The 72089-nt window shown below is 30.0% G+C and overlaps 1 protein-coding gene across 1 annotated transcript; it reads left to right on the forward strand.

Moving 5' to 3' along the window:
• Positions 1–5816: 5816 nt before the first annotated feature.
• LOC142328411 (uncharacterized) lies at positions 5817–59653 on the forward strand. Its single transcript, XM_075372125.1, has 2 exons — positions 5817–5976; positions 57282–59653. The coding sequence occupies exons 1-2, from the start codon at positions 5953–5955 to the stop codon at positions 57918–57920; spliced, it is 663 nt and encodes a 220-aa protein (XP_075228240.1). The 5' UTR covers positions 5817–5952; the 3' UTR covers positions 57921–59653.
• The last annotated feature ends 12436 nt before the right edge of the window (positions 59654–72089 follow it).

Below are 72089 nucleotides of genomic sequence, written 5' to 3' on the forward strand. Positions count from 1 at the left end.
ATAAACCTTCCAATTCAGTATCTGGAAACCAAATAGAACAGAGAAATTTCTTGGACAAAAAAAATCACCAAAAAAATTGATCAATTTTGTAAAAATAAAAGCTTAACAATATAAATAAAAAAAATTACATACGGATCGAATCCAAAAGGTCATCCTTTTATTGAAGTCGGTTGAAAACAAATAAAGACAGCAGTAATTACACATTTTAAAATTATACAGATGGGAGTGTATAGAGTTCACACTTCTTTCCAAAAGAACAAAACTATAAAAAAACGAAATGTTAGAAATTAGCTTTACAATCTTGAAAAATTGAAACGGTTACTCTGTGCTGGCTCATTTCCCATTTCCAGAACATTCTCACTATAAAATTTCCAGCGCTTACCGGTATAAAATTTCGCCGTGAAGTCGAGTTGAGAACGCTACGAACCGTTTCACAGTCACTGTCTAGAGTGAAATTAGAAGCATCAACAGGAAACAAATAATTTCTTACATTTTGAAGCTCCCCAAGCCTTACTGGCAGAGGGCAACTTAATTCAAGACGATTATCTCGAATCACCAATTTCCACGTACATACTTATAACTGATAATGAACAACCGCTTACTCTGCCATCCTGTCCTCAACCTACCCTTTACGAAGCTTGAATAACCGTACTGGAACAAGCTCTCTATAAAAATCGGCTGATTGCAAGCGTCCTTATCGTTTAAAGTAGCTACTTCATTTCCTAGGATTTCTATATGACAAGGAATTTAACAAAAACCAACATATATATTAAAACTGGAACATGAATAGACTTATATACCTGGTGGTTAAAAAGTAAATTACACTCCCTCCTTTGACGTTTTTTTATAATTGAGATAACTGAATACGGTTTACGACATTCTTCCTTGTTCCCAGGGGCTACTTTAATGAATGTATATTTCACTCTTTTTGACTTTTGGTGGGGGGGGGGGGAGCAATTCAAAATTTCTAATGAGATCAACAATGGTCATTTGATAAATAATTTAGATTTCTTTTATTGTTAGATGAGAAGTAAAAAATTATACAGTTAAAACTAAATTATGATCAGTCAATTCGAAAATGGACGGGCAACAATATGTTTGTTTCAGATAGCTAGAACTAAGGTTGTAACCTCCACTTTAATTTTGTTGTATTTGAGGTATCCTGATATCTCTTTGGAAATCTTCATCGATAAGAGAGGCTAACTCAGTAAGCCCCAATTTAGAGTATTCGGACTTCAGATGTGGCGGAGAGGAGGGCAAGAGCGGCTCAAAGGTTTTAAATGGGACATATGCTCATGTGATACTCATAATACAGAGTTAGAGGGGGATGTAAGTTACTTTCAGCCACCCGATATACTCATAATTACAGAATATATCTAATAGTACCAATAATAATACATCATATCTAATAGTGCTTGATTAACGTTTACCGAATCGCATAATTTACAAATATGGCATTATTTATTCGTAAAAAAAAAAACCATTAGTATAGGAAAACATTCTGCCGTTAAATATGCCTGTTTGGTAAACCTAATCAAACGTACTTCCTTGGCTGATCACAAAGGGCACGCTGAACTGAACCACCTTGATCTGATTTAGTGTAAATAAAAATATCTGAAAAATCTTTAACATGGCAAAGTGGGTTTGTTTTTGAAAACTCTTGATAGAATGCCCGGTAATTAGAACATTTTTTCTTTTACAAAGTTAATATTACATTGATGTTTTAAGGGTGGAGATTGTCATGGAGAAAATACACATTGATGTGAACAGTTGTATCGGTTAATTTATCGAGTTTAACCACGGAGAACGTACAGCGAGTACGAACTCTAATAACGACCGTACAATAGGGACGCTCAAAAAAACGTAGGCCAGTACGTATCATCAAGATCAAAAAGTAGATGTTGAGATTATCTTAAAATGTTCCGTGTAAGTCATTATTAGTTGGTCCCGCGTTAACAGAAAGAAGGATTTCCGCTCTCTACTTATTGTCAGGCTATATTGAAAAGCATTAGCAGTAAGTAAGAAGATAGATAGATATGAAGATAGATTTTATGGGTGGGATCAAACAATCATAGTTTGTCTCGCGGAGAAATAAATAAACAACAGAACCATAACCAAAACTTATAGAGTTTAAACAAACGTGTTCTATCTACATATTGATTGATATAACTAATGACAAATAACATATCTGACATTCTAAATCTTGAGTTTTGTTAAATTTTTTATACGTCATGGATTTATCTGTACACTAAAACATTTTACATGACGTCTCAGAGATTGAAAATATTTTACTATAGATTAAAAAAACGTTACGGATATAATTCAAAATAAGCTGTTTTCTAACGAAAATCTAATGAAAAAACTAAATAACTTTGAATAACCGCTCAAGATCGTCCCATGAAGCGTGATGGTACGTAAATTGGAAAATCATCAGCCTACAATAATTAAATTCATACATTTTATAGGTTTGTTTCCTGATATAGAAAATATGTAATACTTGAAATATTACCATGAGGTATACCATTTTATAACATTATTTATCTGGAAACCGCAGTTCTAAACCAAAGCGGGAATTTCTATTATTTAGGAATCCCGCTATAAAATCACGCCCAGGTTGTCTAACCAGTTCCTTCAAGTTGTTCATAACATTCCTTCGCCAACTGTTATATGCCTTTACAATATTAGAACTAAGTTCAATATTATAACAATAATACTACTACTGAAGTTACTTCAAGAAGGAAAGCCGATCTCCGTGGTGGAGTGGTAGCATCTCGGCCTTTCATCCGAAGGTCCCGGGTAGGAATCTCGGTTAGGCATGGTATTTTTTATACACTACAAATTTTCATTTCCACGCGCAAGCTTCAAGCTTATGTAGCGATATTATCAAGCAAAAAAACAAAAAAATAAACAAAAAACCTTACAATTCAGTGCATTAAAAATAACTGTAAAGTAGCTTACATACAAGTGCACGAAAATTGAACCATGTTCTTTACTTTCCTAGTGTTTTCTAACCAAGCACATGGTTCCCTCTTGATTTTTATTCCTTTTACAATCTTTTTCTATCCCTTTTTTTATTAAAATTATGAAATTATCTACTCATTTGTATACAATAGAGTTGTTAAAACATAAATTCTGCTTAATATATTTATTAAATTTAAACGACATAATTTTTCTTAATCATTGTGGCATATTTAAGTCTGGTAAAGATAAGCCAAAAATTTCCAGTTACCCAAGGTCGAAGGTGACGTAATTGGTGTTGGTCGGAATAAAAGCATTCTGAGGATGTTTTATGTGCGATTAAGAAATTGGCTAAAGATCTACAATATTTGGTGTGATACGAAAATTCTTCTTAAGATAAAACACCACAGTACGTTCTTTTTTTTTTTTTGAGTTTTTGCTGGGCGAAAAACGCTCCGACGTTATCATCACTCGAACACGATGTATTTGCTTTAAAAAACTAAATTTTAAAAATTCACAATTAAAAATTAAATGAAAACGCTCGGAAAACAATACATGAAGTATAAATACAAAAGCATAATAGAATAAAAAATGAAAACAAAATAAAAACTTAAAGTAGAAAGTTAAAAAAAAATCAAAACAAACGAAAGTATTAAAATCAAAGACAAAAATAAAAACGTAAACTAAATGTTAATTATTTTTTGGGGGTGAAAAACATTTTGGTGTTATCACCGCCCGGAAAACAAAACATGGAATATTAAAAAGAAAATATAAAATCTAATAAGACAACAACGAAATTAAAATAAAATAAAAACGTAAAGTAGAAATCTAAAAATAAAATAAAAACTCAACTAAAAATACTAAAAACAAAGAAAAAAAACCTGAAACCAAAATGTTAAACACAAAAATAGACAACTACCGTACAAACGAATTTAAGAATAATATTAAAAAGTTTGCAAAATACTAATAGCTCGAAGATACAAAAATACTCGCTTCAAAACCTTCATTATTGCCCAGCAGTTGTCGAAAATTCCTGAGCAATGTAAATTTACGACGCAAGGCCGCATAACGTATGCAATCCACAAGCATGTGGAGCACAGTGAACCTCAGTAAAAGGTGAACTACAGTTCATCTTTTTCATATGCAGAGGTAAATGTATATATTTAGTGGTTTTAGTCACGCTAAACTAAATGTACTTTATTCTCGATTCCCTCTCACACAAACAATCATGACAATTAAAAAAAAAAAAAAAAAAAAAAAACCGTTTTTTTAATAAATATGAAGTTTATTTTATAACTTATTATAAAGTATTCAACTTTTGTTAAAACTATTTACTGCTATTAAAATATATACGTTAACTGTTAATGAAGATATAACTTTTCTTTTAAAGACACAGTAGTTGAAATAATCCGCAATCACTAAAACGAACTAAACTGTAAATATAAAAGTTATTTAAATCTATATATTTTTTCTTGATGATATCGCCACATAAGCTTAAAGCTTGTGTCTAGGATGTGAAAATTGAATTCTTTACCGTATGAAAAATGCCATGTCTGACCGGGATTCGAACCCGGGACCTACGGATGAAAGACGAGACGCTACCACTCCTCCAAGGAGATCGACATACTATATGGAGAATTATTTTAAGTTATGAGAAATGGCAATTTCAAATATCAAATATTATCGGAAAATATAAACGAAGCGTCTCATATGCCATTTAAACGTTCTTCAGAAAAAAGATCGTGTTACTTTTTTACCCTTTAAATATTATTCATTTATTTAATTCTACCGCTCATCTGTGACGTCACAAAATAGAGCATTTTTTGGGATGGGGGATGCGATTTTGCAAATATTGTTATTTTTTCATTGTTAACAAATGTGCTTAAAAAAATGACCTTAATTAGGCAAAATCTCGAGATACTGAGGATGACCTTGCTCTACAGTCTCACCCCCTTGACCTTTTAAGTTGAAAATTTAATACCATTAGCGCCATATATAGAAGTAATCTGACCAAGTTTGGTCAAAATCGGTCCAATAGTTCTGGAGATATAAGGTGATTTAGAGGCCAATACCGAACACACGTACATATGAACATTAATATCCGAAAAATTTCCATCCGGTTTTTTGGGTTCCTTAGGTATCAAAACGTCAAGATCCGGTGAAAACCTCATATACCCTAACTGAACAATTACAATACTTTTCCTTCTACAGCTGTAGCGCTATCTAGACGGGAAAGTAAAAAGTCAAACAAAAAACAAGCTCTAATTGATATATACTTTTTTTTTAAATTTAGTTAAATTTTTACGCTTCAAATTTAGATGCCTTTTTATATGTTAACCTGACTATTTATAGTAACTGTTAATTAAGTACAATACTTTTACGTCAGCAACATAATTTGATGGGTTAATTTTCTAATAAATTAAAAAAATTAATCCCATTGTCGACCTTGAATCAGTTTGAACTTTCCGCGTTTACTTTTCTTTAATTTTAATTGATCTATTAGATGAATTTTTAAGGTACAGATGTTAATTTTGTTATTAATTTCGATATATTGCCCTTGTTTTTTTTTTCACCATTTAATTGAGAAAAAAATTGTACTTTTTTTGTACGTTATTAAAAATATATTCACAAAAAAAATTTTCTGTTTTCAAATTTAAATATATATATACTCGTATATATATAAATACTTATATGAATAAATTATGCGAATTATAATCTAACATGATAAGCAATTGTTTATATTTTATACGATAGTATATTAAACAGAAGGAAGCTTTATGCAAGGCGGGCAACCTCTCATTCTACGACTCTAACAAGGACGCAAGATCAACAACAATGTATACTGTACTGGAGGGGATTACTGTATCAATGTGTCTACCACACTTCATTAGGCATAGACGACGACTGCTTACATTCTTTGGCATCGTGGTCGTTCTTTATCACACTATCTCACTCTTTTTCTTGTACAGCTTTTAATACATTTATAAAGTGAAAATGATCATGTCACCTACTAGCGATGTAAGTATAATTTTATTATATTACTATTTAAAAACTTTAAATAAATGTTTAAAAAATACATTTTAAATAAAACTGCATGAAATTGTTGATAAGCTAGCCTACTCTACTGGTAGCAAATCTACAATATGATAAATAAATGTTGAAGAAATAAGTCACAAAGATCGATAAATAAAAGTAAAATTAGCAAATAAATAAAACGAGAATAATTAATTGTAAATCAAAAATTAAGTAATATTTTTTTATAATTTTTTACCTTCCTTCCACAAAAAAATTGTAATTAAAAAAAAAATCCGCTATTTTAGTAAGTAATGAAAAATATACATACTAATTTCCTAGATAAGGTTAATGAAACGAATTTACAACATTTTTCAGGTAATTAGAAAATTATTTTTTTTTAAGTTTTTTTTTTAATAATAAATTCTTTAGAAAAAAATAAATAAGTTATTTCTACTAAAATACTGATAAATGCTAAATAATTTCTACTAATTCATTTACTACTTATGTTCAGTTAAGGTAAGTAAATATGCAAAACTTGAAATATACTGATTATATCTATATTGAAATTTTTCCTAGATTTTTATAAATAAAAATATATGAAAAAATTTTTATTTGTCAAAATGTAATTACTTTGCCAATGTAATTCTTTTGAATAATCAAAAGAATTGTATTATATTTGTAAATGTAATATGTATTATTCGTTGTTTAAAAAATAAAATCAGGCCGGTAAGTGTTTTGTAACAATTTTTTCTATTTTTTGCATGGAACGCTTAAAGATAGTTTATTATCTATTATTGTATATCTATTGTCTATTACATACATTTAACATGTATTTTTATTGAAACATAATTCTAAATTAATAACAGATTTTGATAATATAAATGTAGTGTCTTAGCTTTTTTGATATCTGTATCGTTTTGTTAAAAACAGTTTTATTTATATTACTGTGTTTTTTGAACGGAAGAAATGATATCTGCAAGAGTCTTACCGTACGGTTTACAATTTCATTGTAATTTTTTTTTTTAATAATATATATATTTTAATTTCAAAGCGAAATAAAAACTTAACAGTTAAAACAGACAAGTTGTACAGATCAAGACGGTTGACGAACATAACATAATGTAGACAGGTTTTTGTACCTGTTATTAAAAAACACATATATTTAATAATCTTAATTAAAATCTATATACAATTTCTTTATCACAAAACAAAAAAAAATCTTTTCAAAAAAACAAAAACATTTCTATTTACAAAAACAAACAAAAAATCTGTTATAAATGAGTGTAATTGTTATTTTTTATAATTTTTTTATGAGGAAAATATTAATGTAGATTCTTAAAATAAATATCAAGTATTTTTTTATATTAAACATTTCTTTTTATAGAAATATAATATTGATTTCTTTTTTATATAACTACTGCAAAGTAGAGACTATAAATTGGGGATTTTTCTTGCAAAAAAGTAGCTTAAATAAATTTATACTTGATATAATGGTGCAAAATAATGCATTTTATTTAACTGTATTTTGATAAAATGAATCAGTTTAAAAAAAGCAAGGCTAACCAAATTAAAGGCTTATTAAATGTATTAAGATATGTTGATTTTTTGATATATCGTAATTATTTTGAAATTATTACTTTTATTTAGATCCCACATACATGAATGGATCTTTCATTAATACCTTTAAATAAATTTAAAAAATATTTTTATTCTTCGGATAATGATTATGGACTTAATTCTTTCTTAAAATCTAAAAGGTTTTACGTAGATTAAATGACAACTTCAATTAGTATGTGTATGTATAAACATGAAGCTGTCATAACCATAGAGATACCTAAACTAAATTTTAATACAAACATTGGATAATCTACAAAAAAATTCCTTGTATAATATGTGATAAAATACCACTTAAAATATAAACTTTCATTTTCATTTAAAAAATATTTTCAATACATATTTGTTTTTTTATTCTATTTATTGTATTTTAATGTATTAAAATCAATTCAAATTCACTTAGATTTATTTATGGGTTAAACGTAAAATCTATTTGGTAATTTGTTGTAATAAATAAAATAAAATTATGAAAAATAATTTATTGATGAAATTAATATTTATCTAGCTCAAACTAGTTTGTAAAGAAATATTTCTATTAAATAAATGATTTGCAGATTTACCTTTAACACAATATATTAAAAATTAACTAATTAAGAAACAATATCAATTCAGATTAAAAAAATTAACTTAATTGTAATAATAACGATTAATAAAAATAATCTTTAAATTCTAGTTTTCATAAGCAAAGTAAAATGTTTAAATTTCAGTTAAATATTTACACGTTCATCAAAACCAGTTAATACATTTAAAAAGAAAACCTTCATAATTTATCAGGTTTAAAATAAAAAACAAATTGAAATTTAAAATATTACAAGTTAATCATTGAAAGACAAAAATATTAGTCATGAATATGATTATATCAGATTTCCACAATATATTCTTATAATATAATAATTTATTTATTAAAAACATTTTATTAACGAAATAATCAAAATAATATTGACAATAACAAAATATGATATTCATTATCAGTAGATAATGTGTTAAAATGTAATTAACTTTCATTTAAATAAAATAATCATTTTACATAATTAAATTAATTACCTGTTATTATAATATTAATATACCTGTTTATAAGCGTAAACACACACACACACACATCTGGATAATACAACATTTTTCAACCAAATGTGTAGTTTTTTGGGGATTTAGAATACTCAAAACATCATCAAATATATCCCAAAAATATAACTGTACTGTACTCCCAAAGAGAGAGAGGATAACTTTTTGTCCAGCAGCAGAACAAACAGCGGGAAAAATAAATATTTTTTTTTAATAAGTATTATTTTTCTATTATAGTATATCAATCCTTATATAATAATAAAGATTTTATTATGTTATATATATATATATATATATATATATATATATATGCGTGCGTGCGTGCGTGCGTGTGTGGGCGCGCGCGCGTAGAATCTAAACTGGATTCAGTTTAACCGTACTTTTTAACATGCTAATTTAATATCTATAGGAAAGGAAACAAATGAGTACAAGTAAACTTTTTTTTTCAAAAAAAAATTATTTGTCTACTTATTTGGTATTGTGTGTTCTCTAGAATCTTCTACGATACCTTACCAAAACACACGCGCGCACACATTGAGTACAATTGGGAAAAAAATTTAACAAAATCATATTTAATGAAACGTAAACCATGTAAGATTTTTTCGGCGTACCATAAGCCCGCCTTTTTTCTAGTTTAATACTGTAAATACCGCATAAGTGCAGGGAAACTTTCTAGAGTGACATAATTGAATATCTTTACATATATAAACGCCTGCATGCGCTATCGTTTGTGAAATATACGATAACTTTTATACGATGAAATATTTTTACATGAAAGGTTTTAAATTTCATTGATTTCATTTAATTCATTTCCTTTTAAAATCATTAATTTCTAAGGACACTGAAAGGGTTCACGAGTTCTGATCATTTAAATATATTTAAAATGATATGATAAAATATTCATAAAAGGATGTGTATAAAAAGATTCATCCGAAAACATTTTTTTTTTCTAGAAATCTGTTCGTTAAAATAAAATGATTTTTAACTGTATTACAATAAAGAAAGAAATAATTATATCAATTTATGTATTAATTAGCCGGTCAGGGAGAACCGTTCCCGGTAATCCTGCTGCGTTTGTTGTGCTCATAGTTGTGTGAATAATACTTTTGATAAATAACAATTAAAGTATACAAACTTCACAAATATACAAAAGAAACTAAATTACAAAACAGAGAATAGTAGTAGTAACTATAGTAACTAAAGTTCACAGACTTTTGACGAGAAAATATTTACAAATTCACCCACAAGGGGACTAGAGCTTCACTCTATGGCTTAAAACCTTCGCTAGGATAACACGAATGTATCCTAAAAATAAGCAAACAATCGGTCGGTTGGTTCTCACGTGATGTTGAAAACAAACAGACGAAACCCCCCCCCCCCACAAACGTTTCGCATTTATGTATATAAAATAAATGGATGGAATATTTAAAAAAAATAAAAGATATTTATTTTGATAAATACTTATGTAAATTTTAAATTTAAATAAGAAAAGTAGATAATTAAACAGATTTTAATATTTAATTTCTTTACCGACTAACTGTTTATATCATATATTTTTTTTACAAAAATTAATTTAGTAAAATTTATAAAAAAAAGTAATACTAATTGTTGTAATCTAACTGATTTTTCAACCTTTAAACTTAAAGAAATTATGTTAAATTTAGTTTATCTACGTGCACCTTTAAAATTCTGAAATCGATTGAATAAATTAAAAGTGATTAATAAAAAAAATCAGTCAATTTTTGTTGAAACAACAAAGAAAAACAGTTGGCATATTAAAGAAAAAAAAGTTGCTTTGAGAAAAAATGTATTAGTAATTGAAATTGTTTATCTTAAAATAAATAAATAAATAAATAAATATATATATATATATATATAAATAAATAATTTATATATATAATTAAAATTGCAGTTTTTCTTTCAGATTCTGTAATCGTTTACTTTATATGAATAAATAAGCGAGTAAACATTGTCAGGAGTTGTCAAACTTAATATAATTAAATAAAATGCAAATGAAAAGTTTTCAATATTTGATCTTTTATTTCTTACAGCATTAAAATATCGTGAAGATTATTGCGTAAAATCTATTGTCATATTTAAAAGACATCCATGATGTTGCTTTGGTCAATTTATTTTGAATTTAGTGAAAACACCGAACTATCTTACTTCTTACGTCTTATAATTACATTTTTCTACTAGAATTTTATACATTTTGCATCTTAAAAAACATTTTGTAAGGTCAAACATTTTGAATGCATCAAATTACATAATCCTTTATGTCCACCCATACTCTTCTAGAGTAAAATAAATTTGTTACAGAATGAGTAAACTTAAGGTTTTTAGATATCTGCGCATTACTTGAAGTATATACGATAACAAGTTCTGAAAATACAGTTATAATATTTTATGCGTTTACCTTGAATTCAGTAAATATTACGGATTTCATTCTCTGTCTAACCAGTTGCTGTAGGTTATGGTTGTTGTATCCGTCATTAAATTACGATCAATGTAATTTCATTCGTTATATTAAACATTTTTACTGTAGACTTCCTCACTTTTTATTAGCGTCACTCTCACTCACTCACTCTCTCTCTCTCTCTCTCTCTCTCTCTCTCTCTCTCTCTCTCTATATATATATATATATATATATATATATATATACAAAAGAAATACACAATCACTTTGATCAATTTATTGAATTATAGTGAAATTTTATAATCTTTTGTAAATTAAAAAATTTTGTAATATTTCTAATATTTTTAAGGACTCTTAATAAAAAAAAAAAAGTCAATATATCTGTCCGAGCATCACATAAAAATAGCTGAACCGATTTTATTAAACTTTTTTATGCCCGATACTATTTATAATCTCTAAACTCAACATCGTTTCTTCCTTTTTTCGTTCTAAAGATATTAAACTCTTCAATCATTTTATTTTTTTGCATTTTTAAAGTCCTCATTTCATTAAGCAGGAGTTTGTGAAACTACGTAATTTTTGCTCCGGTTGAGCATTTTTCAATTCTCTGTTTCAGTTTGTTCAATGGTCATTGTTTAAAGAATAGTTCAACGGAGGATCTGTACTTAAATCCCACAGGAAACTCTGTTCGATTCGATTTTTTTTAGAACATTTTAAGAGAACGTATAAAATTTCTTAATCCTAATTAAAGTTTTAGATATAAATTAAATTTAAGTTAATTATAATTTAATATAAGTTATAAATTAACTTATATTTAATTTATAAGACCACGAATAATATTAATATTGGAATATGTAATTTTATACTTATTCGCTTCCCCGAATTCACATTATAAAAAAATTAATAAAATAAAAGTGTATAAATTTGTAAAAATTTTTGTAAGCACATTTATTTTAAATTTCGAACGAGATTTGTCAACTTCGCATGCTGGTAAAATAATTATAAAAGAAAGCATTTAGACAATTATTTTTACCGACTTATTTTACTTTCAGTCGCATGGTGAGTTGTGAGGGGTTGAAAATAATTTTTTTTTACGTTTTGAGGTATGTACGAAAATACCATTCACTTAAATTGGGGTTTCCTTATATAAATGTAAGGAAAGTATTATATATATATGAAAAATTTCCTATAAAATTTGTAGCTCAAAAATTTCAAAAACTACTTGATCAACCATTGAAATTTAGATATGGCATAGTAGTGTATCTGAAGTTGTGCATGTGGAAATTTTATGAAGATTGGTTGGGTTACGCTCAATTAAAGGTCGAAAAAATTTGAGCGGGGCAAGTTAGAAGCATGGTTTGTTATGATGCTACAAGTTAGAAAGTTGACGTTTCTTTATCTGCGGTATCTATTGTTAGCAGTATTAATCCAAATCTAAAAAAAAATTAAAATATTAAAAACAAATTAGATTAACTAATAGTCGGTCTTACGTAGAAATGGCAAGAGTTTTATTTTAAATTTTAATCGAAGGTTTCACCATCTCTCTTGACGAAGTTGTTTTGAAATTTAAAGTTTAAAACTTCATTTTATCAGATGATTTCAATTGACAAAGATAACAAAATTTATAATTAGAATCGATTTTTATCTAATAAGGAAATACTTTTAAAAATTTAAGGAAGGCTCCACTTTAAAGAAAATATTTTTATGCTTTTCTTTTAAGGATATTTAAAAAAAAATTCCATGAAAAAATGTTTAAACGGTTAAAATTATTTCAAAGTTAATATCGGTAAGGGATTCGCCCCATTTCGGTGTAAACAGTTGTTTTATTTTAATTTATCTATTTGTTGATGTACTCTGATCTGTTATCAAATTTATATTTATTCTTACATTTGCTTGATTTATCTTGAATTTGCTCATTAATAGTCTTTTTAACAAAATATTTGGAAACTTTAATATCTATTACTAAAGGAAAAAATAAAATACCAGATCTTTAGTTTATTTTTGAAATAGTTTAATAGAATATAGCGGATGCAGATTTCAATACAGTATACGATTTTATAATACCAATGAATTTTCAGCCTTTTAGTTCAAGAAATTCAGAAGTATCATCAGCTTAAAAGAATCTTAATTTCCGTCCCGAACAGTGGCGGCTCGCGTATAGGCACTGTAGAACTGCAGCACCCCCTATTTCCACTGGATTTATCGATAACATTTAATATAATGAGTTCTTCTTTTTTAATTCTTTCTTTATACTTGTACAATATATAATCCTTAAGCTTAATGTCAGTAGTCATCTCCCAGTTTATGAAAAAGGTTCAAAAATCTTTGTATGGAACTGTGCGCTTCACAGTTCCAGCGGCGTGGTGTTTGACTATTGTGCGCATGCGCACAAAGGAAGCTGCATGCGAGGCTGCGATGGAGAAAGAGCACTGCCGATCCTGGCGTGATGGTGGGGTAGATTTTTTTTTTTACTCCGCGTGTGTTATGCTTAAAAACCGCGTACCATATTCTTTAGAATTAGATTATTATCCTGCTTCCAGCTACTCTATTTGATTCAATTTTTTTCGGTTATTTTATTTTAACCATGGTCTTGAAAAGGCCAGAAAAAAATTTTCTGGAGCAGCACCCCTATTAATTTTAGCTACGAGTTGCTACAGGTCCCGAAACGTTTAGTGTAACAGTTCAAATTCTGTAAAATAAGCTTTTATAAAGCGTATTGTATATAAATTAAGAAAAAAACAGGTTTAAATTCATATAACTGTAGAAATTTTACTGATTTCCCAGTGATGAGTTATTTGTTTGCAAAGGCCAAATCATACATCGTAAAGAGTAAACTTGGGTTACAGAATGAAAAACTTGTACCTACTAAAATAAACTTCGAACTAGTGGAATCATTTTGAAATAGAAATTAATTTTTTTTTCTCATTTTATCAAAAGTTTTACGACTAGCCATTAAGTTTTTCTGTATTGACAACTGAACGTGTACAAGTACATCGAATATCTATCCAGTTAAAACTATGTTAATTTCGCTGTGTTGATTATAAAAAGGATTACTTAAACATTTTACTCCTACGGTTATTTTATTCCTACGTTATTTGTATGTATGAATAATGCATATGATTCATCGTTATGTAGTTTGTAACCAATAATTTGTAGTGATATTTATTATTTATTTTTTTCTGTTTTTAAGTATTACAATGCAAATTATGTACTGTATAGTAAAAACTAGTGTTACTAAATACGAAATAAATATATAAATCAAGAAAAATGTATGTTTTTTAAGATTTAAAATAATAATTTCAATATGCTTCAAATTTACGCCACAATTATTATAATGCCCACTAAATACATATAATTTAATTTTTATTGTATCATCCGTACAAATAACGTGTAAATACAATAATGCATTACTTTATATTTTATGGTCTACTTTCAGAATTACACGAATGTATTTATGATTGTAGACCTAAAGAGCCATACGGGATTTTACAATCTGAGAACATGCTCAGACAACTATTCTTAGCAATTCGGTTGATCTATACACCCCGTACTGATAGCCTGTTCGCCTATCAAGTTCAGTTTGATCTTTTCCAATTTAGATACAAAAATATTTCTTCTCTTATTAACGACCGATCGAAATGAGTTTCCTAATTATCAACCACTCCAAAATTTCATGTTTGTAGTAAATATTGTATGTTAATACTAAAAAGTATGATAAAATTCAACAGAAACTTGGCAAAAGTTTTCTCGAAAAATTAAACGAGGTCACCTCGATTTAACTATTTATGGCATAAGATCTGCGTTAATCAAAATTTACAGTTTTAAACTATAACAGTCGAACCACTTTTTCATTATCTTTATTGATCCATTTCTTAATAAATAAAGAAATGGTCATGTATTTATACGTAAAACTAAAATTTGTATTTACATATAAAGATCATTTACATTGCACGTCTATTTAGACAAACATGTGCAAAATTTAAACACGTTAATAATTTATATACAATTATAACACATTCACATTCATTATTAACTAATAACATGAGACTAAAAATTATACAACTTTGCATAATGTTACAAATAACTGAATTGGCCTTGATGTTAAATAATCATTTAAACATGATAAACAAAAACAAATTTATGGAAAATTATAATTAATTATAAAAAATAAATCCTCAAATTAGTAATACGGACGTCATTCAATATTATTAATTAAAATTACATCATCTTTTTTTTTGTCTTCAGTCATTTGATTGGTTTGATGTAGCTCTCTATGATTCCCTATCTAGTGCTAGTCGTTTTATTTCGGTATACCCCTACATCCTACATCCCTAACAATTTGTTTTATATATTCCAAACGTTGCCTGCCTGCGCAATTTTTTCCTTCTACCTGTGTCTCTAATAATAAAGCGACTATTCCAGGATGCCTTAATATGTGGCGTATAAGTGTGTCTCTTCTTTTAACTATATTTTTCCAAATGCTTCTTTCTTCATCGATTTGCCGCAACACCTCTTCATTTGTCATTTTATCCACCCATCTGATTTTTAACATTCTCCTATGGCACTACATTTCAAAACTTCTAATCTTTTCTTCTCAGGGACTCAGATCGTCCAAGTTTCACTTCCATATAAAGCTACGCTCCAAACATATACTTTCAAAAATATTTTCCTTACGTTTAAATTAATTTTTGATGTAAATAAATTGTCCATCTTTAGTAATTCTTCTTCCCAAATAACAATGTTCTTCTACTTCCGTAATCTTTTCTCCTCCTATTTTCACATTCAGTGTCCATCTTCGTTATTTCTACTACATTTCATTGCTTTCGTTTTGTTTTTGTTTATTTTCATGCGGTAGTTCTTGCGTAGGACTTTATCCATGCCGTTCATTGTTCCTTCTAAATCCTTTTTACTCTCAACTAGAATTACTATATCATCAGCAAATCGTAGCATCTTTATCTTTTCACCTTGTACTTTTACTCCGGATCTAAATTGTTCTTTAACATCATTAACTGCTAGTTCTATGTAAAGATTAAACAGTAACGGGGATAGGGAACTTCCTTGTCGGACTTCCTTTCTTATTACGGCTTCTTTCTTATGTTCTTCAATTATTACTGTTGTTGTTTGGTTCCTGTAAATGTTACCAATCGTTCTTCTATCTCTGTATTTGAACCCTAATTTTTTTTAAATGCTGAACATTATATTCCAGTTTACGTTATCGAATGGCTTTTCTAGGTCTATAAATGCCAAGTATGTTGGTTTGTTTTTCTTTAATCTTCCTTCTACTATTAATTTGGGGACTGAAATTGCTTCCCTTGTCCCTATACTTTTTCTGAAACCAAATTGGTCTTCTCCTAACACTTCTTCCACTCCTCTCAGTTCTTCTGTACAGAATACTAGTTAAGATTTTTGATGCATGGCTAGTTAAGCTAATTATTCTGTATTCTTCACATTTATCTGCACCTGCTTTCTTTGGTATCATGAATATAACACTCTTTTTGAAGTCTGATGGAATTTCCCCTTTTTCATAAATATTACACATCAGTTTGTATAATCTATCAATCGCTTCCTCACCTGCACTGCGCAGTAATTCTACAGGTATTCTGTCTATTCCAGGAGCCTTTCTGCCATTCAGATCTTTTAATGCTCTCTTAAATTCAGATCTCAGCCTCCATCATTGCTATATGAAAATGCAGAGAGCTACATTTTCTTGGAAAAACGCAGCTGCAGTTTTCCATTGCTTTCAGCTGCACAGTACTCAGAGGACTGAGTGATGTTGATATGGCCTTTTAAGTCGTCCTGACCTACGCCCTCAACAACTACTAAAAGAGCTACTGTCCTCTTTCAGGGATCATTCCTTAGTCTGCCTCTCAACAGATACCTCTCCGATATGGTTGCACCTTCGGTCCAGCTACTCTGTATTACTGAGCATTCAAGCCCCTTCACCAACGGCAAGGTCTCTTGATTCATAGAGGGAGTGCATCATCGTGAATAATAATGATTTATATAATGCATATAGATATAAATCGATCAAATGGCCCGGTTATGTTTTAGCAATTGTCACATTATGATATTTAAACATAATTATTTAGCTTTAACCGAAGGAAGGTAAATTGAATTACAAGTATTATGAACACTCAGGGTAATTCTTTCTAATAATAACGATAAGTAATTAAACCAGACAGATAAATGTATCGACCAGTAGAATATAAACTATATGTAGTAAAATAAAGGAAACTACTAAAAGAATACAAAAAGTAGATTTTTTTGTGAAAGACAAATTCTTAAGACTGCAAAAAACACAGGAAGAGGAAAAAATAAATAAACGTCATTACAGTATATTTAGTTATACTAAAATAAGTATTTTGACCATATGAAAGTGCATATGGTCAATACCACCACTAAATGTAATATTTACTTTACATATATAATGTAATATAGCAAACCTACTTTTTGGGGGAAATTGAAACATTAACAGAGTAGAATCCACCATCAATTAAAAAAGTCTTTAATGATTTTTCATATTTTATTTTACTTGAGAGTTTACGTATTGGTTAAACCCTTTTGAAATAGATTTAAAGAATATTGTTCAATATGAACAATATCCTTATGACTTTTATAACTATTATGCATATCTTCAGTCTCTTTTTTAAGGCTAAAGAGTTTTAGATGCACATGGAAAATCTTAAATATTTATATATACATGTACAAGGGCTGCAAATTTATCAGAAAATTTGTAATGAATAAAGTTTAACTTTAGCAGATAATTGATATATTCGTATTATCCTGATAAATGATAACCTATACCCTGTATTAAATTATTCCTCTATTAATTGATGTAAACCGGAAATAAAACTGGGCCAAAAACTGAACCTATGGAACAAGGATATGAAAGCAGTATTAAAAACATAACCGTAGTCTATCCAGGGGCGGATCCAGCAACTGAATTTGGGGGCCACTTAATATAGGGAGTGTCAAAAGGGTTTTACTACTCCCTTCTAATTGGGCTGGATATATAATATTTCATACACTTTTATTGGATATATACTATATTCTGAACTATTTTTTAACACGAAAAATCGTTTAATCAATCATAAGTATTGCTGTAAAAGAGGCAAAACCCTAAAAATTGCTCGTTTCTTCAATTATATTTCGATTTATGAAAATTATTCGAAGTGACCCTCTAGGGGACTCCAGAAACTAAAGTAACTCGGAATAACTAACTTAATTATTTCGGTCTGATAGTCCTTTTTCTTTCTTTTTTGGTCTTTAGCCTCCGGGAATGCGAGTTCAGGTATTACTACAGTGGATGATATGTATGTGTGTAAATGACGTGTAGTCTTGTAGTCTCAGGTCGACCATTCCTGAGATGTGTGGTTAATTGAAACCCAACCAGCAAAGAACACCAGTATCTGCGATCTAGTATTCAAATCCGTAGAAAAGTAACTGCCTTTACTAGGACTTGAACGCTGGAACTTTCGATTTCCAAATCAGCTGATTTGGGAAGACGCGTTCACCACTAAACCAACCTGGTGGGTGGACTGTATAGTCCTAACAACTTTAATCAAAACTGCCATGCAAATATCCAAAATTATATAATAATATAAGATGGGTTAAAATATAGCAAGATGAAGATTTAAGAATAGTTGATTTTTATTTGTTCATTCATTTCAATATTTATAATTAATTCATTACAGTTCAAAATTTTACCCATTTTATTTCATAAAATAATAATACAATAATTTATTTACAAAATAAATTCATTTCGATGATTACGCATCATAGCATACCGATCGATAACTCGATCTATATCAATTTCCATATCATTATGAATATGTATTAGAGCAAATGACATCAGCCTCTCTTAATTGTCAATTAAGAAATAATATATATTCACGTTAATTAAGAGTTGTAACTTGCAACTGGCTATTTTAACAACACAGTATTGGTAAAATGTTTCAATTCTTTTCAACTGGGTTTTCAAAATACAAGGCTTTTGGGGGAAGCCAACTTATGGTCCTCCTCTGGATCCGCCCCCGAGTCTATCAGTGTTTTTCTACTAAATGGAATCATCGTATAGACATCGTTTTCCACATAAAATGAGTATTTTTGTTCGTTACTTTACACGTTTGGTCCCATTCTTTGATATGGCCGGGCATGAAAACCACTCATAAGTACAAGCGTTAAGAGTCAGCTCGTTTTCTGAAAAACAGCCAATCGTTGAGGTTAACTGATTGAAAGTGTTACTATAAGATTGAATATAATTTGTATTTGGTTGGCATGACATGCTGATTCGGAACGGTATATTGGATTACGTGAAGAAGGCGACAGGGACACTCTCAATCCTCACTTTTTCTTAGTAAGCCTACCATTTGATGCTTGTTATTATTCGCCATTTTCGGGAGCATCTCGATTTCCCCCCGAGGGGAGAAGATCCCGCCTCATAGCGTGTCCGGTCGCTACACCACCCCCTCCGTTACTAGCCAGTAGTGGCTTTAACGGAGGACATTATCTCGCCCTCAAACTGATTGCACACCACAGCGTTCTGTTCAGGCCCCGCAGAGATGCCATCGATGCAGATGCCCCGAGGGACATCTGCATCGGTAAAAATTCACCCCAAGATAGTTAATTTTCGGGAGCAATTGATGTTTCACGTCAGGTCACCTAAACCGTTTTTTTTTTGTTTTTTTTTATGGTATCTACTATACATACATAAACAACCGGCAATCGAATCAACCAGCCATCACTCCAATTGTGCATTTATTCTCTTGCACTTAAAATGATGTAAGCGTTAAAATCATTATTACGACTAACATTTTAAACTTTAAAGTAAGAATAAAACGATAAATTCCAAAAATAAATAAAATATTATTTTTAAGTAAATGATTTATTATTATTGTCATATTTTTTTAACAAGCTATGTTTTAAGCATTTTTAATTATAGAGAAAAACGACCTTTAAGCAATTAAAAAAATTCTAATATCACCGAATTATTCATCCAAAAAAAAAACTTTTATAAAACAGGTACAGACATAGGAATTAAAATAATTTACAAATTAGAACTGATGATGAAAATGCAATAAATAACAATTAATTATTAAAAGAATTAAAATAAATTTCATTTAAATAGATAATTTATTCAATCAGTTATGGATTTATTTTCCTTATAATGCACACTATAATCAACATGTTAAAATAAAATGGTTACAAAAAACCGAACAAATACCTAAAAAATTGTTTTTTTAATGTTTAATAGGTATATTGTTAAAATAAACCTTTTTAATAAATTCATAGACAATAATAATAATGAAGGACTCTATTATTATTTATTTTTAAATGAAAAAAAAAACCGTTATAATATTAAACGAATCTACTCGAAAACAACGCAGTACAGTCTTAACAAAAATGTTTTAAATAAAACAAAACAAAACTTATCTCTCATTGTGTTTTACATGAAATTTATTATTTTATAACAATTCATGCACAAAATAAACCTGATAAATGAAATAAAAGTGATAGATTCTGGTGCGATCGAAATTACATTTGGACTGAGGACACTATTTCCTTTTTAAACACCTTCAAGGCAACCGGTCCCCGCCGGTAGACATAACTCGGTCGCCTTAGGGTGTCGTGGCAGCAGCCTGTCCCCTCCCCTAGCTTGGCCCAACTTAGAGGCCACTCACCGGGGTTCCCCTGCATCACAAGGACGCCCGACTCCTTCTTCTGAGCAGGCAAGACGTCCCTCAGGAGGGTTACCCGTTGCCGTTCCTATTCCGCCAGGATCCAGGCATGCATTGCGCATGCCTTTCCCTTATTCGTGCCCTCTCACAACACAAGGGTCCCCCCATGCCACCATCAGATGCATCCCGATTCCCCCGCTCTTGCATGCGGGCGAGCCAGGATGTCCTAGGCAAGGGGGGCTGCCTATTTGGCCCTACACGTCGCCGTGCTTAGGAATTTTTTCCCGCCTCTGGCATTGCAGAAAAATACACGCACAGGAATCTTAAAGGTACTAAGATACACATCGACGAAACAAGTCGCAAAAACAACAATCCACAATAAGCATGCCATGAAAACACACCGTTTCTTGGAATTCTGAAGAACGAAATACATAACAGAGAGATAAACAAAATATGTAAGCAGGAAATCAACACAAAAAAACCAACAGTAGGGCTTGGATAACTTAAAGCTTAATATACTTTAACATTATAAAACTTTTAAAAAGGAAATTCTAGATTAATAAAATATTTCAATGCCATTTGGTTTGTATGAAGATTAGAAAACGAAAAACTGTTTTAAAAAGATTTTTATTCAAAATTATAAAAAAAATACATAAATAATTATATGTACTCCTATATAAATTACATTAATAAAATCAAAAGCGAAAAGTTCTGTTAAAATTGGAAAATTAGCCCATGTCTACTGATTAATTCGTCGTCGCAAATCAGTTCTTTAACAGCTGATTTTCGAAGTCGAAAGTTCTGAGTTTCAAATCCTAGTAAAAGTTAATTGCTTTTGTATGGATTTGAATACTAGACAGTGGATACCAGTGTACTTTGGTGGTTAGGGTTCAATTAATCACAAGTCTCAGGAACGGTCGGTTTGGGTCTGTACAAGACTACATCTCATTTACATGTCATCCTCATATCATTGAGTTAAGGGAAGGGGTTACTTATTGTTCGCTAGTTGAACAGATTGTATCGTACACGTTAGGAAAAAAAGAATTGGAAAATAAAATTTATCCTTTTCCTCATCAATAACTATGAAATATTAAAGGAATAAGTTTAAAATACAACGAACGGTTAGATTTCTGTTAAATAAAATCGAAACTGTGATAGTTTTTTTCTTTTTTCTTTATACTTTTTAATATAATATAAACAACATCTAAAATATATAATTTTAAGAAATGATTTCATTTATTATATCGTGACTACAGAAACCACGGTGTATTCGGACAGATGAAAGGACTAGCTTAATTAAAATTTACTTTATTTACACATTTCAAACGCTTGGAGCCAAATAAAATCCACTATCAGATATTACATCATCGTGTTTAAAATTCGTAAATAAAAATGGAGAGAACAAAGAATGATTTAAAATAAGAATGATTATGTACACGCAAAAAAAAAACACTACAACACGAAACAGCTGAAGTAATTTTCAGTAACAATTACGTAAATATAACATAATATGCCCAACAAAAATGTGAAAAAACCAGTTTTTTTATGTAAATGAGATAGAATATCGTTTTAAAAATGATAGATATATCTTATTTAGTTGAGTTTGAATGATGTAAAGTATTTCGCAATACGTAGCAGGGGTGATTCATCAGAAAGTTCGGGGAGCGATGAGATGAGGGACAGCCCTCTGTGGAGTCGTCGTTCGTTTGGGCTTGCTCGGATGAGTGACAGTGAGGAACTAGGGGTACTCCTGACCCCCCAAGCTGAAAAGATCGAGTCCCGCGGGGGTGCCCACCTAGGGTACCTCCCGTCAGAAGCCAGTCATCAAAGGACCGAGTCCCGACTACTGGGTTGGGGCGGCTGGAATGGCATAGCCAGGCTTGGCACTGCTCCTTCCCAGTGGTTAGAGGCGATGGCACCTCCCAGAGCCGTGTTTATGCTTAAATACGGATCCGGCCTTGGAGGCTAGGGAAAAAGAAAAAAGTATTTCGATTAGATTGACAAAACTAACAAATTCCGTCATAGTAAAGCAATGAAGATCTAAAAAACAAATTAAATGAACTCGATATCGTAAAACGTTTTACGAACAAGCAAACACGTTGAAAACTTTATTTTGGTAAATATTTTTACTTATTTTGCAAACCAAAGAGAAAATGTTCACAATTTAGAGAAATATTGTATCATACATCGTCACTGTAATAACAGTTTTTCTGTCTATTCCTCACTCAAAACTTTATCAGTAAAACAAAAAGGTTGCCAGTCAAACCTCTGAAGTTCCTTTACGAAAGTTTATACAAACTAACTTATTTTAGTTTAATCGTTCCTATTAAGAAAAGATCTCTAAATAATACCTTTCAGAACAAGAATTATGCCCATACAATTTTAAATAATACGTACCATGAAAAAGCAATAATTAGTCAATTTAAGAAATACGAAGTCATAAAAATTTCTTTAGTATTTTGAGTCAGGACTCCGTCTTTCTAATTTAAAATAATTTCACCCGATTTCTCCATAGCAACAAAACTTAAAACTCAAACATTTTTTCAATAACTTTTGCATATGATAATATTTTAAACATTTTGAGTACGGGCTTCACCCATCACTATAAGTAGAAACTTGTTTTCTTGTTTATGTTGAGTTTCATGAAATTTTTATAAAATAAATTTCCATGAAATACTCAATAACACAGATATCTTATGAGGTTTGTTCGGAAAGTGCTGGCCCTGACAAAGAAAACACAAGAGTTTTCAGAAATGTTTTCTTTTTTCAATGAAGTCATCTTGGAACTTAGTTTGACCAATAGTTTTCCAATTTTTGAATATTCTCAGTATAATCCAGTTTTTCTAACTCTGGTCTCTTTCCCTACTCCTGTAGGGAAAGAGACCAGCATTACACTATTCCCTTTCGGTTTTCCTGTAAACTTGCAGGTTAGAACCAGAATTGATCCTCGTAGGCTCTCTAGCTACTTTGGTATGTTCAGCTTCGTACCTGGGGCAGACATATAAGACATGACGAACATCATCAATGGTCCTACATTCCGAACACAAGCCTGGATTGATCAAACCAAATCTGACCAACCTATCTCGAAAATCACCATGTCCAGAAAAAACTGTGTAATATTCCGATAGGGGGAAATCCATCTGCAACCTTCTCACATCAGGAAAAATTCCATGGCATAAATGGAAACCTTGGTCGTCTATTTCTTTTATGCGCCCAGAGGTAAGTTTGCCTACCATCTTAGCATCATAGCGTAGGTCTTCTTAGAACTTCGAAGCGTAGGTCATGGAGTTTCGAACCAATAACCCGAGAAGTCTGTGAAGGCGCATTATCATTGTAAAAGACCACTTTGTTTTTGGTCAGTTGTGAACGAATAGCAATTGTCAGTTGATCCAGTAATGAAGCGTAATACTCCCTGATGATGGTCCAGCATTTTTCTAGGTAGTCTGTCAGTACTTCAACACGAGAATAAAACAAAAAACAAAACCGATAGCCATGATTTTTCCTGGAAATGGAAAGGTTTTCACTTCCTTTGGTGCAATTTTACCTGCAACATCCATTATTTGAACTTCTATTTGGTCTTTAGCGTGTAATGGTGAATCCATGTCATATCTACTGTTGTAAAATGTGGAAAAAATCCAGCGGAATTCGTTAAAATAAATCTAAACATCTACTAGAAGTGTTAAGACGAATTCGTTTTTGGTCGACTGTTAACAAACGCGGCACCTAACCGCGTTTGAAAAAGCTTATGTGCAGAAAGCTTTTACATACTTATCGTGTGAAATATAGTGTATACGATTTTTGAAGTCGTTTCTGATGTTAGCAAGCTCTCGTATCTGAATTGGGAAATCTTTGTGGAATTTTGTCGGTCATAACAGTTTTTGAGCGTCCCTAGCGTTTATCATTTTGAATAATTGTATGATGAGGTTAAATTCAGCAGTCCACTTTTTTACCAGGATGTGAAGAATCCTTAAAATAGAATCTAAATCTTTTTTATATTCCGTCAGGATTAAAACTTTTAAAACTAAGTACTCTAAAACAACTCGAACTTGAATTTTATCTATTTTTCAGAAAATTTCGAAACTTGTTTGCTTTATTCGATCGTTACAAACAAGCAACTAAACGCACGTGCCTGAAACTACAGAGTATGCCATCTAAAGAATCATATTAAAAAAAAATATAAATATGGTCATTAGATCATTATTCCGCCATTTCTTGAGTCAGGCTGAGAACTTTCCGAATGATTCTGGTACTAAAAATTTAGAAACATAGTAGTTTTTAGAGAATGGATTTTAAACTAAAGGTAATACCTGTTTTCAAAACTTGAATCTCAGTTATATTGTGATCAAAAAGTCACGTAACTCTGATGGCCTAAAAATGCAGATATCGGGTCGCGTGATGTTTTTAAAAAGTATATATCATATTAATTTCATCAATATATTACACATAGAAGAGGCATATTAGATCTGAAGGATCGAAATAGGAGAAAAAAATTTCCCAAGCATGAGACCAAATGGAAAGGTTCCCTAAAGGTGTGTGGATTAACATATGAAACTGATTATAAAAATATCTTGTTGCTACTTTTTTTTACTAACAAATGATTGTAAAAAAAAATATTTTTTTTTTCATTTTTTTCGGTTTTTCTTTAATATATAAATTAGTTATTAAAATAATAAAACGCTGCTGGTACCATCAGAAAGCTGAGAAAATTTACACAAGTTTGATTGGAAGCACTTCTTTCTACGATCAATAGATTCGATAGTATTTAATAAACAAAGAGCCGTTTACAAACTAGGCTCGCGAGCGCGTAACTGTATATACTTAAGAGTCGCGCGCGCCATATACAAATGCTCATAACTTTTGATACAATACAGATATCTAAGAAATTCAAAACGACATGTATTACTAACAATCAAGAAAATTAATAATACTTTTAAAGTACTTCGATGTTTGATTTCCCATTTTTCTAGTTTTTAAGTGTGATATTTTCCGGTTTGTTGATTTAAGTCCTATACTTAAATTAGTTAAATCAATTTTAAGTTAGCACAAAATACTCACTTTTAAGGGCGAGATATATTTTTCAAGATATATCTCTCTTCCACAGTTATTATTTTTCTGTTTTTATAACGAAATAACATTAACGAGTAAAAATTTTGTTTCAAAAATTTAATTGAATCTCCCTTAATTCTCAAAATATCACAATAAACTTTTAATGATTTATGGTTTTGGTTAAGCCGTGTTCAAATGTATAGCATAATAGAGAAATATACTAATCCAAATACACAGATACATAATTTTTTAGGATATTCAAGATTTAATTATGTTTAGAATAAATAGGTAACATCAAAACGTCGTAAAATACAAAAATCCAAGAAATGGTCATCTATTTACGGATTAAAATATTTTTCTATAATTATATATTATAACAACCAGGAAAGTTAAAAATCTTTACGATTTATTTCATTATTTTAATCCATTTTTTTATCTAACAGGGAACAAAAAAATACACACCAACAAACATTTTGTTAAATTGCTTATAACTAATTATATATTGTACCCAGTAAAATATAATTAAATCTAATTACAAGAATTATTTAGCATTGTGGTTCGTAAAACATCTATGTTGTAACCTTTTTATCGGGGAAATATGCAGGAGGTTAAGGCCATCTGCCAACATAACTGCACGTGTGCGATGTACACACACATATTTTTCTTAACCGATCTAGCCTGTCGTTTAAGAAAAACATAGCTCGCATCACATCGGTATAGAAACTCAACAAACTAAGTTTTCATGAAATTTTCAATTCTTAAAATAAGTAACTGAACTAAATACTTGGACAAAATTGGTGTAGATTGTTGATCTTCAATTTTCAATTCTTAAAATAAGTAACTGAACTAAATACTTGGACAAAATTGGTATAGATTGTTGATCTTCGTTAATATTCCTGCTTTTTTTCATCATAGGTTAAGGATTTGGTTTTTCTCTGATGTTGCTGTTATGGTACAATTATGTATGATATTTTAATTTTAATAAAATATAAATATACTTTTCAAATAAATATTTTTATTATTACTGTATTTACACAGATGTGCGGAAAACATTTTTTTCTTATTAACATTTGTTATTTTATTTTAAAATTATTTTCAATTTTATATCCACCGGTATGAACAAGAATATATATAAAAAAATGTTAGTGAATAAAGATTTGAATTACTATTAAGAAATCTGTCCTTTTTTTCAATTAGCTATGATTAATAAAGTGAGCAAGAAAAATCTGGATGAATAAAATTTATATTGGAACACAGATTTGTCAAAGAGTCTGAAGTTTAATAACACTTTAAAAAATCGCGGGTGGTCTTATTTTATCCCCAATCAGTTGTTTTTTAATATAAGAGTATCATCATTTCATTACTGATAATAATATTATTATTAAATAAAAACTAAAATATTACAGAGATATCCTCCAGTTTTTGAACTCTTTTCAACTTAAGATTTTGCGCGCGTATGAAATGCACAAAAGAGTTCTCCATTTAACTGCCTGACTTTCTTCATTGTCCTTACCCGATCTGGATGATTTTAGACAAAATATTTTCCAGTTAACCGCCATTATTCAATAAGTATTTTAATTTGTAAATAAAAGTTTTTAAAAAATAAAATAAACTGTCAACTCGTTTTGATTAATTGAGTAAGGAAATGTTTAGTAATTACAGATAGGAATTATGGAAATGAAGTGGTATTGAAATCATCTGTTGTAAAAAGGAAAAAGTACTGTAAGATGAAGTAATAACATAGACTACATGGATTAGATTTTAAATGCTGTTTATAAAGTAATGCGCATATCTTAATTTTCACGGGAACGTAACATTCCGGGCGACATGTATTTTAAATGACGAATTTTCGTTTCTTAACACTTTTAACTGTAGTAATGAAATTTAAATAATGATATTAAAATGTCGTTTATATAAATTTTCTTTTTATTTGGTTTTAATAATTGACTGTAAATATTTTCCAAAATTTAAATAACACTTGTTTTGGTTTAAAATTATAATACAGTATTTTTCTGCCCCGTTTTGGTCTGTTTTATTTTTTAATTAAAGATAAATTTCTTAATTTCTTCTTTATGCCCAGTAGATGTTACTTGCGTAGATTTTCTCAGAATTAATTATCTACAAATTATGGTGAAAAATTTTATTTGTTTTGGTTATAATTTAACGAATTTTTATTATTATTCGTCAAACCTAAAACGCCAAACGTTGTCTCAAACATTAAAATTTTGCGACAACTATAAAATAATTATACCAAAAATATTTAAAATACAGTTCTTATGCCTGTAAAATACAATTCTTCAGATTAAAATAAAAACTATATGAAACTATCAGATCTACCCCTTAATTTTAAGTATCAACAATTTCATTATGGTTTCATTTTTCCTTTAGATTAGAAATCAGGACGAAATTTTTCAAACATTATAACTCCAAATCGAACCGTTTTTCGACATCCTTGTTATATGATTTTTTTTTTTACTTGTAAAATGTTCTTAAATTATTTCTATTTTTTTCGGGAGATATCTGTATAATAATTGAAAGTCAAATATTTTCCATTATTAACAATTATATCATAAAAATTCGATTCAGGGTTTTTTCTTGATGAATTCATCACAGAAGTTTACAAAGAAGTTTGTTGTACGTGATAAATATGGAAATGTAATTTTGTAGCGTGTGAAAAATGCCATGATTGACCGGTATTCGAACCCGGAAGCCCAGGTTGAAAAGTCGAGACACTAACGCTCCGGCACTAACATCGGCTTTAAAAAATAAGTTTTAAATAGGCTGGAATTTATCAGTTATTGTTAAAAATGTAGTAATAATTTAAGAGAAGGCAAAGAACAGATGTTTATGGGATAAACAGAGGTTTATTTATGGGATTATTATATTTTAATTAATTATATTGGGAAAGAAAAGGCAAAGAACAGAGGTTTTTAATTATGATTTATTTTAAATCTTATGTGGACACCACATGAGCTACTTGTACGCCTATTAAATTACATATACACATTTTTTTTTTTTTTTAAATGAAAAGTACATAAAATTTTATTTTATTAATAACTTCTGATATTTTTTATAATTTTTTTTATTTTTATTATTGAATTATTATTTATTGTAAAAATGTTTTTTACAATCAGAGGTTAATAATTAATAAATCAATATATTTAAATTAAAAAAAAAATAATAAATAAATAAAAAAACGAGATGAAGTTGGATTGAATCGATGTGCTTTCCCCTTGTAAGATTCAAATGTTTTTGTATTTTGGGCTTTTTTGGACACTTTTGGTCCAGTCGATTGCAATCAAAAGGGGAGGTGCACAACTACATGTTACAACAATCCTAAATCCCAAATTTCAACATCCTACGGCTAATCGTTTTTGAGTTATGCGAGATATATACGTAAGTACAGACGTTAGGGATGGTCAAAGAGAATAAACCGAAATTATTCGCATCAAAAGAAATGTGCAAACCAAAATTTTTCGCGATTATGATACCTCCTTTATTTCGTACAAGGAAATAAAAAAAAAAGATATTGAACATTATGTAAACCGATAAAGGTGAAAACAAAATGTTTCAAGACGAATAAAAAAATCATAAGTAAATTTTTTTACCAAAAAAAAAACTGTAATGTTGGATGATTGATTATGGAAACCCGAATTAGTTAACTTAAAAATAGAAGAAGTGCACAAGTAAAAACTGCCGGGAAACGCGAAGTTTAACTGCAGGGAAAGACTAATACATAATGTAAATAATTGGAGATGTTGGTTATAACAAATATGTAAAAGTTAAAAGGTTATCTCACAAAAGAAATGACCAGTCAATTGACTATGATATAAAAAAATATATATGATTAAAAAAATACCCTACTTGTTTCTATACAGTTAGATTAAAAAAGAATTCGTGCAAGGACATGTGTGTATGGATGCGAAGCGAACAAGTTTTCGATGTGTCTGCTAGTAAAATTGTAATAGTTAATTTGAAATTAACAAAATGTTTTTTTTAATTGTAGTCTAGAATTAAATAAAAGAAACACGTACTAATATAAAGCGGAAGGAGAAACAATATGCTTTTAACAAGAGTAAATTATTTCACAAGGCAAACATGTGTTTGTTTTTTTATTATAAATTACTGTTTATTATTCTCAGTCTCTAACAAGCTAGAGTATGTACGAATCTACTTATATAAAATAACGTCTCTGTAACATTTATCCAGAAGTAACAAAATATATCTGTTTACTACCATATTCTATAAAATATTTTAATAAAATAATAGGAATAATGTTACAAGAGAGAAACTTTGATGTATGTAATATTATAATTTATTGCAAATAATCATTATAATACTGTCCTGTAGAATTAAGTTTAATCGTATAGCATACATATAATTGAATCTGAAAGTTTAAAACTGGTTCTAATTTTATATATATATATATATATATATATATATATATATATATATATATGATTACACATCTTATCCTACTTCCCAAAGATAGATGCTGTCTTCTTTGAAGTATTTCTTAACAATTATGAACTTCAAAATTCCTCGATAATACTTCTTTAGCATTAGTTCACTTATGCAATGTTGACAGTTCTTTCAGTTAGTCATCAGTACCAAATTGTTAATAATTATAAAAAAATTCCTTCAGTATTTTGAACTGATGGAAGTCGCTCGAGAATGAAACCATATATAAAATGGATAAATACTAAATCTGCCATTCGAATTTTCCCAGCAAATCACGCGTCAAGGCTGCAGGATATGAATCATACATCACTACACAAAACAATTCTCTATTTTAGCTGCCGTTCGCTGATTCTGGATTCCAGAATATTGTACAGTAGATTTCCTGTGCAATCGTTTTATCTGTGGTATAAATTCGATCAATAGGGTAAGATCGTGCCCATCAAATTACGTACAGACTGATTTTGCTTACATAATCATGATTTTAAAAATATATATATTTTTAGTGTCTAAACGTGATGCCACTCAAGTATATTAATGTTTCGTTTCCAGGGTATATGAGAAAAACGCCCTTCATCGCCGGTAACATATAAATCTAGAAATTCATCACCTCTTTACGCATAACGCATCATAAAAAATAAAAAAACAGACTCCTATTTTATTTATTGTAGTTTTCTGTAATATGTGAAATATTTAAAGTACGTAAATCTTGTTGAAATCTGAAACTTAACAGACGCGTTTACCATAATCAAACTGAGCGTTCAAAAAATAAATATCTCTGAAATACTTTTCGATCTTCTTATTGGTTATGACAGTAATTCCCAATCTGTGCGCCGCAGCCTCTTCACAGGGGCGTCGCCAAATATTGTAAAAGCTTCATAATTAATTGAATCAAGACATTTACATTTGGCCTAACTAAACAAAGTGAGAAGCTAAAAAAATATCAAGATTTATTGTATGTGGTTTGTTTTTACTTGACTCTGTATGAAACTAAAGTCACCGGCGCAGATTATTCTAGCGAATGCGAGCCGGCAACGCTGCGCCTTCTCGATCGCGCCATATGATCACGCTAGACACATCGAGGTGCGTAGACCCTTCGTGATAGATTTTTGGACTGTTCTGGAAGATCTTGCGGAAAGCATATAAGCAAGCGTTTCCGGCTCGATTCAGTCAGTCGTTTATAATCTAAGTTTAGTGAAATTAAACTCAGCGCTTAATATAGATAAACATACAAATTAGTTCGTGTAATATAGTTAGTGTTATATCACTTCTTGTTTGTTGTCTTTGATAAATAGTTTTGTTATCTTTTGCTCTTGTATCTTTAATGATGGACCGATTTTTGAACAGCAATAAACGTTAATAGTGCAGATAAAGAAAGTATGTCTTCAACCAGTGGCACGACTGTGAAGAAACGAAAATATCGTAAATATGATGACGGTTATTTAGAGTTTAGTTTTACGTCAACAGAAATTAATGGTGAAAAGAGACTGCAATGTGTGTTGTGTATGAACATTTTGGCAGCAGAGTGTATGCTTCCAAGTAAGTTGAAACGCCATTTAGAAGCTAATCACCACAGCATGGCTGTCAGACCTCGTGATTTTTTTGCCAGAAAGGTAAAAGAACTGAAACAAGAAAAAAGTACATTTTTTAAAACTGCATCCGGGTTCGAATTCCGGTCAGGCATGGCATTTTTCATACGCTAAAATATCTCTATTTCACATTCCCATGAGCTTAAGGGTTAAACTATTAATCATTAATTAATTCTTTATGATCAAGGAGCATGGTGTATTGGTTTGTATGTGCTCACATTTTTATTTTGAATTGAAGCACAAACTTTAATGAATTGAATTAATGAACTGTGACCTCTATCTCTGTGAGAGCTGAGTTTGAACTGAATGATTCGGAATAATCGAATAAATAATATTAAAAAATATGCTTCATTTTTGGAAAATTTCCTTTTATGGGTTGAGAAAAGTAAAGCAAATTTATTGCAATTCTTTTTTATTAATTCTTTTTTATAATTTTTTATTTATTTAAAAGTTATTGAAACTTTATAAATATTTATCTAAAATTATATTTGTGTTTGGGGGATAAAAAGGAAAACATTAAGGTTAGACTGTGTTAAAAAAACTCGAAACACAGCTAAAAATGTTTGAGGATTTTAAAGATTTTCGTTGTAAAAGTTGTTCTTGTTAGTACGCTAAATTTATGAACGTTATTTAGTTGTAACTGTCGAAAAAATTTAACAAATGTATACGTGTAATGAAACATAAACCATGTAAAATTTTCGCGGCGGGTCATTGGGCCACCTTTTTTCTAGTGTTTTAATTAACTAATTATTAAAATAGAAAAAAAATCAACGGATAAATTTCGTGGTATTATATGAAATCTGACCTGAAAAATAGAAAAAAAAAGATAGGACCCACAACTGTATTTTTAGTCATTTTGGAGAAATCTAGGGTAAACAACAAAACATTGAGGTCGAAAAACATACTTTTTTATGTTTAGCGTAAAAAGGTTTTCTTAAATAGGTATAAACATATAAAAGTTCTTAACGAAATCTAGTAAGGAATTTGATTCTGAGTTAAATGATATGAATAAAGTTCACAGAAACTAAATACAAATGTAAGAATTCCGAAGTTTTTAACCAAAACCAAAATGTGGCAGATTTTAACTAGGTATTTAGATATTTTAAATAGGTATTAGAATTCTCAACGCGGGACAACTAATACAAAACAATCCTGTTAAAATACGGAATGCTAGCAAAAACGTTGTTTGATAGGCAAGTGCAGTATCCACTTTGGCGGAGGATATTTGCAGCAGTTAATTTAATTGTTCGTAAGTTGGTGTCATAGTTTTGTTTTTCACTTTTGTTTCACAAACATAAAAATGTTATTTTTCTAAAATATTTAATTCTTTTGTAATATTAAAAATTTTGTTTCGATTTAATATTTTTAAGAATAGGTCGCAAGTATTAGAAAGATATCGAAGCTGGGTACGAAATTTGTTATAAATTTGATTCAGTCACTAAATTTTATTCTTCTTTTACAGTTATAACTCTCACTGAACCAAATGATTTTGAATAATTAATGGATAAATTTATTTCAAATTTAAATATATTAATTTTATATAATAATGTTAAATATGAAACCAGTTCGGTGTAGAAGGTTGAAAAAGGAAACCACTTCATTCCTTAGTTTACTAAGTAAGCCTGAAATAAGATTTTTAATATCTTTAGGAAATGTCATTTTTTTAAATGGTTTTTTCTCATGTCTTTTCGCCTACATTTATTATGGTTATGATAATTTAAAAAATATATAAATTTTGTTAAAAGAATGATTAAAAATTAAAATTTTCAAATAATTTTATAATAAGTTTATTGTGTATGGGTCCCTGTCCATTGCGGCATCCTCGGGAACGAACGGGCTGATGAGGCTGCCAAAAGAGCGTCAATAAATGGCCGAGTAGAATTAACATGCGAGAGGGACTTCATGAAAACAATCCGTGTTAAACTACGTTTTTACTGGAATAATTTCTGGCTGCTAAGTCATCCCACGGCCTTACATAGCATCCGAGATAATGTATTCGAGAAACCTTTTATCCAAAGCAACAGAAGAGACAAAGTCATCCTAACCCGGCTAAGGATTGGACACATTACGCTTACCCACGCCCATCTATTTGGTTGTCCTCAGTAGAACTGTGAGGCGTGCAATGTAAAATGCACCACTTGCTCATAGAATGCCCAATCTTTGGATCTATTCGACAAAAATTAGACTTGGGTTCAGCGACAAAAATTTGACCTGTGTTTAGATGTGAAGTGTTTACTAAACGGGAAGGAATGCATAAAAAGACTGTTGTGGTTTCTCTCTGATAGTGGGATGAAGAACGTAATTTAGACACAAACTAAGCAGCAGGTAAAAGTTATCGTAATCTTAAATAGTATATACCTAGAATATTTTCAAAAAATCATGTAAGATTCTTTATAAAACCATTAATAATAATTATTATGAAAAAAATTGTCAGAATATACTTCCGTAGTTTATAAAACATATTATTACTTTACAAATTCTTTTACGTAAAAATCATGCAGTTAATTTCCTTCTCAAGCGTTATTATTTCATTATTAATACACCGCTCATAACTTAACTATACGTATTATAATATCCAGTTGGTGGAACGTCAAATGTAGTTTCTAAACGTGAATGGACCCATCATAATCAGGTTCCTGGAGGTAAATAACACAACAGCACACCCATTTGACATCGGTCCTGTGTCACTAAACTCAGTTGAAGTTATTACCGTTATAATCCTTAAAAAAATATGCATATAGCTGTGCCAATATGATTTATGTATATGCATATATGTATGATAAAGAATAATTAGAAAATATAGCATACAAAAGCGAAGAACAGTAACATTTATTAATTTAAAAAAAAGGTTTCTTTATATTAATTGAAAAAAAGCAGTTCGTAGTAATATTAATTAATAAAATACAATTACTTAAAAAAAGGCGAAAAAAATAGGTTATCTGTAATTTTAATGGGTTACTTATAATCTCTAATTATTTATTTAGTCGTAGTTATTTGCATGTAAATTGCATATAATTATTATGAAATTTAAATGCAATTATAAAACAAAAAATGAAATAAAAATTATAACGTGATCTCTGTATGTGTAATCAAGTTAATTAAATACATGTTTTAACGGAGTGGGATTACATATACGGAATTAAAAAAAAAAATTGTTATTACACTGAACTATAAACTTGCAGCTCAAAATCAACAGAATTTTCCTTCCATCTTATATAATATCATCATCGTTCCGTGCATCAGATCAGGCATTATCAACATTAATCATACTTTATTTAACCTTGTCGCTGTTAATGATGTAACTACCCGCAGTTAGAAGCATGTACCCGGAATTTTAACAGATTATTTAATCTATATTTGTAAAAAGAAAGACGTTGAGACTCATCGAAAACATTTTATCAAATCAAAATTTCAGTAAATTTAAATTAGATCAGCGTTTCTCAACCTGGAGATCGCGGTGATATTAAAAGGAGGGGGTTGCAAAATTAGCCTATAACTTAACACGTAAAAAATAATGAAATCATTTTATGAGAAAAAAAAATTTATTATAAACATTTCACTTAGTACAGTGGCGGCTCGTAGCTAAAATTAGTGGTGGTGCTGCTCCAGAATATTTTTTTCTGGGCCGTTTCAAGACCATTGTTAAAGTTTTCTGTAAAATAACAGAACCGAAAAATAGATGAATCAAATAGAATAGCTAGAAGCAGGATAATAATCTAATTCTACACTTTATCACATTCAACAATATGGTACACGGTTTTTAAGCACAAAATCGTATTCGGTTTAACCGAATAAATAATAAAATGTCAATACAGATAATATTTTTTAGTGTTATTAGATAGATAATAACTTATTAAAATTTTCCCTTAAAACACTGTAGCCCAATGGTGCTTAATTTAAATTTCTATGTACACAGAAAAAAATTACATAATTATTTTTTACTAATTACCTTCTCTTTCGCTCTTCCAGCGTGTTTTTGGACAGATTTGGCAGTCAAAGAGCCCTTGCTTTCCGCCATCCTCTGATGACTACTGAAAAAACAATTAAACCACTTTCATATTCCGTCCACCGACTAAACTAGAAAAGGGAACGAACAAGGAACGTTCCATACACACGCGGAGTAAAAAAAAAAAATCCCTTTCGGTACGCCGGAAGGCGGAGGTAGATTTCACCGGTGCTAAGTAGGGGATAAAAAAATTTCTACCTTAAAGTTAAGAAAAATTTCAAATTTACTGAATACTACAATAATTACATGTGAAAAATTTTCACATCAATACAAAGTGTAAAGACAAGCATTTTCTATCTCAATTTCCATTTTGGAATATTTAAGACTCTCAACGCTTCATTCAAATAGATCTTAAGTGTTGGAGATAGGGAGTATCCTTGTTTCAAACCTTTTTTACCAGGAAAGGAGGGTGATAAATCTTTTCATTGTATAAATGAAAAACAGTAATATTCGTATATTCTCGTAATTATTCGTACGTATACATCATTCAAATTAGAGCTCCGTAAAACTTCAAACGCAGTTTTACCGACACAATTTCATAAATATTTTTAAAGTTTATCAGTCCCAAGTATGTCAAGGTTCCGTGATGGTCTCTTTTCTAATAATTGTTGAAAGCTAAATATATTGTCCAGATAAGACCTTCCTGTTCTGAACCCACTGATTGTGATACTATGAAAAAATATAAAGTAATAAAATTCAGTAACCGAAATAACAAATTAATTACGCACCAATAAACTAATCTAAATTCACTAATATAAAAAATTTTACTACATTAAGTTCAAACAGATTACTAAAATAAATTAAAAAAAGCTAACAACAAAGCTGTAATGATTTCCTGGCATTGTTTATTTATTCTTATGTTGTGGAAAAATAGTTGTACATGAAAAAAGTTTAAAAGTTAATGGTACATGAAAAAATAAAAAAATAAAATAAAATCGATATTTTTTAATTCAGTTAAATGACATTCAATAAATAAAAAAATAGTTTTTCTATTTTTGGGGAAGGGGAAGAATTTAGGGGCGAAAATTTTTAAAAATTCAGGAAATCTATATTTTTAAACTTAATCGGCTCCCCACCCCCAATATTGCCCGAAACTATTGTTTTTTTGGGCCGCTTGCACTATTACTTTCGTTTTTGTTTTCTTCCTTACGAGGTGGAGGAACTCCATTTACGGATGCTAAGGTAGTGTGGGACTCGCTAACAGGTCCAGCAAGATGTTATTAAGTGCGTATGTGTACCGGCGCACTACCGACTAAACCTCCACCCCAAACTAACCACCCCTACTGGAAACCACTAAAGTGGCATTACTTCAGTAGGGGGGTAAACGCCCACACACACACAATTAGACACCACTAACAATAAAGTAGCACCAAACATGCAAACAACCCAAGAATAGCGCATCACAACAATACACGAAACAACCGAAGGTGTACAATGCTCACAAATAGGCACAACAAAACACCAGCTACAACACGCACCAAATCCACGTAACAGCCATCAACACACACGCATCACGCACTACAGCTCATCAAGAAGAACACAATACACCAACCCACCAGTCACAATAAACACTAATAGCAGACACAGGCTATCAGATCAGCACACACACACACACACTCACCGCACAACTCACAGACAAGCATGCCCAACAAAAAGAACACAAAACAGCACTTACCAATACGGTTCTGACGTTCTCCGAAGCAATGAGCCAGCCATCAGGCACCAAATCGGAGTGCCCACAGCTTCATTGCACTGTGGCGACCTCCACGTATTCGGGAGACCTCTTAGGCACTCAGCCGCAGGTCTGTCCGGCCCGGACTACTACTATGCCTAGGAAAACATTAAAAAAATTCGGTTAAAAATATGTAATAAATAAAAAGATAGATTTTATCGATTTTTGGAGAAGGGGGAACTTTGGGGCAAATTTAAAAAAATAAGATATAAACATGTTCGCACATAACCCATGTACTATAAAGTGGGGTTATGTTTGCAAAATTTTGAGAGAATTTACCCTAAAAACTATCTACCCCCACTCCCTGGAGATACTGATCTCAAACGTTTATAAACGAACTGCCTGATATTCACGAGTCTCTCAGCCAAATTTCATTCGGTTTATCCAGTCAAAAGTTATGAAGCTTCAACACACATACATACGTATGTATGTACATTACCCTCCACTTTAGTTTGTTTTTAGGGATCCTTGAGTCATGAAACGTTGAGAAATTAAAAAATCCATACCCCATTTTTTGACTGATTACCCCTTCTTCGTAGCTCTACCTAGAGCTATGATACCAGCCAGGAAAATAAATATCTATAACTGCCGAAAGATTTGCAGTTAGAAGGAGAATTAAATAGTAGATAGAATCCAGATAACAAACATGTTAAAATAACCACGAAATATACCTAAATTTTGTAGAATTTAAGTAAATATTTGAAAATCAATCTATAGTACTCATCACCAACTCTTAAAAGTTCTTGTAACTAATTTGAAAGGTTATTAGTGTTTTTTTTTTTTTTTTTACGAAGTATTTAGGTTGAATTTTCTATCAACATTTATTAGCACAGAAAATTTAACTACATAAAAATTAATCTTGCTTTTTTTCTGGAATAACAAGGAAATCTTTTATTGTTAAAAGAAAAAAGCAATTAACAGTTAACTGATTTTGTTATACTTACTGATTTTATTATCGATTTGTTATACTTAAAAACTTACCAATTTTCATTAAAACTTTTTCTAATCTTTTAAATCGTTGATTTAATAAAATTATTTTTAGAATATAAAACCTTTTTTCATGTAAGTTTTATCATAACTGTTATTAAGAAATAAAACCAAATAGTTCATTAAAGAAATTCAGCAATTTTTTTTATAAGTTAAAAAGGTTTGTTAAAAAAACTTTTTATTTAAAAATTTTGTTCATCATTACTTTAACAGTATTTAAATAACACGCAATACGGCGAATACGACAATAAAATATATACAAAAAGAAAATAGTGTAGCATATATTAACTAATAAAATTTAATGGAGGCGATTCTAGTTATTATTCAAAAGAGTAAACTGAAATAATAAACGAAACATATTAAGCAAAAATATTATATAGCAATGGACGCTGTAATTGATTTAATAAATTGAGTAATGAAATGAAGCTAAATTTAAACACAGGTTATTAATCTCTCACAAAGATTAAAAGGATCTATATAGGTTAACATACAAATTAGCGATGATCACATGTTAAGAACATGATTCTGATTAACTAATTATGAATTGATTTAAAAAAAATTCAAGCCAATAATAATGCTATTATATTAATAAAAATACTATTAATAACAATACAGAATAACGACAAAAATGTAAATCAATAAACTCATAATTATATTTGCATATAATTAGATATTCATTTTACACTAATATTTATTTCAATAATTATCTAAACTGCATAGCTATAAAAGCATAAATAATTACTATATACATAAAATATTTAATTAAGTAAGTGGTTCAATTAATTGTAAGTAAATTATGTATATATTAAGACAGAGCAACGAACTTTCTGTTAATTGTATGAGAGAAAATTAAAATGAGTAATCACAAAATTATTTTTATTATAATTATATTATTATTGCATGTAGTAGTTAAAGTAATTAAAAATGGTTTTATTTTTTAAAGAACAATGGTTTTCTGCATACGGTTAAAAAATGGGAAATCTTTTAATGGATTCTCATACGGTTAATGAAATATTTATTAAATTTCGTAGATTTATAAGATAAAAAGTAGTATTTTTAATTCTTAAATAAGATATTTATTTACAAAAAAAGCGGGAAAAATATTTCATTTTATATTTTTTATCAATATTTCTAATTTTTTTCAATATCTACCAAATAAATTTAACTTTTTTTAACCTCCGAGTCCACAGTTAAGTTAAAGCATTACTTCAGAGGATGAGATGAATGATTTGTAGCGTGTGTGAAAAAATGCCATGCCTGACCGGGATTCGAACCCGGGACCGCAAGGTGAAAGGCTACCACTCGCACCACAGAGGCCGGCATTTAAATTTATCATGTAATGAGTTAAAAAAACGGATTAAAAGGTGACTTGATTAAGTAATAGTCAATTTTTAAGATAAATCAGTAAAAATTGTGATGTAAAGAAATTTTTTTTTATATTAGTTGAAATAATTTTAATAGCTTCACACGACAAAATTTAAATCATAAATAACTATCTAAAACGATATAGCCATTCTCAATAACCAGGCTTAATAAGGAAAATAAGAATTTAAATGGTTGTGCATCGCTGTCAACTTCATCAAGCTCCATAAAGGCGTTCCGTCGGTCAGTTGCATCCGCTGAAAAATAACCCGATCAATTGCGTTCCTTATAGGAAGTTTTACCCGGTTAAATCCGTCCCTCGTAAGAAATTCTACCTGCTATTCTGTGAGACTGATCATAATAAGAAGTATAGATAATAATATATCATCCTCTAATTATTTGTGGTTTTAATATTCTAGTGAAAAGCAAAAATATATTTCACACTTATTAGTGATTATCAGATGTAGATATCCTTTGAAAGAAACTACAGAATATATTTTGTCTAGCCATTTATAATAATTTTTTAACTTTTTATTTACTTTATTGTATGGGTAAAATTTTCATGCAGACAGTCTCTACATAATATATTCGAGGACATGTTTCTCTGGCGAAATGTTTCTCTGGCGAATTTATTCATTTTTTCTTGAAGATACAGTTCCTTTTATTCTATACTATTATATTTCCTTAAATTTTCTTTGCTTTTTAAATTGATGTATAAATCAGCCTGGTAATTTTTCAAAACATCAATAACATTGTATATGTTAGGATAAGATTTGTGTACAAGTGTACATTTAATCGAGTATGAAACGATTCACAGTTGTTTGTCATACGTTTTGTTGAAACGCTGAAATTCGCCCGTATTCTTGGGAGAAACGTAGCATAAAAAAAAATGTAATTGTCGACACGTAATCTATGAATATTCTCTTATGTTCCTTTTCTCGTCTAGTTGCAATGTCTTAATTCGTCTGTGAAACAGTCGTCTACATCGTCGTCAGGACTTAGGAAGGGTAAACCAAAAAATAATTTCAAAAATCCCGAAAAAGGTATAAATACAATAAGAAGGGGGAGGAGGGTGCTGAACCGTTTTTAATGTTAGTAGTAACGAGGGCGCAATTGACCGATTTGAAAAAGATAGTAGTCAGGTAGCGGCGGACGGAATTGACCAAGCCCGAAATACATGTACACCGAAGTGCATGTAACTATGATCCTAACACTTTACAGCGACTATCATTAATTAGAGAAATTAAATCTGACCTGTGTCAGTTGTTTTATCTAAAATATTTCTCCACATGAGTCATAATCAAGGAACAGATAATGTAAAAAACTAATTAATGTAACGATTTCTGTTGTAATTTTGTAAAATATACGCAGTGTTTCAATTCTTAACTGGAAAAAGTACGTGGAAGATGAACAGGAAAAAATAATAAAATAACAAAATTTTAGTTAATCACAACCATTAAAAAACGGAAACTATTTGCAAACATACGGTACTGGATTTCGCGCAGTTCTCATACACATGTCCGTTCCTCGGCGTATTGCTGCATCAGAATTATGTGTTGTTAGTAGTGCAAAGAACGTTGTACTGTAAGGCTGGATTTGAAAATGGGTCTCACGACGGAGGAAAGGGTTTTTGTTGTGGAGTATTATTTTCGCTCGTACGGAAATGGCAATCAAAGCAGGCCGAGTTTGAGGTTGGTGGCGGAACAATATCGCGAACAATTTAATAAGGCGGCACCGAGCAACACAGTTATGCTGTCTATCGTTAAGAAATTTCGTCATACTGGTGTGTATTGTGTTCGACTCACTGGGTTGGTTCAGTGGAGAACTCGTCATCGTAAATCAGCTGATTTCGAAGTTGAGAGTTCTAAGGTTCAAATCGTAGTAAAGGCAGTTACTTTTATACGGATTTGAGTACTAGATCGTGGATACCGGTGTTCTTTGGCGGTTGGGTTTCAATTAACTACACGTCTCAGGAGTTATCGACCTGAGTTTGTTCAAGACTACATTTCATTTCATGTACATTCATTCACATCATCCTTTGAAGTAATAACATACGATGGTTCCTAAACAGGCTAAACAGAAAAGAAAGCCGTGTATTGTGTCAATGGAAGGGAAGATCTGGTAACTGTGTCTACAAATGAGAATTATGGACGTGTCTTCGATCAGATTTTGGAGTCACTTAAAAAGTCGTCGACGAACGTTTATGAAAATTAACATCAGCAATACGTTGCTTCGGCGATTGTTTAAAGACATAGGTGGTTCCCGTACCGAATTCAGGTTGGACAATTCAAAATAACAGCTCTAGTACTGTATATTTTGGCGTGTACACAAAGATTTTATATATATATATTTCATGTATATTTTTTTACCCGAAGACGAAGGTTCTGAGGTTCAAATTGTAAAGGTTAGTTGCTTTTATACAGATTTGAATACTAGACAGTGTATACTGGTATATTTTGGTGGTTGGAGTTCAATTAATCACACGTATCAGGAATGATGCCTGAGTCTGTACGCGACTACACGTCATTTACATGCCATACATATTATCCTCATTTCATCGGGTTCGGGGGGGGGGGGTTACTTATTGTTCACTATTTGAACAGATTAGGATAATAAATAATTAAAAGGTAGAACCAATTTAAGAACAAGATTATTTATTTCAATAACAAAATTGCAATAAATCTATTAAAACGAAATTAATAAAAACGAAACAAAAAAGTACTCATATTTTTATTTTCAAAATACTAAATAAAAAAAATAAAAATTAATAAATAAAAGTAGTTTGTACATTTTTTGACTGGTTTGATGCTATTCCTCATGCCTTTCTGTTATGATAACTTTTAACACAACAAAATTACTACGTCCTACATCTTCAATTGTCTGCTCCTCACATTCCAGTTTATGTCTCTTCCTCGTCAGTATTTATCCTTCAAACACCCTCTCTTATTAAATCTAAATGTTTTAATATCCAACCTAGATCATCTCATGGCTACATTATACCACAAATTTCTCTGCTCATCTACTATTTGTCATAAGACCTCTTCATCTCGTATTTTATCAACCTATCTTATTTTCAACACCTATTCTTTTTTGTTTTTCTTTTCATACAAACCATTTTTTTACCATAGTAAACTAAACTACAATCCACAATATATATATATATATATATATATATATATATATATATATATATGTATTTTAGAATGTCTTTCTAATTCTTATTCTATACTTGGCATTAACAATTTTTTTGTTTGTATGAAATCTGTTCTTTCTTCTATCAGTCTGCTTTAGATCTTTACTTTACCAAAGTAAGAATGGACGCTTTCATAATTTATAATTTTATTTATTAAATAGCATATTTCTGAAAATTTTAATATGTTATGCTATACATTATCTTGATATTTCTATTTCTCATTATCCTCCCTTTCCCTCACTTTTACTTTGTTCATTCAATTATTTATTTTCTAACTGAATTTCTCTTCTACCAATAAACCACTTCCATTCACAATCCTTATTTAATTAATTTTTAGTTTTTGACAAAAGAATAATTTCATCGGCTAATCTTAACATCATTATTTTTCCCCCTTGAATAGTTACGCTAGTCTTTCAATTCCACGTTTTTATATACAAATAGAAAGGAACACATACAGGTTACTTCCTTTTCTTTCTTCTTTCTTAATCACAGTCTTCTTCCGTCATCTTCTGTTATTTACACTACTACCTGATTTTTGCACAGATTATATATCTTAATTCTCTAAATTTTATTCCATTTTTTTTTTAATTTAAAACATATTATTCTATTCTACAATCAAAAGTTTCCTTTTACCTTAATTTTTTTTTTTAATCTAATCCGGAAAAAATTCCTGATTATCTCGAATAATATACTGCTAAGGATCGTACATTTTGAACAGTCTAGAAGATATGATTAGATCGTATAATATATTACTAGATCATGGAAACCGGTGATCTTTAGTTAGGTTTCAATTAACCACACATCTCAGGAATGGTCGAACTGACACCTGCACAAGACTACACTTCATTTACATTCATACATATCATCCTCTGAAGTAATACCTTACGGTGGTTTTGGAGGCTAAACAGAGAAAAAGAGAGATAATATGATTATAAGGCGTAATAAAATTACGCCTTCTATTTTTTTTACGTTTTCTTGATTACCTTCTATTGTAATTAGTATTTTTTATTAAATAAATGTTACAAGTACCAAAATATAAAAGATCTTTGATAGGTTTTCGTTAAAATTGACATATAATTTGTTTTAGAAACAATTTTTTTATTATAAGATCTCGGAAATGCTTTTTGCACGTATTTTAACTAGGAAAATGCGATTATAAATGAAACCACATATGAGAAAAGACCACACCTTTACTGGAAATAGAACCCGGGATTAAATGATATAGAAGTCAACATGGTAACCATTATATTACTAAACCAATTTTTAATTAGTTTTTAAACGGATTTTAAAAAAAGCTTCACAAATTTTATACTTAAAAATTTCCAAAAATATAGTTTTCAGTAAGAGATTTGTTAATTAAAAATGTTATGAAATTGTTAATGATGTCAATTGTTCACGGTTTATATAGCAAATTTAGTAATTTATATTACTAAATATATTACTATTACTATATTACCAATCTATATTACTATTACTAGTAATTATATATATTACGTTCTTGGGTAACAAATAAAATATTTTTAATTCCTTATATTCATAAGTAGGTTATTTAAATTAGTCATCAAATCATTTTAAATACTCATCATTCAATTTTAACAATAAACATAATTCTGGAATTTTAAACACAGTCATCTTATAAGGAATAACTCATTTCTTATAAACAATTTTTGTTCTATTTTCTCTTCATGCCTCATTAAACATACTACTAAAGACAGAACATTGAAATGCATCAAACATTTCAAATAAAATGCGTGTAACAATATATATATATATTAATATTGTATACAATTAATTTTTTAATTAAAAGAATTTAAAAATTTCTACATTTTATAAAAATTAATTTTTATTGTTCCATGTATTCACACATTTCTTTTTTTATCATAAAACAAAAAAAAAAATTATGGGAAAGTGAATGGAAAATAAAAAGGTAATGTTAATTTTTTAAAAATATTAAACGTTTCATTTATCCTCACTATCAGACTAAATATCTTACGAATTGGAAGTATTAATAGGCAAGTGGAATATGGAGTGGAAAATGTACTAAATAACGACCAGTTTGGTGGTACAGAGAACATAGTATACTATTCTAGCCTTCTGAGTAATTTTATAAGAAATATTATGGACGAATAAACCCATCTGTATGACATTTGATAAAGTAGGATGGAAAAAATATAATCTTAAAAAACTGGACCAAAATGTAGGGAAAGAAAACGTATACAATCTGTATAAAAATCAGGAAGAAATGATAAGAAAAGAAGATGAATAAAGGGTGGCTCTGATTCAGTAAGAACTGATAGAAGGAAGTAGCTTGTCACCGTTGCTTTTAAACTTGTATATAGAAGAAAAAAAACACAGATTGAAAGAATAATTTCAGAATGGAATAACTGTCTAAGAAGGAAAAATCAAAATATTAAGATTCTTTGATGACATTTTCTTTGCCAAAACCTAAAACTGAATTAGGAAAAAATTTGAATAGCATTGATTTATTGCTAAGAGAACAAATGAATTTGAAGTTAAGTAAAAGTAAAATAAAGGTAATTAAATGAAAGAGAAAGAAGGATAATGAAAATTTTAATATTAAGATAGGTTGACATAATATACTAGAAGTCATATAACTGTTTCATCTAATGAATAAAATTGTTTGATAATAAGAAAGATATCCTTATAAATATTTTGGTGGAGTGTATTACGATAAAGAACAAAAAGAAAATATGTTTTTTTTATTTTCACATACAAAATAAATTATGTATTCTCTACAAATTATCTGAGGAAGCTATTGCAGCCGAAACAGCTGTCATTTTTTAATTAAATTTTGTGAAAATAAAAAAAATATTTTTCTTTTTCTTATTATGTATTTTCACCAAGGCTTTATCTATTGATTATATGATAAATAACCGTATGAATGGAAAATAAAAAGAATGGGAGCCTTTCAAACGTGGTTTTGTGGTGAGCGTTGATAATTAAGTGGATTGAAATAAGAAAATTAAAAAATTCGGTTGAACAGGTGGAAAAAAGTTATCGTACAATCGTAAAGAAAAGCGAATTAAATTATTATTAACATCCAGATTTAGTTAATTTGATAATGAAGAGATGTGAAGAAGTATAAATTTAAAGGAAGAGAAGGATAAGAATAAAATGTGCCTATGGACCTAGGTCTTGTTTCTCATACAATCCATGTACAGAAAATTTATCGCATACCTAATCTACTTATCCGGCTCAGTTCAATAAAGCCTAGCTCAATAATTATTGATCAGCGCTTGTAGGTACACAAATAATTCATTCAGCTATTAATAAACACTTAAGATTTAGGATGAATTAAATATGTTAAAATTAAAAAATTTATACAAAACCGAAAGAAACGTAAATTAGCATCAAATGGATCAGTACACTATCTAGTGGAAATAAAAGAATATATTTATAGTTCAGTTAATCATATCAATATGTCACACGGCAAGGTATTACTGAAGCCCGTAAAGAAATTAGCTTACACTCAGATCGCTTTTTTGTATCTGGAACAAAAAAATTAGTGAAGCATCTATAAGATTTGATTAACACTCAAATTGGACAGATAGGATATTAAAAATGCGCTTTTTTCTTCTTGGGTAAAGATATCACGAACTATTGAGGAATTCTGAATTGTAAAGGCTACATAGTATTTCATGGAAAGCCTAGAAACACTCCTGTTAGTTGCCTCATTTCACGTCTCCACTGTAGTTAAATCGATCCATTCTCACTATTTACGCCTTTCCCATTCCTTCCTGATGGTATAATATACGCGTATTTTTTTACTTAACGCTTATCGGATCCATTCTAGGAGATGGGGACCTCCTAAACTAGGTATTCGTAAAATTTAGATGAGGGCAACTGTGCCTATGGACCTATCCAAGGTCTTGTTCTCATTCAGCGCCTGCACAGAAAGGTTATCGCATAGCTAAGCTGCTTATCCGGCTCAGCTCGATAAAGCGGGGCTTAGTAAGCCTTTCCAATAAACATGTAACGATTCTTAACTTCCAGATATAGCATATTGATGTGATGAAATTTCGCAGAAATTAACATAATCATCTACTTACGGTTAAGTCTACTGTATTAAATACTTTTTCATAAGTGTATAAAGAATTAAATTCAAGGTCAAGAAATTATTAATAAGCTTGTGTGGGTGTAACAAATAATTCATTCAGTTATTAAATACTTAAGTAAAATTATTGTAAGGATACGTTAACAAATAAACAAGCTAACCTAATAATAATGGTAACAAAATAGTCATAATAAACAGACTGGGTTTAACATTTTTTTATTATTATACATACTTCAGCCTATGTATTTTATAATCTTTTGTGACAGGCCGAAGGGCAGTAAGTCATTATGCATGTTATTTTTATATGTAGACATCGTCTGCCTACCATTTGTTCGTGACCTTGATCTATAGTACATATTATGTTGAAATATAAGATATATGCATATTCTGAGTTAAACAATATGAGTTATTTATCTTCCTCACTCAATCTCTCAAAATGTAAGATGGAGTGTGTGAGCGCGCACACGATGCGCGTACCAAGTCAAAGTGCAGGAAGTCTCCAATCCTGCACCAATCAATATGCTAAAATCTTTTACTACAGTTTAAGTGCATATAAATATACTTTGTTAGGGACAGCGATGAATGTTACGTATACTGTTTTAATCTATGTTAACAGTAACTTATTCGTAACAGGCTTTTACCAAAATAATATTAACTTAGCGATCGTATATCGGTTGGTTATTTACAGTTAAAATTTAATGAAGATTTGACCTGTCTGAGAATAGATAAATTTTTTCTCAGTATATTTTAATACTCAATACGAGTTGAATAATGATATCGACTTCAATATTAGTCAGTATTATTAATAATATTATCATTAGCATCATTAACTTTGTTTTATTTTCAAAGGTCTCATGAACATCATAATGCTAAACAATTAAAATAAAATCCAAACTTTTCTGTATAAATGCAAAGTAAAAAATTATTAAAAAATTTTACGATTCTGAAAATTTGATCTTCAATTTTGTGATTAGTGTATATAACTGTCAATGAATCTAATTAAAAAAATATATATATTTAGTAGTCTCAAAAAAAATCTGTAAGACCATGTCTGCCATCGTTCTAAATAGCTTTAATTTGATGAAGAGGAGACTGTTTATAGTTAATTTATTTCCGCTTGTCGTGATTTATAGGTTTAGCGTTTTTAATCTGTTCGCAGATTACTTTTAATAATTGGAGAAAGACAAATTTTTGACAGAATTCATTTGAGCAGGTCAATAAAAAAATCTTTGATCGATATGAGCATTCTAGGCAAAGTTATCTAAAATCTTCCATGGGATTAGGGATGAGAAGGTTGACCACCATAAGGAACGAACATTTGAAGCAATACTCTAGGTGGGGGATTATTTTTCATTTATGGTCCTTTGAGTAGATCGTCCACATTTCTTATCATAGAGCTCTTTCTTTCTAATCAAATCCTAGTTTCAGCTAAATACTCGATGTTTCAAACGGATATCAACTAATGCTTTGCCAGATCGGTGCCATAGTAATTTTTAGATGTATCTTTGACATTTGTGTGGTAGAGGGTCTTACCGCTTCCTACCGATGGCTGCAAAAAAAAGTTTATCCCGTCTGATATACTTACCGATTAAAGCCACAACTATTATGTAGCCTACTAAAACAAAAGCTCGAGAATTAATATTTAATGGTATATAAAGGGCAGTAAATTCTCGATTTTAAGGACAAATTTTATACGTATCAAATATATATAAATATTTTATAATAACACACAGTTGTTTCTGTACGTAGCGATTGTTCTAGAATAACAAAAAATTATACGAAAAACAAAATAAATTATAAACAATAATAATCAGTTTTTGATTACGTGATATTACTTTTGACGTCTTGTTTATTTATCGATTTTTTATTTAATTTATTAATTTATTTGATTAACTAAAGCTACACGCGGAGTAACAAAAAACTACCTTCCTCCAGCACGCCAGGGTCGGCACGGCGGGAGCGACAGTGCTTTCTCTCCCCCTCGCAGTCTCGCGTGCAGCTTCCTATGTGAGCATGCGCACAACAGCCAAACACCATGCCGCTGGAACTGTGAAGCGCACAGTTCCATACAAAGATTTTTGTATATTTTTCATAAACTGGGGGATGGCTACTGACATTAAGCTTAAGAATTATATATTTTCGAAGTGTATAGAAAGAATTAAAGAAAAAAGTATTATATTAAATGTTATCGATGATGTCAAGTGGAAATAGGGGGTGCTGGAGTTCTACAGTGCCTATACGCGAGCCGCCACTGCCCATCAACCAATCTTTCTCCACTCCTGACATTACCCATCATTTTCAGTCTATCACTGCCGCTAAATGTTAAATACTTCACTTTTTATGTTTAATTTCATTTGCTTAATTTTAATGTTTGTCTTTTGAGACTGTTTTCGTATTATTTTACAGCATCATACCTTTCTCAGTATATTACTAAATAATTAATCAATTAAATTTAATGTATTAAAGTTATATAAAATATTAAATTTTTAATTTATCTTACCTTGGTTAAATATAAATTTACTTTATAACGTTTTTTCCTGATTAAAAAAAATAATAATAGAAAAAAGCCGTGAGGACAAATTGAAATACCTCTTTTGCTGTCATTCACTGATATCCGTGTTCCTAGAAACACTGTTTACAATATTTAATTCATTAAAATTATTTTCGTTATTTTCTTATATTATAACTAACAGTTACCCTCAAAATTTCTCTTTTTTATTTTATTTCACTTAATTAATTCAATTTCTTTGTAATTTTACGTATTAAATTCTTTACAAAATGAGCAAGGTTTCTCATGACGGAATTACTACGAGTAGTAAACACATGCAACATAATGGTTAGCATAAATTAAAAAAAAATAAATTAATTAAATTCATTAATGGCAAACATCATGAAGGGTAATTTGTATCCTAAAACGTCATGCACGCCCAGAATAAATCTTATGAAACGCTTTTATTCGTGATAGAATAAAAAAATAGGTAATCTACCATGAAAAAGAATTATCTATAAAATATACAAATGCCAGTGTTCGTTGTTTTTCTTTTAATCTTATTATGTTTTAGTTTTAAAAAGCACACAATCACGATGATAATGTTACAAATAAAAATATAATTCAAATACACAAAGGCCTATAGTATCACGACGCTTCTGACCTTTAAAAAAAATAATTTTTTGGTAGCATTCCATGAAAATGTCATGACATTTAATTTAAAATACTCTTTTTTCTTATATTTAATAATACGTTAACGAATAAATATCTTCTTTTATTGGATTTATCATCCAATTAAAAGATAAAGAGATCGATATTATAAATCGATAACGAGAATAAAACCGTTTTTGTTAAGTGTATAGGCAAGCAAAATACAAATCAAATATGAATAATATAATTAGAAAAATAAAATAAAGATCATAATTTTTTTTGTTATAAATCAATTGAATATTTTTAAAGAGAAAATATATTTAATACAAGAATATGTAATATTATAAATACGATGTATTCTTTTACAAGATAGGTAATGAGTTTATAGAAATTTATTATAACTGGAAATTCTACTTTAAAATTATCAATGACGCAAAAACATATTTCTATAAACAATCTAAAACATTAAGACTATATATGTACTGAATAGTTTTTTAATTTTTAAAGTAGATTCTGGATAAAAAAATTTAAATATACATTTTATGTTAGTTTTTCTCTTGTTATATAATTAATAAGAAACTTATTTTCTTTTAACACGTTTTCTAGTGCTGTATTTTCCCAGTAATTTTTAGCTCTTTTACTTGATTTTACTGAAATAAGATATTTTCAAAATCATACATAAGTAAATATGAGTAGGTTATCAAAAATATTAACCAAGAAAAAGTATTAAATTTATTATAATTTTTTTACTAATTACACCGATCTGTGAGTCGTTCAATCAGTTTTGTTTTTCTTATCACGTAGTTTCATACTACATAGATCATCAAATTTAGAATATATATTCTTAATAACTGTATAAATTTATGTCTATGAAAGGATAGCAAAAATGGGCTATTACTATCCTGGTATCGTAGCTCTAGAGCTATGTTACAAGAAGGAAGTATGGTAATCAGTCTAAAAATGGGGTATGAGTTTTTTTCATTTCTCGACATTTCATGACCCAGGGACCCCATAAAACAAAAAACGTAAGGGGGTGGTAATATTCGTACATGTACGTATGCTATATTTGAAACTTAATAATTTTTGACTGGATAAAATTTTCTTTGATAAAAATCTTGTAAATAGACTTGTGTATATGGGGCAATTTGATGATAAAATTTTGGTATCAATATTTTAAAGGGGGTAGATATTTTTGGGGTAAAGTTTTTATCAATTTTGCAAACATAGCTCCCCTTTATTGTTAACCTCCGGGTCCACCATCAGGGATTGATTCAGAGGATGAAATGAATGATTTGTAGGTATGTGAAAATTCTATGTCTGACTGGGATTCGACCCTGACCTCCGGATAAACGCCGAGACGCTACCACACGCGCCACAGTGGCCGGCAACCCCACTTTATATTAAGTACATACATGCATTCTTATCTTATACTTACAAAATTTTGCCCCAAAATTCCCTTCCCCAAAAATTTATGAAAGTTATTTTTTTTTATTTATTGTATATTTTTTAACCCTTTTTTTATGTCTTAGGCAAATAGTATAGCAAGAGATCCCAAAAAAATAAAAATACTTTCGAGGCATATTATGGGGAACCGATCAAGTTTAAAAATTTATTGAATTTTTTAAAACTTTTTTGGTCTACTTTCATCTATAGTTATTTAAATAACGATAAGAATAAATAACCAATGCCAGGAAAGTATTACAACTATGCTGTCAGCTTTTTTCTGTTATTCCCCAAAAATGTTTTCAATACAACCCATATAAAAGATATGACGTCTTAACCAAAATAGTTACGTAGATATGCATAGAATTTTTATCTGTGAGTAGCAATTTTTACTTAGGTAGTTGCTTTGGCAAGTAGAGCTAACATCTTCTGTAATATAATACTCCGGAAAGCGTGTCCTGAACAAAAGTTGCCCTCAACTCTGCAAACTTCTTGTTTCTCAGGTGCTTTACATGCATTAGTCAATAAGAAAGAGTACAACAGATTTTTGGGTAAAGCTACATATATCCGATGGTATATATCTTATTTTATTGCAAAAATAATGCATTCTTAAAATATTCTATTAAACTGGTATACACTCAATGAAATGATTACATTTTCCACAAAGCTGTTTATTTATTATTAATACATTAAAATATCTGTGTATACTGATATACTCTAACGGATATGATCACTATTTGTTTTTAGGTTCTTAATTAACACAATTACATAATACTCTGTATAAAATAACTATTAAAGGACAAAAAACCTGACTACTAACTGTACACAAATATCTAGAATAATTACGAAAAACGAACAAAAAATAGATTCACAGATTTTTCTTTCTTTTATTACAGGTTTTTTTTTTCAGGATACAGTAAGTTGATGAGCGATGTAAAATTTAATATCACTGCAACATTTTACATTTTATGTTGTATTCGGGTGTCTGTTAGTTTTAATAATGTTTTTTTTTTCGCGCCACGGAGGATGGCAAGTCTTAACAATGTGTAGGCCATTAACGTCACCATCTCACGTAGCCTACATAGGCACCCGACTACATAAAATGTGGAAGTAATGTTAGATTTCATATCGCAGATTAATTTACTAAAAAAATGCGTGGAACTTCTTGGTTCTAGAAATAAAAATCTAGAGTGCTACTTGGTTGAGGATGAGTGCTCTCGAATCACGCCCAGTTTAGACATTGACATTAAATTTAGTAAAACAGTTAATAACCTTCTTTCTGAAAAAGTCGATCGATATTGATATTAATATGTAAATAGTCGTCATTCCCTTTAATTTTATTATCGGACTACTTTTTTTTTATTAAATAATATTAACAATTAATAAAATCCACTTTACCAGGACATTGAGATAACCCTAGGTCTTTCGGTTTACTTGAAAGACCTAGGGTAGGTCTTTTAACCTAATCGTAGGTTAAAATGTATAAATTTTTTTAATTTATTTTTGTAAACATCATGTACATTTTTATAAACATAATTTTTTAATTTTTGACTTTAATGTAATATTTTCAACTCCTGTTGATGGCTTTCAAGTAATCCGAAAGATCTAGGGTTATCTAAATGTGCTGATCAGGTGAATTTTATTAATTGTTAATATTATTTAATTAATTAACATATCAGCGGTACCATGGTCGAAATTATATTTTTTATTTCCGTATTTACGATAATAATAAAAATTGTTATTATATGAACAGTGACATTAAATTTATTAAATCACAAAAAAAACTGTCTGAACGAATCGATATTGACATAAACAATAATCCATCTATCGTTATAGACGATGATATTAAATTTACTAAAAATAAATTCTACATTATTTATTTATACTTTTTTTATTTATAATTTATATAGTAGTGAGTGAGATTTGAACATTATTAAACATTCCGGAGATCATAAGATTTCGTATTGATTGATTCAATAGTTATTACAGTTATCGGGAACAAACTCAAAATAGTTGTCTCTTTATATAATAGTGAGATAATAGAAGTCTGTTATTTATTCAATAGGACCACTTTGTAATATGATCCATACGGAGTTTTACTTTAAATGAAAAAACCTGTTCCAACGATCCTTTTTTGTATATTAATTACATTTAATTAGTAAAAACTGTTGGACTAATCATAGAATACTTACCGTTAACTAAAACAAATAAACATAACAGTTTTTGATTTCATTTACGTTAATAAAGCAGTGAGTGTATTTTTCAAAAATTTCGAATATTACTTGTGGTTTTATATTCTTTATGCTTTATAATATCTGCTTTCAAATTCAATTTAATATTAAATTTGAAAGAGAGGAACTGTAACAAAAAAAAATTAATGTTTGGATTTTTAAAGAAGTGTAACCTATATTTTAAATAGATTTACAATTTAAATTTATCGGCTTTACATTTAAAATCGAGCAATATTCAAAAGTTATAAATTATTATTGTTCGATATCATAATTCAACATATTCCGTTGTCGTGGGTCTAAATAGAGCGGGCTCGACAAGGCCGTCAAGTTTCCTAGTACGAGTAGAAGAGAAGGCGTGGTCTTTAAAGATCTGTTTCACAGGCAGGAATTCTTTTTACCAAGTTTAAGGCCACCAGATTATAAAATAATAACGATACCTATTTATGTAAACATAAATGCATAAACAAGTTTCTGAGCAAGGGGTAATTGTAAGATAAGGATAGAGAATCTTACAACAAAAAAAATCTAAGCAGTTGATAAATACTTAGTTTTTTTTTTAATTTATTCTAAAAGATTTTGTTCTTCCCAAGCAATTTCGCACTCGACGTATATTTTTTTAACATATGATTTATTATCTGTTTGGACGGATCTGACGTGTCATTTTTATATTTTGTTTACAAGACAACAGGGATGTAAACCCGGATATTCTCATTTTAATCATCACTTATTATCAACTCTAGATCAATCTAATTCAAATGAACCACTACGCAACACGTATATCCATCAACATAAAGCACAAACATATACGACCGAGATTTTCTTCTGAAACTAATTTATATGTATATTATGCAATCAATAAACAAGAAAGAACAGTAGAGACCAAACGACTTGACAGGAAATAAATAAAAATATAACAGTCAAAACACATTTATAGGAATAACGAAAAGTTTAATTTTTCATTATTTTTCTTTGTTCTCAGGTAATTTTCAGTCATCATTTACTGTTTCCCTAATAGATTTCCTACGTTTTTCTTTCCATCCTAATTAATTGTTTCTTCATCATCATTTAAGGATTAGGCGATTATTTATGTTTCAACAGCCAATCAGATGTTGATGGTTTGTCTCTACCTCTCCCTCCGAGATGATATGTTGAAAATCCGCATCATTCTCTTTATTATCATCGAGGCCGTTGAAAATGAATATTTCCATACTTCATAATTTCTCTTGTAGAAGCTGCAATCTTGTGTAACCATTTTTTAACTCTTAAGACATATCATGTCTAAGGTCTGTATCTTACAACTTACCGTCTTTCATTGATTGAACCAAGTTTAACTTCAATTGAATATAATAATCACCACAATTGTTTTGAAAAATCCTATCTCGTCTCTTAGCTCTTGCCTTATATTTTTAATTACGAAATACATTACCGCAGATTGCATTGGACTTTTTTTGCGTTCTTTTATATAAAATATCGCAACTCAAATAATGAAATGGAAAGATTCATTAAATCCAAATAATTTTATCCAAGTAATTTACCATCTGAATTTTCTCCAATTATTTTAAATGTATACGGTTTTAAAACTTTATACAAGGGTCATTTTTTAAGGTAAGAGTATTTTTATCAGATAAAAATTTATAATAAAACTTAATATCCTTTTTTTTAACAATCAAAAGTTTATCTTAAACTATTTCACAGTATAATTTCCGTTGAAATCCAAACATTTTTGAGACTGAGATAAGCATGACGATACCTTGATAAAGAATTCTATGGTCAGTACCTTAAACCGGTCGGTGATGGTTTAGTAGACTTCGTTTCCGCTCAAAACTTCGTTTTATTTCAACAAAAAAATGAAAATCAGAAATCCCCAGATGTAAACTACAGGAAGGAGGTCAAACCATCGAAACTTTTACGACTTTTTTTGCCGTAATTTGTCAAATGTAGGATGCCCCACACACAACCATAATTTATCACACATTCTACATACCCTTCAACTAGCTGACGATTAATTTTAGTAAGGCAAGTGGTTTTTAATATTTAAAAAACGAATCGCCGATCACAAATGGATTTAAATTCATTTAATTTTTAATGAAATTATATTGAAAATCAGTAACATCTGAGTCAAGAATTAGGAATGAATTAAAAGTTAATAACATTTGTTGTTGATAAATATAATTAATTCTTACTACAGAAGTGATCCCCGTAAGGTTTTTACTTTCCTGGCTTCATAGCTCTAGAACTATACCAGTAATACACACACGTACGTTTGTACGTGTGTTGGCGTGTTTGAAGCTTAATGACTGGATGAACCGACTTTGATGAAATTTTGTACAGATATTCCTGTATATGGGGCAGTGTTTTGGTAAAATTTTGCGGTCAATATCTCGAGGGGATGGGGTAGATAGTTTTTTGGAGTCAATGTTCTCAAATTTTTTCAAACATAACACCACTTTATATTAAGCACATTACATGCGTAAAAAAATACTTTGAAGGGGGGTGAGGCGAGGGAACCAAACAAAATTTAAAAATATCGATATTTTTAACTTTTTAAATCTATTTTTTTTGGTTTATTTTCATGTATCATTATTTTTCCATTATGTAAGAATAAGTAACCATGGTTAAGAAAGTATTTATAACTTTGTGGTCAGCTTTTATTTGTATTTTTATACCGTATTCGATCATGAGATTTTATGTAGTCGTACGTGTAGAAATAATGAAATGAACCGTTCTAATTCATTAAGAAAAATTAAAGTAACTGTCATTAGAATGGGAATTTTGATAACATATTATTTTGGGCTTGTCATAGATACTTATAAGTTTTAATTTTTATAACTTGAGAAACAATAAAAAACATTGTTGTGTAGTTCTGCGCAAGAAGACCGATCGATGTTCGTTATTATTTTATTTTCTCCTCTACGTTCACATTCTCGAGTTTTATCCTCCGAAAGTGTCACGTATTGTGTTTATATTATGGTGTTTATGAATTTATACTGATTTATGAGATGTTTATTGGTTTTTTGTAATTTTTATATTTCATTAAAAAATGTACTTTATCCTCCTTAAATAAAAGTTATTATTAATTTTCTTTTGAAGAAGTTTCAAGTGACTTTTTTATTTAAATTGAAAAAAGTGGCGGTGCGATTATAAAGAAATATCCGATTTACTTATGGTTCAGTTAAGAGGAGCCTATTGTAAACATATTACTTTAGTAAAAAAAACTTTTTTGTAGTTAATGTGAAAAATTAAAAATATAACATAAACAAATTTATTTTTTTGTTGCAGATGTTTGCAGTATTTCTAATATTGTTTATCAATTATGCAAATCCAGCTGCGATACCAGAAAAAGAGAGACAAAACAACGAAGTATGGACAGATGATGATTATAACTTAGTCGAACCTCCACCATCAATTACGTTATTTTTTTCAAATGTATTCGATCATTCAAAATCAAAAGTAACACCGCAAGAAAGATTAAAATCAGTTATTAAAGCAATATATCAATATGATACGATGAATAATCCACATAAAAATAATAATAATTATGATTTTGCAAAGTCATCGGTATATGATACGACTTTAAAACCGAATGAAGACAAAAGTACATCTGTTAGCAGTAATGAAGAACAAAAAATATTCTCATCATCGAATGAAGAACAAGAACAAATACAAAAAGTAGATGATATAGATGAAAAAGAAGATATCGATACCCCAATTGAAGGCGAAGAAATTGATTTAGAAACAACTACACCGAGTGATGTGACACCAACAGAACAAACAACCCAAAAATCAGGATTATTATTAGAGGATCTAGTAGATTCAATAGTTCGTATCCCGGCACATATGGAATCCGATAAAACACAAAAATATACTCATTCAATAAGATACGGTTATGACGTGCCATTTCATTATAAAGGTTTATAAATAATCTTTGTGTATATATTCCATAAATACAATCATGTAATTCGCAAATTATATTTCAAATAAATAAACTTCTAAGGAATGGAAAATATAAATTTATAAGTAAATTTTAAAATTTCGAAGAGTCCAAAAATTTTTCTTTCTTTTATAAATTTAGTTATGCTGAAAGATGGTGGTGTGGTAATTCAAACCTGTAACTACTTCTTTCAATTTTTGGTAAATTTTGTTATAATTTTATAACGAAATATTTTAAAATGGATGTACCTACAAAGCAATCAATAAAATTTAGTCTATAGATTATTGTACCAAACATGAACGGAATATATATTTATTTACTTGAGAAACTCGATGTTAAACCAAAAATAATCTCATTATATTGTCATAAAAAAACTATCTATACTGTCTTATTATTACTATTATTATAAAACATCAACTGTACGAATTTGAAAGTATTAAAAGGACGTCACGCCTCTCAAAAAGATAAGTGATTAAGACTCCTATTCTCTTACAGCATGAGTCACGTACTTCTTTCTAACGTCACCGCTTCTTCAGTAAAAAGACATTCATGCGCATTTTACGTATATGCTCTTACTTTTGCCAAAATCCGGTTACGTTTTGGTTAGCTAATTTTTTAAATTTAAAGAATCTTACATAGTATTATTGTTTGTCCCTCTATCAGAATACAATAAATTGAAAAAAAATTATTGTTTTAAATTAAGAAGACATAGAAATCTAATTAAAAAACTCGGTTTGGTATTTATTAATTGTTTTTATTTTTATTTGTTTAATTTGCTATTCTATGTTTTATTTATTCTCTTTAAGTAATGTCCTATAATTCCGCGAAATGTTTGTATTATTTAATAGATTTAAAAAAATAATCTTTTATTAAAAATTACGTGTGTTTAGTAGAAGCAAATTCTTCTAATCGCTAAAATAAACGTAACAAAAAACTTGTTTAAAGTATTTAATTATTACCGATTTGAAACTAAATTATGGTATTTTACATTTATTTATACTTTAAAAGGTTAAAGCAGGTAATATTTAATTTATTTACTTAATATATTATATCGTTTTTTTTTTATCAATTATACCTTAAAATCTTATATTTTAAATACTATTTTTCTTTTCATAATAAAAGATAATCTGCTCATTTTAAGCTTAGTACAAAAATCGTTAAATTTAAAAAACAGATTTAACATTTTTCTAGTACAAATAATATCAATGGTTCAAATTTACCATTTTTCTTTTTTGTACAGGATTTAACGTTTGACCCATGTTAAATAAAATATATAAAAAAGTACAAATGTAACATTAATAGTTTAAATAAGTTACCAAGATGGAAAAAAAGGAAAATATTATAATTTGAGCACTGCAAATTATTTTCTACCCGAATAAAAATCATTCAATTTAATTTATTAATCAGGTTGTGATATATCTGTAAGATTTATACTTTTAGAATAGTAATTATAGATTATCGCTATAAAAGTATACTGTTTTATCCAACTAGCATGATAAGATAGCACTTTCATTCTTTTTTATGATGCGTGCAGAAGACGTTACGATTGAATTTTAAAATCATTGTTGTTTCTATGTACATTTTTTTATTCAATCCATAAATATTGTTCATTACATTAGATTACCAGTTAACACAGTTTATTTTTTTGCATAAACATAAAAAGGACTGGAGGTGTCGTCATGTTATTAGGATTATACAGTAAACGGGGTAGTTTTTTTTTTACAAAAAATTAGATATAGGCTGTTAAGTACTATAATTATCAATTGCTACATAGTTTATAATGCCAAAATAAACAGAATGTACGGTTTTTAATCATATGATGTCTATAATGACTAATTCATGCAAAAAATGTTCACAGAAATTAATAAATAAGTAATTTATAATAAAAAAACAATTGTGTACATTTATTTCTAATTTAAGGTTATCATAACACTTTGTGTCATAATGTTATTAAAAATTATGTCTAAGCAACTTTAAATTAAATAAATATTTTCTTTAACATCGTATACATGTATCGACTAAAAAAATGACTATATAATTCTTAAATGTATTCATGGTTAAAAAACAATTTTTTTTCAATTAATAATCAGTATCTGATACAGTTGATTTAATTAAAACAACACAATATATATAATAAACAGCATTGATGAAAATAATATTTCTTAAATAATAGGTTAATAGATCTTAAAAATGATTGTAGAAGGGTTTACCCGCATTTAATAAAAAATTTGTTAATTCCACATTACTCAGACTAATGCGAGCACTTTATTTAGGATTAGGAAGAAACATCCCAACCCCCGTAGGGGAAGACACCCTCCTTGTGATGATTCCGGTCGCCCCCCCCCCCCCGGGCAAAGCCCTGATGGGCTTTAACGGAGGTAGTCTTTTGACCTTCTAACTGACTACATCTCAGAGTAATTATCTAGGCCTCATTGGGATGGCACCGATGTAAATGCCTCGGTAGACATTTAATCAGTAAATTTTGACTCAGCCTTCGCCATCGCTGTAGGCTTCTTTCGGATATCTTGATTGTCCTACTTCGTTGCTCTCTTAACTAGCTAACGAGTTCGCGGAAGCACGAACTCCGCGCCTAGTTCTGCATTATAAGTAAGCTATTAGTGAGTAAATGTCTCATAACTCAAGGCAAATTCATTAAGATAAAACATACCACAAGAAATGTTATTCGCATCAACGGAATTTATACCTAGCTCCCTTAGTTAAATTCAACTTGATAGTTAACCCTTAGTTTATTACAACTATGGACTTCGGTCTGGTCTCCCAGGGAGAGGAGAACAGATCTTCTACTCCCATTCAGCTCCATCGCAGAGTCCCGCGTGACATTTACTTTATCACAAACTACCATCGTCGAGATGGTGCTCCACCTCACGGCTGCACGGGAAACCATGCCCTCGGTAGTGCAGTCGTCGTCCCGCCTACTGCAAGTACGCTATTAATCACCGCAATAATTTCTAAATAATCGTGGCTCGATGCCAACACGCAAAACAGGACACTGACACTGGACAGTTGATTGGCTGGAGCCAATCAACTGTCCAGGCGGTCCCTAGCCACCCGGGGTACTACTCTACTTATACCCCCTCAACTGTTCTGCTCTGTGCGAAGAAATTGAGGAAGCTAGCCACTGTGGATCTTCCAGTTGAAAGGAGTTCCCTAAGAACTCTAATACGTTCAGACTCGTACCGGGGACAAACATAAAGGACATGGTCCACAGTATCATCGGTTTGGTCTATCCGGGCAGAAGCCCGAATGGACCAAGCCAAACGTTCCCTAAAGGCGCCATGTCCCGAGAGGGTTGTGTTATGTACCGATTGGAGGAAACCTACCTAATCGCTCGCAAACCCCTAATATCTGGAAATATACCGTACGTGTATCGACCGGTAGAAGATTCATTCCATCTAACCTGCCAAGAGTCAAAATATTGGTCTTCAATCTCTCGTATACGTCCAGGAGTAAGAAGGCCCTCTTTCTTAGAGATATACCGGTTACTATGTTCCGTAGCTAGGATATCAATTGCCGGCGATTACACAGACTGCCTCTCGCAAAACAGTTCTGTAGCCCCGACATCAGCTAACAAAAGAAGACGCTGGGCTCATAATAAAATATCCCTATAACACTGGAATTATAGGCAATAAGCCCAGACAGGCGCAGCGTACAACACTATGACCCCCATGACCTCACAGACACCTTTGTAAAGAATACGCACGGTACGAAAATTCAACCCCTAATCAGGATGAATGACTGACTCTACGAACACCAAATCAATAGCCTTCCTTGCGACAAACTGAAGGTGCTCCTTGAAGTGAAGCCTCTCATCAACGATTACACTCAGATACTTCTGAACGTAACATTTTCAGAACTTAAAATAATAGTTTTAAAATTATAATTAATATTTTTACTTCCCTGTCATCATAGCTCTAGAGCTAAGCTGCAAGAAAGAAGTATGGTAATCAGTCAAAAAATGGAGTACGGGTTTTAATCCATATCCCAGCTCAGCCTGCTACCCACCCGGTTGGTCTAGTGGTCAACTCGTCATTGCAAATCAGTTGATTTTCGAAGTCGAGAGTTCTAAGGTTCAAATCCTAGTTACTTTAATACGGATTTGAATATTAGATTGTGGATACCGGTGTTCTTTGGTGGTTGAGCTTCAAAATTATACACCTCGGGCATGATCGACCTGAGACTACAAGACTACACTTCATTTACATTCATTCACATGATGCTTATTCATCCTTTGAAGTAATACCTTACGGTGGATCCGGAGGCTGAACAGAAAAATAAAGTTAAGTGTATAGCGTATTTTAATTGTGTAGTACAATTTTTAAAAGTACTTTATAAGTTATTTTTGTCTGTATGACAAGTTTGATTTTTGGATGACATAATTAAAAAACGGTGGGAGTTTGCATTTTCTTAATATTCTATTATTATATATTACTAGCAGACCCAGCAATGCTTCGCCATTGCTAGATTTGAGTATATATATAGATTAAATGAACACAATTGAAAGTGTGATGAAACATTAACAAAAAAAAACATTACGGAATTCACAAAATATAACCTTTCATTTTATCCTTTTTTTCCTTTGTCCCTTTTCACATTTCTCTAGTTATTTTTCACCTATTTTCCCTTCCCCTTTCACCTATTTCCTTTCTTTTGTCACTGTTCCTTTTTCCCATTTTCATATTTTCCATTCCCTATTTTCGTTTTTTTCTTTTTTCCCTTTTTCTCTATTTCCTTTTTTATTTTTTCATTTTTCCCTTTTCCCATATTTCCCTGTTTTATTTTTTCTATTTCTCCCTTTTTATCCTGCGTAAATCTATCCAGTAGTTTATTAGTCTTTAGCGAATACACATACAAACATTGCCTTTTATGCATATACATATATATATGAAAAAAGCCTGTTTGTATATTTGTTTGTTCAGTAAATATCTCGACACCAGCGCCACCTGACGGATCAATTTCTTACAAAAAATATTTCTTTTCATGTAACTAATATATATTCTACATAAGAGCTAAATCGGACCATAAATTGAATTTTTTTAAATATCTCGACCCCAGCGCCACCTAACGGGTCCAAAATAATTCAGGAACCTTCGCAGGCATGCGCACAACTCACCAAAGTTTCATCGCAATCGGATGAACGGTTTAGGAAGCATAAGAGACATACAGATAGACAAACATTATTTTTTATATATATAGATTATATGTTTCTTTGTGAAGTCAAGATGATATTTCGTTAGTTGGCGTGTAATAATACGCTGTAAATCCGCCTTGACAAAAACATTTTTATGGGTGACATGAGCTGGTTGTTCTACTTTACTGTAAAATCTCAGTATTCGAGTGAAAAAATTGCTAGGATTGTGTTCTATTAGTTGTAGGTTCCAAACTCAGTGAATACGTGAAAAAACAACAGAAGATTCATAAAAAAATGCTTAAAAAAAGAGTTCGGATGCGGGACGCATAACAGAAAAGACCCAAGTCTTCTACAATTCATACTGTATACAAAAATCTGATGTGGACACTACATAACTTCCTTGTACGCCTATTAAATTATATATACATTTTTTTTTAAATGAAAAGTACAAAAAATTTATTTCATTAATAACTTCTGATATTTTTTCATATATATATTTTATTATTATTATTATTATTGAATTATTATTTATCGTAAATTTTGTTTACAATCGGAGGTTAATAATTTATTAATAAATCAATATATTTAAATTAAAAAAAAGTTATAAAAAAAAGGAAGATAAAGTCTGGTTTGAACCGATGTACCCTTGTAAGATCCAAACACAGTATTTCATTAATAAAACTTTTATTTGGCTATAATTCTGGAACCGATGAAAATAAGTACCACATATGATATATCGTTGAAAAGCTCTTAATAAGGACTTATTATTGCAGTTAAGAAAAAGTCCAAAATCCAAATTTGTTTGGTTTTTTGGACTTTGTTGGATACTTTTAGTCTAGTCGATTGCAAACAAAAGGGGAGGTGCACAACTAGATGTTACGATAGTCCTAAATCCAAAGTTTCAACATCCTACGGCTAATCGTTTTTGAGTTATGCGAGATACATACGTACGTACAGACGTCATGCCGAAACTAGTCAAAATGGATTCAGGGATGGTTAAAATAGATATTTCTGTTAAAATCTGAAAACCGAAATTTTTCGCGATTACAATACTTCCTTTACTTCGAACAAGTAAAAATAAATAAAATAAAAAACACAAGACTATGAAGCCTATTCATAAATTTAAAGTAGTATGTTGGTCTCATATTTTATCACTTAGTATAGCCTTTTTTTCAAACTGAATAACAAGTAATATTAATATAAAAATACATTTTATGGTAGTATTAATAGGTTGTATGTAATATATCACTATCAACCTCTCTCACATCAGTACAATACTCGTATAATGCTATAAGGAATTTACGTGAAACTGAATCCTTATGTTCAACTCATCTTCTCTTAGCAGTATATTAGTAATTCACATCAATATGAAATCTGTCCTTGACTTTATAATCGAGTGACAGCTATTAAAAACATTTTCATGTTAAAAAATGTAATAAAATATTTTTAAAAACATGTACAAATCACATGACAAAGATTAAATTTAGCATCATATAATCTGTTTTAAATATTCTATTGGAACAAATGTGGTGTTTACACAAAGAAAATCTGGATGCGATAAAATCAAATAACAAATGAGTTTACAATAATCTTGTTATGTTACGTTTAAAAGTTAAACATCTTAAAACAAAACTATTCTTGTTTTTTGTCTTGTACATCATATTTCATGGAACCACCTCAAAAAGGAATTTTACTTTTTATTACAAAATATTTAAAAATTTTTAACTTATAAAAGGAATTTTACAAATTAATTTTAACAAATTTCGGAGACATTTTTTAATTTGCATAAAAGCTTCATAGACAATTTTGAAGACAGAATTACGCAAGTGTTAAACATCATGTTAGTCCTTCCGAAAATGATTGATAACACGTATTATTTTCGAAATGGTTAATATCTTTCTTCTTCTTGTTTAGCCTCCGGTAATTACCGTTCAGATAATACTTCAGAGGATTAATGAGGATGATATGTATGAATGTAAAAATGAAGTGTAGTCTTGTACAGTCTCGGTTCGACCATTCCTGAGTTGTGTGGTTAATTGAAACCCAACCACCAAATAACATCAGTATCCACGGATCTAGTTATTCAAATCCGTATAAAATAACTGTCTTTACTAGGACTTGAATACTTGAACTCTCGACTTTCAAGTCAGCTGATTTGGAAAGACGCGCGTTCACCACTAGATCAACCCACTGGGTTGAAATGGTTAACATCTAATTCGCTAGTTTTGTGGTCGGTTATGTATTTTAACCGATTAGGATTAGTGATTTATTCTTTATTTATTTTGTGATTAATGATTTTGATTTATTTTTCAAAAACTAAGTTTCTTAAAGATCTAATTCATGTCTATTAGTCTAAAAACTTTTACCTTTTCATAATAATAAATAAAACCAATAATAATAATAATAATACACAATAATTATTAATTTGCTACAACATTACTACAAATTAAACGGCTAGATCGATTAATATTATTTACTTTATTTCATTTAAACAAAAAATTTCATTTTAAAATTTAATTAAATGTTTTCTCCCCTAAATTATTTAATAAATAAAGTTTGAAATCATATTATTATTTTACAAGAAATGTTCAAAATTCTTCCTCCGTACAGCTTGACAATGCGGTAACCTTAAATAATATCCGTTTATAACTATGCTTGTCGGTATATGTGCTGATTTGCCATTTTTATGGCTTTTCAAGTCCTCAATGTTTACAGGTTTTGTTTTATGTACTTATATTTTAAATGATCCCAAAAATAATAATATGGAAGAGACAGATTTGGAGACCTGGCAGGCCATTCTATATTCTCCTCAACGACCTACCCAATAATGTTTCATGAAAAATTTGCCGTGACCTTAGATAATAGTGAGATGGCAACCCATCGAAAATAAATTGATTTAGAAGTCTAGAGTTCTAAGGTTCAAATCCTAGTAAAATTAGTTTCTTTTATACGGATTTGAATACTAGAACGTAGATACCGGTGTTCTTTGGTGGGTGGGTTTCAATTAACCACACATCTTAGGAACGGTCGACTTGAGACTATAAAAGACTATACTTCATTTATATTCATTCATATCATCTTCATTTATCTTCTGAAGTAACATCTTACAGTGGTTCCGGAGGCTAAACAGAAAAAAAGATGTGGCAACCCAACTTGCTGAAAATATGTTACCTAATTTTTGCCCAAAATTCTCCCGGAAATTTTTTATTACTTAGTTTTATTACTATCACAATTTTTCCGTTTTTGCAACTTAAATTTTTTTTTAATGTTATGATAAGCATGTTCACGTGTACTGGACTTAATATAAAGAAGGATAATGTTTGCAAACTTTTGAGAAAATTAACCCCAAAAACTAAATCCCACCTCCTAGAGTTATTGACCGTAAAAGTTTCGAAACAAATTGCCCCATATACACGAATCTCTGTACAAAATTTCACCATAATCGGTTTATCCAGTCAAAAGTTATTAAGTTTCAAATACGCCAATACACGTACGTTCGTACATTACCCTACAATTTTCTTGTTTTTTGGTGTCCCTGGGTCATGAAACGACGAGAAATGAAAAAAGTCCATACCCGTTTTTTACTGATTTCCATTTTATCCTTCTTGCGCATAGCTCTAGGAGCTATGATGCCAGGATATTAAAATGGACTCATACATGTATGAATACAAAATTCTGTACGGCCAAGATCATAGTAATTTTGAAATTAATAAACTTAAAACATGCAAAATATGAAAATTACGGACGGGAATTTTTTTGTACTAGTAGGAACACTTTCCTCTTAATACATTTTAAAAGGCGGGAAAGTAAAAAAAGATTTTGAACATCTTATTACTTAAATAATTGTTTTTGGTTAAATTTATATCATTATCTCACGTTGTTTTGGGGCAGGATAAAATTAATTGAACTTCTAGGTTGCTCTGAGATATTATACTGCCAAATTAAACAAAATACCAGACTGATTTTCATTAATTAATACCAAATGATGTGGTTACAAGTTAATAAACCTTGTTAAAGTACTTTTATACTTAGATAACTTAAATATTTTGGATAATGTAGTAAAGTATTACTTAAAAAAAAAATTCAGTAGGTCTCATAATGAACCCTTATCAGTTTGTATGATTTCTGCACACAACTTCTACGAATTTTGTTATAGACTCAAATGTCTGTGTTTAAATTAAAGATGCAGATAGCACGTAAGTGTGTTTGATTTTTAATAAAGCCGTTAGCGCGGAAGAGATAATAGAAAACTGTACAAACCTTATCCTATAAGACAAAAAAAAATCTGTTATCCTATTATGAAAATACAATACCAAACAAAATGAAATTTATTATTGCACCTAATAAATAATCCTCAAGTAATTCTCAATTAAGCTGACAGTGGTTTTGAATGATGATACTGGCTTGCGATTGATCAACGCAATTATTTAATATTCTTTGCGTAATCGATCCTAAAATAATGGAATTTCTTCTCGTCAAGGTTTAGAATTAAATATTTGAAAACATTTATCATAAAAAAACATGCTATATACGTACATTACATAGTTTATTAGCAACTTAATTTAAAAACATTAATATTTCAAATTAATCATATTTTGAAATAGTAGTTGATCCTATGATGCAAAGTCGACCTTTTAACACTTCATTTGTGTATTTGTGACGCAGTTACGGCCAGACATGTTATTCGATTTTTATGAAATTTTATTATAAGGTTCCTCAGTATAATAGACAGAATGACGTATGTGCCATGATTTTCTATAAAATTTTCCGTCTCAAAATGACGATTGCTAATTTCTTAGACGGAGCCCCCCTCCGTAACACAGTATCTCTCTTTTACACCCCCCTCCCGGGAAAAGAGAAATTCATTTTAGGGGAAATTTCCGTCTCCAAGTCTCCGTTGCTGGGACTTAATTGGTCTCTCATCAATTGCTAACGTCGATAAGGGGGTCAAAAGTTGCAATGCAAAATTTTCAATATTATTATTTTCCCATTTCTTTGTCCTACTATACTTTCTGAAAATCATTTTTTCATAAATTATCGATTTCCATAGTAACGACATTATTATTTATTTATTTTTTTGCTATATATTTGTTAAGTTAATCGTAAAATTTGTGGTTGTTAAAGGCTACAATTTATGTGATTTTTAAAAGTGATGAATAATTTATGTAATGCTTTTACACATTACGGCTAAATACAAAAAATCTGAAATCTGAAAACCATCGGTTACAATTTAGATTTTTGGGAATTTTTATAAACACATTTTATAAACATTTTGGTACTTAATTTATGATTGGAATTATACATTTTGAAACTAATGTTGTTTTTGGAAAATATATTTTTTGAAATTTCGGATACTAGAATTTTTTCTTGGCAATTCCGATTGGAACCTTTTATCCCACCCCAACGTCATATACAGTTTCCCGGCGTATAAGTTAGATTGTTCATCTCTTATGGTTTATTTCATCTGCAACCCTAATCCAATAATAAGTATTCTAAAAGGTAATGAGCCTTTTGCGCACGAGGTAGCGTTAGCGTCCCAAATCTCAGGGTGTTTGAGTTGCAGTTAAAGCCGAACGTCATTTGATAGTTGGGAGTTGAAGCTAATAGGTACGCAAAAGTGTTGGAATTCTTATATTTAGACGTAATGTATTACGCAGTGAAGATGACTGAACTTTCCTCAAAACTGCGTTACATTTTACAATTTCATTTCGATAAAAACTCAAATGCTGTGCAGGCCCGTGAAAAAAATTTGTGCAGTTTACGTGCAAAATATGTTATAAAAAACAATAATCAAAAGATGTTTTAGTCGCTTTCGTTCTGGAAATTTCGATTCGATGCCCAAGATACTCCTCGCAGTGGGCGCCAATCACAGAAAAAGTGAATGATATTCTGGCAAAAGTTGAGGAAGACCGGCATGTATGTAAGCAGTCATGACATCACCAGTGACCTAAAAATCTGTCACCAAACAGTGTTAAACCATTAAGAGAAAGGCTAGATACAAAAAGAAGCTCGATGTTTGGGTGATAGATGTTGTGACTTAGAAAAATTTACTCAATCGAATTTCTATCCGCGAATCTCTACTTAAACGTAACGAAATCGAGCTATTTCTGAAGGGGTAGATCACGAGTCATGAAAAGTGGATAACCTACGACGAGAATGTGACGTAAAAGATCGTGGTCAAAGCGAGAAGAAGCTCCATAGTCTGTGGCAAAGCCCACACTGACACCCAGAAAAGTAATGCTGTACGTTTGGCGAGATTGGAAGGGCATCTTGCATCACAAGCTGCTGCCGCTAGGTTGTACAGTAGACTCAGACCAGTAATGTCGACTATTATGTCGACTTTGATTGCACCAAGCAATTCAAAAGAAACGACCTGAACTGGTCAACAGAAAGAGTGTCGTATAGCACGCTGACAACGCCAGACCGCACACATCTTTAACGACCCGTCAGGAATGAGAGAACTTGACTAAGAGGTTTTAATGCGTCCACCATTTAGCCTGGACCTTGCACTATCAGACTATCCTTTATTTGTTTTCTGCAGAACTCCCTGAATGGTGTTAAGTTAGTTTCAAAAGAGGCCTGTGAAAACTACATGTCACAATTTTTTGAACAGAAACCATAGAACTTCTATAGCACTGGGATTATGGTGTCGGAAAAATGGCAGAAGGTCATGGAAAAAATGTTGCATATGTAAATTGATGATATTTTCCAATAACAACAAATGTATTCTCAGTTTTGGCCTCCAAAGTCTCAATACCTTTTAGACAACCTAATTTGTTTCCAACAATGTTCTACATCTGGTGTACGGAACCATGGCTTTTGTTAGTGTTCAAAAACTTATTTTTTATCGCTTTCTCCTCGGCTATTTTATTTACAAAATAAATATTTAATAAAAAAATCTACTGGAAGTCAGTGGAAGTATCTCCTTCCCAGTCTTAAGTCAATGATATCTAGTACCCTTGAAAAGTCTAATAAGAATATTTTTTGGCATTAGTTGAATTCTCCATAATCAATTACGATAGATAAAATCGCTCTGTATTTTAATTTTTAGCTTTATATTAAATCAGTTTCATTATACGGCTCAATTTGTTAAATTTAATTCAAAATAGGTGAGGTTTATTCAATTTGTTAAATTTAATTCAAAATAAGTGAGGTTTATTCAATTTGTTAAATTCAATCAAAGTAGGTGAGATTTACTGTTCACAGAAAAACTGGTGACCCGGCCTCCGTGGCGCGAGTAGTAACACCTCGGCCTTTCATCCGGAGGTCCCGGGTTCTAATCCCGGTCATGCATGGGATTTTCACAAGCTACTTGTCATTCATCTCATTCTCTGAAGCAATATCTAACAATGGTCCCAGAGATTAAAAAAAAAAACTGGTGAGAATAATTTATTAATACCTAAATACTCGTGAAATTGCTAAATTAATGCAATACCCGTACTACTAAATATATATACTGTGTATATTAGAACTGCATATTTCAATGTAAGGTAACGGACGTAATGTCAACACTGTTCGTGGCACCGTCACGTACAGATAGGGGTGTACTCGTAAATTTTCCAGAAATGCAATGTTTGATTTTGTATTATAATAGACTGCAAGAATATGGTCCACAAACATAGGCGGCTGGCTACATGATATTGTTAAGAAAGATTCATTTCGATTTTTACATTGATAAAAATGAAGCTTATCTTTTTCGTTTGAAATGTTTAATTTTTTTTTGTAAATTGGATTTCTAGCGACTCATTATATCGCCGTACGGTTATTCAAAAGTGAGGACCATTTTCGTGCGGTCAGCTTTTTATAATTTAGATAATATTTTTTTATCGGCTTTGTTAAAAAAGTTTTTATGTGAAAGAACTATTTTTTATTTCTCCCAAAAAGCAATATTGGAACGACGTTTCGGCATCAGTATACCCTTGCGTACAGATACAAAATTGTTCTTTCTTATGCATGGTTGTTTTCTCAAATAGCTTAGATGAAACCACCATTGAAAAAAACAAAATACATGTATTTTGTACGGTTAAAAATGCTTTGTAATTTTGACTGCCATTTCAGTAATGCGGCAGAGACTTAATGTCATCATCAGACCATACTGCAGCAAACCATTTAAAAAAATAATCAACTTATGAAGTTTCTGGAAAAATCTCCTTTTTTCTATGAGACTACATATATAAATTAGTAATTTCATAATTATTCCACGTGAATAAATTTTATTTTTTATTATTCATCTTGTTTTTTACAATATATTTTATTTTGTTGTTTATATTATAACTTGTTTATTATAAGTCATTCGTAAAGTGACAATGTAATAAAATACAAGGTTATATTGTGCTATTTTGTAACACATTTTCTTCTTTATTTTTTACATTTTTTTCTTTTTTAAACAAAAATTATTTAAATCAAATCATTCTGATCTATATGAAATTAATATACTGCAAGAAAACACTGATAACTGAAGAATTATACACATATTTTTCCACTGTTAACTAAATGGAGCGCTTAGTTTCCATAACTCTAATAACTGATGAGTTGAGTGTCTTTGAAAATAACCGTGTTATTTCAAAGTGAATATAAATTTTTTTTGCTGTTTTGTACAGCCGTTAAGTTACTTTGTATTTTATTTATTTATTTCTAGATTTTGATAGCTTTATAAATTATATTTTTTACGATTAAAGTTTATACTGGAATATTTGCGTTATACCTTAGTCGATGAATTTTAAGCTGAATACTTCTTCATACTAATGGCAAAAAACTCTATTCTTAATTAATTCCTTTAATTTTCTGCTGTTAATTATGCCAATTCATTTCAAAATTTTTCTTTAAAGAACGAATGATAAAAAAGCTATAAAAGTATTAATCTTTTTTACCATCTATAATAATTTTCGGTTCAGTTGTTACTTCCTTGTACGAGGTGGGGGAAGTGTTGTAATCCCGAAGAGTTTTGGTTTTCAGGATTCAGCGGAAGTGTCCATTTTGACCATCTCTGAATCCATTTTGACTAGTT

This window comes from Lycorma delicatula, chromosome 7 (genome assembly GCF_047948215.1).
Source record: "Lycorma delicatula isolate Av1 chromosome 7, ASM4794821v1, whole genome shotgun sequence".
NCBI classification, from domain to species: Eukaryota; Metazoa; Arthropoda; class Insecta; order Hemiptera; family Fulgoridae; genus Lycorma; species Lycorma delicatula.

Excerpts from the sequence above, each read along its gene's own strand:
- LOC142328411 (XM_075372125.1), top strand. The coding sequence starts at position 5,953 with ATGATCATGTCACCTACTAGCGAT. Across the intron at positions 5,977-57,281 it reads TCATGTCACCTACTAGCGAT|ATGTTTGCAGTATTTCTAAT; the intron begins GTAAGTATAATT and ends TTTTTGTTGCAG.